Here is a 72,089-nt window from a genome sequence, read left to right on the forward strand (position 1 = left end):
ATCATTTCTTTCTTCTACTATCTCTATCATATTCATACACATAAACCTACATAACATACTTACCTTATTCTTAACGCTGCAACCTGACCGTACGTGCAATATCCGAAGATCGTTCACGTACCATCAAGCAATCATTCATATCTTTCACACATATCACATATGACATACACTTATCACTTAGGATAAATGTATTAACAACACATCGAGTATGCACACAGCCCCGAAAACATAACAAGGAATGGGGCTAGAAACTCACCTGAATTCTGCTTCTTTTTCTGATAGCTGCAAATCCCTTCCTTAACTGAGCTCGGCTGACTGTACAAGTTACACGTATCAATACTCGCCTGATCTAATCAGGTGGTCTAGTATTAGCTTACTTTAACTTATCGCTTGATAATTTATTTTCTAATCAAACTTGGCTTTAGGCGAAGTTAACCCTCGGGCGAACTTGGCTTCAGGCGAAGTTAAACCTCAGGCGAACTTGGCTTCAGGCGAAGTTAAACCTCAGGCGAACTTAGCTTTAGGCGAAGTTAAACCTCAGGCCAACTTAGCATCAGGCGAACTTAAACCTCAGGCGAACTTGTCATCAGGCGAACTTAAACCTCAGGCGAACTTGTCAACAGGCAAACTTAGCTTGCAGGCGAAGTTCATCAGGCGAACTTAGCTTGCAGGCGAAGTTCATCGCTTGAAGGCGAAGTTGCCCAGATGAAGGCGAAGTTGCCCAGATGAAGGCGAAGTTGCCCAGATGTCCGCTGTTTCGGTTTCTGATCAACATTTCGGGCGATTTTAACACCCTTGTTAAGGTTCAATACCACCCACTACACTTCCCGACCATTTTTGGTCGTTTATACACTAAAAGCTCGGATCTTTAAACTTCAAACTAAGAATCATACCTTTTTGGGCTTGTTTGGATCTCCTTTAACTTGTTAACGCAACTAGTCGCCCTCTCTCACTCTCGGATCAGTCCGATTCTTCCTTTGGCTCGGCCCGGTTCCGGCGAAGTTAGTGTATGTGTGTGTGGAGTGTGCTTGGATAAAGATAGAATGAAGATATTTTGGGGTGTTAGGGTATTTATATCCCTGAGATCCCATGGACCTAAGGCCCATTCTCATTTAACCCATCCTAATTAATCCAAGTCCACAACCCACATCCATTACCCAACACTAGCCCGACCCATACCAACTCCTATTCTATTATTTATTTCCTGATAACCCGGGTAAACTTTCTCTCTATTATTAAGTAATATAATTAATATTACTTGGAAATTTCGGGATGTTACAAAAAGACAGTGAAAATAAAAAAAGGGAGGCTTTGTGTGGATAACACATGTCCCAAAAAAGCTTGTTTTATTATAATAGTAGATATTATATAAACTAAAATGTTGGGAAATGTTCATGTATATTTTAATTTTAACATGAGAACGTGGAAAATAATATCAATTTATAAAAAAAAATAAGAACGTAAAAAACAATATCAATCTACATAAACAATAATTTATAATAACAAAAAAAACTTAAAATTATAACAAAAGAATCAAAATCAAGAACAAATTAATAACAGCAAATACTTATAACAATAACAGAATAAATCTAATAATAACAACAAAATATAAATCATCAAATACTTATAATGCCTTTTAATAAAAAATTAGCAAATACGAACAAAAAATAACAGCAAACATCTATAAAAATAAACTTAATAATGACAGCAAATTGGATCTCACTGTTTTTATATCGAAATAAAATGTATTTGATCATGTTTGCTAAAATTTATATCTGTTAAAAATCTATCTTTAAATCAACTACTGTTGAGTATGTATGGAAAATATTATAAAAATTAAAATGTGTAATGGTAAAAATCTCTTTATTTTAATCTACTTTTAAATCAATACGATAATTTTTGAGTATGTATGGAAAATATTATTAAAGTTAAAATACCTTTTTTTTAGGAAAATTGGTTTTTATTGGTCCCAACTATTTTATTTTTGTCGGCGCTGGTCTCAACTATCATTTTGGCTGGCAACGGTCCCAACTTTCACATACATTGAATCCACCACTCCGCGACTAACGGAGTACTAACTCCGTTAGGTAAAATCTGATGTGTCGTCCTAATTGTTAAAAGCCTGATGACATGGGCATCCTACGTGGACCGCCTGTGTATTATAACCAACGTTTTATACTTAAACATTATACAAACATAAATTCCGTTAGTCGAGAATTTGGGGATATAGGGTTGTATAATCTGGGAATTTATGTGTGTATAATGTTTAAGTATAAAACGTTGGTTATAATACACAGCCGGTTCACGTAGGATGCCCATGCCATCAGGCTTTGACAACTAGGACGACACATCAGATTTTACCTAACGGAGTTAGTACTCCGTTAGTCGCGGACTGGTGGATTCAACGTATGTGAAAGTTGGGACCGTTGCCAGCCAAAATGATAGTTGGGACCAACGCCGGCAAAAATAAAATAGTTGGGATCAATAAAAACCAATTTTCCTTTTTTTTTATCTCATCACATGAATAACAAACTTGGCAAAATTATGTTTATGTTCATTAATTCTTCTTTTAATTATAAAATAATACCCTCTTATATGTTTTACGTATAGGTTCATGTTACCGAATATAAGAGAAATATGTAATACAAACAATGACAAAACAAAAACTGTGGAATTTGGATATGTTTTTCTTATTTTAGTTTAAAATAATCAGGTACACTGTTGTTTGAATATTTTTGGCAAATTCAGATTGTTTGAAGAACTAAAATACAACATTTTCTTAAAAGAAGACGAGTAGTGTAGTTTAGTGAAATACAAATGGGTTATATGGCCGCGAATCGCTGTTTCTAATCTTTTGTAAAATAAATAATATATGTAGTTAAAATGCATGAAAAGCAGTAATTATATCGAGGTTTAGAAAATAATCATAAAATTCTATTGGTATATATAATTTTTTAAAATTTTGTATTATCACCATGCATGACAAATTGTAAACTAAACAAGTAAAATGTGACAGTTAAATTCAACAGACACGTAATAATCTATAGTGGTTCGGATAGGGTTGTTTATTATTGGGGTTCAAACCTAAAATAGATCTGAACTAAAATGGTTTAAAAGTTAAAACTAAACCGGATTTACACATTCGGTTTTTGGTTCTAAAAGACTCAATTTTTAGAATTCAGTTTTCTCAACTTTGAGTTCGATTTATTTTAGTTTTCACTTAGACTGGAATATTTTTAAATTTGTGTAAACTGAAACTAGGAAATCAATATCCAAACCAACGAGCATCGCTACGTTCTTTATTCTAAATCGATAGAGATAACTTTGTACGTACTTATTGCTAACACTAGCTGCATCCCGTGGATGTAGGTCACTTTGTTCGAACCACACAAAGTTCCGATGCCATGTTTATTTGCTTTCGTGTGTTTGTGTGTGATAGTGCGATTTCGTTGTGTTGTTGCTCTAATCAATACCTAATAGTCTTTTGTCTTCATCATCAACATTCTCTACATCACCGACACATGTTCTATCTACATAAGGGTTTGAGCGAATCCACCGATTAACAAACAATAAAGATGATTATGTTTACCAAAAAATCATTCATTTCTTGACACCCATATCTATTTTTGTTTTAAGTTAATTGATTGATTAGCAAACATGATGATTGTGATGTTTAATCAACTAAATTAAACCCAATAGCTTCCATAAATTAGACCAATATAAAATTGTTTTTCAATTACCCACATAAAAATGATTGTGATGTTTAATTGTAAACAAAAACGACATGTCACAGGCATATTGGTGGAACAGTTTTGAAGAGTGGATGAGAGATAAGAGACAAAGGATAATTTAGTAATTGTACTTTTTATCTAATTCGAACTCCTTCAACATTTTTGCAATCCAATCAAGTCATACTTTTTAATTGAAATTAATATTTATGTTCTTTCGCTTCTAATTCCTTTAAAACATTTCCGTTCTTTCGCAGGTATTCTATGAACCAACCAACCCCTAAGGTTTCTCACCTTCATGGAATATACGAGTAGGTGTATACTATTGTTTTGTGAACTTTGTATTCAAGTTACTGAAATTCTCGATCTACATGATTTGGTGGTAGAGTCGCAATAAATATCGATTATTCCAAAAATACGATCAATTGATGGTAAAATGTTTTTTCTTTTCACAATATTACGAGACGTGCAATATTAATTTTAAAGATAACAATGATTAGTACTTTTAACGAAACTCCATTGTCTTACACATAATATATCATCATAAGTAGTGGAGGTTTCCATGATAGTCGATAGTTGTAAGACAAAATTCTAATGATTGCATCAAAATATCAAAACAATATTAAGTGTCTCAAACAAGTGATAAGTTGTTTTGTTTTGGTTACAAAACACTTACTTACGACCTATTAAATTTATAGAATCAGTTTATTAGAACAACTATAAACCTCGCCAAATTAAATTAGGTTTACATAGGTGAAAATCACTTATCATCATTGTGTGTCATCAACATTTAATTGTACGCTATCACCACCTTCAATTTGCTTAACTCGAACCAAATTATTACCCTACTAAAATGATTCATTTGACACCGATTCATTTTATTTATAACTCATTTTAACCCGATTTGAGCTTGGTCTAAAACTAATTTTGACCTTCTATTAACCAAACCCACTTGTTTTGCCTGATTTCTTTACAAGTTACATATTTATTAAAAGTTCAATATTTACAAACACACTAATTTATAAAATAAAAGATATGTCGTCAAATTTTCATTAGTCCATTACACATATTTCTTAAAATTTGTAGATCATCAACTAACTACAACATCCAAAACATACGAAAGAAGTAACCAAACTTTTCACATGTCCATTATCCTTAACATGATCAATATCATCAGAACATTTGACATCCTAACATGATAATATAACATATAAACATGTAATTTAAGTGGGCACATAGTTTCTTTAGACGACGTAACTTGTGACCACTCGTGTCACATGTTTGTTTGTTATTCGTAATGTTTGTTGAACCTAGGAATCAGAGCGACTAACGTCTCCATACATTGAGCTCGTTGGAAACTGGTTCATGTCTATCTTCTCGGGTTATAATAGTGTTGGTCTTCATCTTCTTGAACCCTGCTCAGCTAACTCTAGGTAGTAGGAACCAAAACGGTGATCCTGCTAAGATGAAGGGTAGCGCATCGTGTGATGGTGTGGAGGGGAGAGACATCTCCGACTCATAAACACGACATCACCGCCTTTATAGTGAGTTCTCTATGCATATAAGTGGGTAAACCACAATTAGAAAAAGCAAATGATCAGAAACATGGATATTAACCTGGTTGAATGGAAAGAACACATTTTTGATTTATGGAAAAGGCTAATGGGTTAACCTAACCTGCATTAATAATATTAGACCTACTTAGAATAGACTGATATTAGACAAAATAGCAAAACTAGTACTTTATGTTTACACGTTTTTCAATGGTTATTCTTTAAAAAACTTAATGATAGAAATCATGCTTTTCGTTTCAAATTCATATCACGTTAAGTCCTTTGGCCCTAACCCAGTTAAGTTTTTCCAGTTAAATGTAGGTCATGTGCAAGGCATATGAGGGTAGTTTTGTAATTTAAAAAAAAAATAACGAGACCCATGTCACACCCCCATCTTAGGCCTAGGAGCGTGACCCATAAGTTGGTACCATAATTGTAAATAAATCAGAGTTACGTTATATTGCGGAAGACTTATAAAACTTCAAGGATCAAAACATAACTTTTATATATACTTTCAAAGACGGGATTATAAAACACCCGTTCAGAGTTGTTAACAAAAGATTACTTGTTTATGTTTACAAACCACCATTTATGTTTATACAAAATAAAATCCGAGCCATCGGATATATAAGCACTTCGTCACTCCAAGCGCTAAACTTGTTTACCTGCAAAATATAAAAAATACGTCAGCAACGAATGCTGGTGAACACGTTGACGCAAAATAACTTCTTTTACTTTATTACCCCTCGAGACTACGCCTGCCTCGGCCCAACGTGGCTTAGGAATAACAAAGTCAAATAACACATTATAAACTAGAGCCTCTACTCTAGGTCACCTCAGCAAACACCGCAGCGTTCGACTTAGTGAAATACTTGTAAATATACACATAAGGTCGTACTCCCTGCAGGAGAGCATCCTACGACCAAGGGTGGTGCGATCATGCGCATACATCGCATAGTACCACCTATGTAAGGATCCAGACATACGTATACCACAGCCTGAGGGCTAGGTTTATACCCTAGTTATAACGGTTTTAGGAACACATAGTTCCTTGTAAACAATTTCACATAACAAGTTTGACTCATTTGAAAACAAGTTTAAAAGTTTGGGGGCGTATTCATCTTATCTCTTTAGGATCGGCTTCACTCACCGTCCAAGGGTCTTTCCCTTTCTTTATCTCGCACCTATAGTACGAGTATAAATATTTGTTAGTCGGATACACGATCCGGCTTAAGACCTTTAGTCTTATCTCAATCCTCGATGAACCTTTAGTTCATTTTCTTTTACTTGAAAACCTTTAGTTTAAAAGTAAATTTATAAACCTTTAGTTTATAATAAAAACTCGACGTTTCTTCTTCTCCAAGAAACGTAATCTTTTTCTTTTATTATTTAAGAATAATCTTTATTCATTAAATAATATTTTCATAACAAAGAATACATATATACTTACACACATATATATGTATTTAACAATATTCAATAATCATACTTTCATTCATTTCTTTGTTATGTTTTCTTTTCTTTTCTTTTATCGAGGTATCGAGTATAACCTCGACTTAAGGCTTAAGCCTTTAATATAATATTGAATTATACTTGAATTCGTTATTACGCCTAACCTCGTTGGCGTTTAGAAACCCTAGGGACTCGAGCAGCACTCCAACGCCGCTTGATCTTCTCGATCGTCAAACGATCACGCCAAACTTCAACACTTGTCGACACGCTTTACGAGATTCCTCGCCATTACAACAACACCTTTGATCGTATGTGGGTGGAGGGTGACACGAACTTCAAGGAAACGTCGGTACACAAATGAAGGATCGGGACACGTTTTACGAGGAATTATAGCGCGGATTTCGAGGTGTATTGAGTATACGATTGTCGGGTTTTAGAGAGAAGCTAGAGAGAGAAAGGTAAGATGAGTTTGGATTTGAGAAAATGAAATCCCGGACCTTGCTATTTATAGACAAAATTTGGGCTTCCATCGCGATACGCGATGGGTCCCTGGCAGGCATATCGCGTATCGCGATATAGGCCTGCGAAATCACCACGTAGACCTGCCACGTGTTGACACGTGTCAGGCGCCGCTCCACGTGGCAACACGTGGCAGCAGTGTTGCCACGTGGTGACACGTGGCAACACATAGTGCCACCGTGTGCCACGTGGCACACGTGTCATAACTTGTCAGAAGCTCCATCGCGGTACGCGATGGGCTTCTCCTTTTGTCCATCGCGTAGCTCGATAGGACAAGAAATCAGATTTTTCCTTTTTAACCCTCAAGTTTGGAATTTGGCAATTTTAGTCCCTAGAATTTGGAGTTGATACTTTGAACTCGAAATTTTCACGTTGTTACATCCTCCCCACCTTGAAACAAATCTCGTCTTCGAGATTGTTTTACTCGAACAAGTGTGGGTATTTTCTTTTTATTTCCGATTCGAGTTCCCAAGTGTATTCAGGCCCTCTACGCGAGTCCCATTTAACTTTCACAATTTACAAAGTTCTTCATTTTAACTTCTTTGTTTTCGAATCTTCAATTTGTATTGGACGTTCAAAAAATTTTAAGTTCTCGTTTATTTGTACGTCTTTTAATGGCATAGCCAACGACTCATCGGTCAAATACTTACGCATATTCGAAACATGGAATACATCATGTATCCCTTGCATTTCCTCGGGTAATCGCAACCGGTATGCAACATTACCTATTCGTTCGAGTACCTCAAAAGGTCTAACGAATCGAGGACTTAACTTTCCTTTCTTATCGAAGCGAACTACGCCTTTCCAAGGCGAAACTTTCAATAATACTTTGTCACCGATATTAAATTCTAACGACTTACGGCGGACATCAGCGTAACTCTTTTGACGATCACGCGCCGTTTTAAGTCGTTCTCGGATTTGAAGTATTTTATCGGTGGTTTCTTGGACAATCTCGGGTCCAGATAACTGATTGTCTCCGGTTTCAGACCAACACACGGGCGTCCTACATTTACGACCATATAACGCCTCGAATGGTGCGGCTTGAACACTTGTGTGATAGCTATTATTGTACGAGAATTCCATTAGGGGTAAGTGGTCGTCCCAACTTCCACCTAAGTCGATCACACAAGCGCGGAGCATATCTTCCAACGTTTGAATCGTTCTTTCACTTTGCCCATCGGTTTGCGGATGATAGTTAGTGCTCAAGTTTAACTTCGTACCAAGAGCTTGTTGGAAGCTTTTCCAGAAATAAGACGTAAAACGACAGTCTCGATCAGATATTATAGACAGCGGTACTCCATGTAAAGCAACAATGTTGTTCACATAAATACGCGCTAGTCTATCCATTGAGTACGACTCATTGATGGGTATAAAGTGTGCGGATTTCGTCAATCGATCCACAATAACCCAAATAGCATTGTGTTGTCGAGTCGTCTTCGGGAGTTTGGTTATGAAATCCATGGTTATTAACTCCCACTTCCATACGGGAAGTTCGGGTTGCTAAAGCAATCCCGAAGGCTTTTGATGTTCAGCCTTGACTTGCAAGCAAGTTAAGCATTTCGCAACATGCGAAGCGACATCCCTTTTCATTCCATTCCACAAATAGTTGGCTTTGAGATTGTGGTACATCTTATCACTTCCGGGATGCATCATGTATTTCGACTTATGAGCTTCGCTCAAAATTTTCTCACGCAACCCTCCAACGATTGGTACCCAAATCCTATTACCGAGTCTAAGGATACCATTGTCACCTTTGACTAACGAGTCAATGGTGCCGTTACGTTTTTCATCGGAGATTTGGTTCTCATTGATCGCTTAAGTTTAAACCGATTTGATTTGTTCGAAAAGATCAATTTGAAGTTCTAGGCGTAATGCTCGGACTTTATGGTTTTTCATGCTCTTTACGACTTAGGGCATCAGCCACAACGTTGGCTATGCCTTCATGATAAACAATTTCGCAATCATAGTCGTTAAGCGTTTCCATCCATCGCCGTTGGCGCATGTTGAGCTCCTTTTGATCAAAGATGTGTTTCAAGCTCTTATGATCAGTGTACATGGTAAATCTTACTCCATAGAGATAGTGCCTCCATATCTTAAGTGCAAAGATTATGGCACCTAACTCTAGATCGTGAGTCGTGTAGTTCTTTTCGTGTACTTTGAGTTGACGAGAGGCGTAAGCGATTACTTTCTTGCGTTGCATTAGTACGCATCCCAAACCCGAGTGAGACGCATCACTAAAGACTACAAAATCCTCAGTACCTTCTGGCAAAGCCAAGATAGGTGCTTGGGTGAGCTTTTGTTTGAGTATATCGAACGCCTCTTGTTGCTTCATTCTCCATTCATATTTAATGTTCTTACGAGTTAAAGAAGTTAGAGGAACGGCGATACGAGAAAAGTTCTCGATGAACCTATGGTAGTAACCGGCCAAACCTAAAAAACTTCGGATCTCAGTTGGCGACTTTGGGACCTCCCACTTAGAGATAGCTTCAATCTTAGCGGGGTGCACTTGAATACCGTTAACGTTAATGATGTGACCAAGAAATTGCACCTCGTGCAACCAGAACTCGCATTTCGAGAACTTAGCGTACAACTTCTCGGTTCTAAGAATTTCAAGCAACGTTCGAAGATGAATTTCTAGATCAGCCGTAGACTTAGAGTAAATAAGTATATCTTCGATGAATACGATAACAAATTTATCCAAGTACGGCTTGCAAATACGGTTCATCATATCCATGAACGTAGCTGGGGCATTAGTGAGTCCAAACGGCATGACCGTGAACTCATAATGTCCATACCTTGTTCGAAACGCGGTTTTCGGAATATCTTCGATTTGAACTTTGAGTTGGTGTTAGCCGGAACGAAGATCGATTTTAGAAAAATAGCTAGCACCTTGAAGTTGGTCGAAAAGATCATCGATACGAGGGAGTGGATATCGGTTTTTGATTGTGACTTTGTTCAATGCACGATAATTGATACACATTCGCATGGAACCATCCTTCTTCTTGACGAATAGAATTGGCGCTCCCCAAGGTGACGAACTTGGTCAAATGAAACCTTTCTCCAATAACTCATCGAGTTGTTTCTTTAACTCCTTCATCTCAGTTGGCGCTAAACGATACGGTGCTTTGGCAATCGGAGCAGTACCAGGAATAAGATCAATCCTAAACTCTACTTCACGATCGGGAGGATTCCAGGAAGTTCATCAGGAAAGACGTCAGAAAAGTTAGAAACAATAGGGACGTCTTTGATTTCTTTTGGCTTTGATTCTTCAGTGACGTAGGCCATGAATGCGAGGCATCCTTGATTCAAACATTTGTTAGCCTTAATCATGGAAATTATGCTAACTTGGCCATCGTCCTTGTCCCCTTCAATTCGAATCGTTCGTTTATCAGGGGCTTGAAGTTCAACAGTTTTGCTATTGCAGATGATACGAGCATGGTTATCGGATAACCAATCCATACCAAGTACAATATCAAAACCAGCCAGACTCATGGGTAACAAACAAATAGGCAGAATATAACCAGCTAGAAGTATTTTTCCGTTTTCAAGGGCTTCGGAGATCTTAACGATATCACCACTAGCGATCTCGACGCTTAGAATTTTATCTAATTTTGTTAATGGTTCGTTTAATAGACTACAGAAACTATAATCTATAAAACTTAGATTGGCACCTGAATCAAACAAAACTCTAGCATAGGTGTCGTTGACTAGAAACATACCGGTTATGGTTTCCGGCATGTCAGCGGCCTTCTTTGTGTCGAGTACGAAAACTCGAGCGTTTCCTTTTTTGTTCTGGCCACTTCCACCCGCACCACCAGCAGCGGGTTTGTTCTTTGGGCACTCGAAACTTAAATGGCCCATTTCCTTGCAATTAAAGCAAGTCATCTTCTTTTTCCAACAATTAGAAGCATCATGTCCCGTGCGATTACAGGATTCACAAACTTTAGGAGACGGGGCGAAATTGCATCGGCCCTTGTGGTACCTCCTACAAGTCTTACATGGCGTAGAATTGTTTCTGTTTACGCCCTTGCTTTTAAAGTTGGAACTTCCTCCAGTCTTTCCTTGAGCAGCTGTTGGTGTCACCTTCTTGTCCTCTTCTTTGTTGCGGACCATGCCGCCCATCAAGTAACCAGCCAACTCCATTGCAGAGTCAGCGGTTTGAGGCAAGTGCGACCTCACCATGTCGCGGATTTGCCGCGACAATCCCCATATGTATCTTGTGACTTTGCTGGACTCAGGGTTAACCAGCTAGGGAACAAGGCGACAACACTCAAGAAACTAGGTGTTGTACTCTCAGAGGTTTGTCCCTACGACCTTATGATTGAGGAATTTTGTTTGGATTTGGTCGGTTTCATGCATGGGACAAAACTTTCCCATCACCATGGCCTTAAACTCATCCCACGTTAGGCCATACATCATATCTCTTCCCTTACTCATCAACAGCGCATTCCACCACTCGTGCGCTTCTTTTTTAAACATCAGTGCGGAATATTGGATCATTTCCTCCTCATAACACTTACTCGTGATCACAATAGTTTCCATCTCTTCGAGCCATCTCACGGTTGTGATAGCTCCCTTATCACCATGGAACTCTTTTGTTCCATAGTATTTAAAATCCTTAAACGAACAACCACTTATCTTGAGTTTCTTGAACTCACGTCTAACTCCACCGTCGGCGTTAGACTCATGGAAACTACCCTCCTCATGAGAGGATTTCAAACGGGATTTCACGGATTTCGAAGGATGACCGGAAGGATTAACAGTTCGGGAATGTTTGGTTTGTCTAGATTGAGATCTAAACTCGGTTTCTTCCCTAATGGCTTGCTTAATCATCTTTTGGATTTTATTCATGTATTTTTCAGGAATTTCTTCCTTTCGCTCATTCTCATTTTCGGGGCCTTTCCCCTTATCTTTTATCTCTTTCTCTATACGAGCATTATTGTTGTTACTTTGTTCAGACATATTTCTCTTTTTCTCTTTCAATTAAGTCTGAAATTTTAACAACATTTTTGTCAAACACACACTTTTATTATATATACATATCACAAAAGGATATGTATATTTTATATTACACATACATATATATATATCGTTCCAACGATATATATATATATATAGTTCATCATATCATTACATGAGAACGTTTCAAATGTTCTTTATTACAAACTTATTTCACATATCATACAAAAACTATTTTACACATAACTTCTCGGTTGCATCCATCATCACCATCTTCAGTTATTCAAGAACTTCTTCACAACCTTCGTTAGTTTGTTGCACTTAGAAGGAGTGTCTCTCCAACTTTCTTCTTTTTCTTCTCTTCCTCATCTACCTTCTTCCTCCAATCGTCGGTTTCATGCAGTGCACGATCCAGATGTTCTTCATATGATTGTGGGACTACATTGGGGTATCTATACTGCGGAGGTGGGTCGCGGTAACCCAGAGTCACCATCTCGTAGTGATTCCTCGGCTCTGGATACGGAACATAGTCCATGTCAGATGAAAGGTAGAGGTAGGTCTTGGCAGCTTGATTCTGCTCTCGGATCTCATCGGCTTGCTCTTGAATTGATGGAATTTCTCCTTGGAATGGTGGGAAGCTTGACGAAGCTTGATTCCTCAATTTCTCAAGATGCTGGACATACGAATCCACAGAACCATAGCTTGCGTTTTGGGAAGTGAGTGATCATTCCATTGGGCTTGCCATTGCGTTGGGATTCTCAGGATGCTCTTCTTCCTGTTCTTCTTCAGCCTCTTCCTCGGTTTCTTCTTCTTCTTCGGGATCTTCCTCCTCTTCTGGTTCCTCTTCCTCTTCCGGTTCCTCCTCTTCTGGTTCACCTTCCTCCATGGGTTGTGTGGTTTCATTGTTTATTGGTGGCATCTGGAAAGTCTCAGTAGGCATTATTATTCTCATCTTGGGTCTACGGGACGATCCTTCAATGTTGTTTGGTTGGGAACTAACTTCTTTGAAGGTGGAGCTTCCCGCATGCCATTCTTGTTGTTCAGAGAGATATTTCATCCACTCGGAGGATGGCTGAGAGTTTGGTAGGTATCCGGTTGGATAACATTGTGGTATTTCCGCCGGTTGGTAAGTGGGGATCTCTGTTGGATGGTACGTCGGTATTTCGGAGGGATTATACATTGGTATTGCTGATGGATGATAGCTTGAGTGTCTTGGTGGCTCAATTCCTTTTTTCGGTGGACTATCGGGAACATCTATTGGGTAGTGCCTGCTTCCGGGATAGTACACAGGTTTGGTCAAAGTCATGTTCCACATCTTGGTTAAAGTATGCTTCGTAATAACCCTCGCTCATGTTGTCTTCGGGGTAGGGTTCGGCAATTCCAGCCTCCTTTGCCTTGTGCATAAAGTCTTCAATTTGAGCTTTGAATGACATCTAATATTATGGGTGGTTTAGAATGTAGAGTGGGAAAGAAGGGTTACCAGTCTATCTTATCCCTAAAACACATAAACAAGTATTTCCTGTACTTGGATCGAAGCCTGGGTATTGTTTTATGATACCCAATTCGCTAAGATCGATGGCTCTGATACCAGCCTGTCACACCCCCATCTTAAGCCTAGGAGCGTGACCCATAAGTTGGTACCATAATTGTAAATAAATCAGAGTTACGTTATATTGCGGAAGACTTATAAAACTTCAAGGACAATACATAACTTTTATATATACTTTCAAAGACGGGATTATAAAACACTCGTTTAGAGTTGTTAACAAAAGATTACTTGTTTATATTTACAAACCGCCATTTATGTTTAATAATAATAAGTTAGGGTGGTTATCTGATTTAGATAAAGAGGAAAAAAAGATAGATAGATGTGGGTTTGGTTCGGTGGTGGTGGATGAGAGAGAGAGAGAGAGAGAGAGAGAGAGAGAGAGAGAGAGAGAGAGAGAATTTATTTTTAAATATATTTATGTTTTAGTTTCTATTATTAAATAAATATGTAAATTTACAAAACTACCATTACGTGTCTTGCACATAACTTAGGTAACTAGAGAATTTAACTGGGTTAGAGTCAACGAACAAAACGTGATAAAAATTTTAATTATAAATGATGTTTTCTGGCATTTTATTTCCCTAAAGAACATCTACTGAAAAAATATGTAAACATAAATGACGTGTTTTGCCATTTTGTCATGGTATTATAAACCTTGACCCATTCACACCAATATATCAATGTTAAACGTAACTTTCACGCTTTATCGAAAAGAAAATATCGTGTTATGAACATATGACATATTGACCATGTCTAGAAGCAAAAGAAAAACTTTTGTGGGTCAATATTTATTTTCCAATAAGCAGAAATCAAGAAGAAGGCTAGAAGAGGGAGTACCGCTACACCTTCAAATGACAAAAGCTATCACCACTACACCATCTTTGACTAGCCACTAACCACACGCCACGTGTCATACACCTCTCACCTCCACCCTATATAAACTACCCTAACTTATTATTATTATTATAACCGCCATATTATTATTCTCTCTTCATTCATCATCTCTAACAAACTCTCACTCTCTGCAATGAAACTACACCAAGGACTCAACCAATTGGATCGTGACACGTGTCGCACGATCGAAGTCATTCAACCGGTGATCAAGCAATCAATCACGGCCGTTGATAAGTTTGATTCCGACGGCGATGAGCTGTACACGCCGCCGCTTAATTTTTCAATGGTGGATAACGGAATATTCCGTTCTGGATTCCCTGATTCCGCTAATTTTGGGTTTCTTAAAACCCTAGGGCTTTGGTCTATTGTGTATGTTACTCTAATTATAATTATATGCTCCAATTGTTGTATAGTGAGAATTATATCCAGCTGTACCAAAAATACAGATACCGAATTTATGAAAAAAGTTTAGTTACCAATACGGTACCAAATGCTCACCAGTTCGATGAGCATTTGGCACCGGTTGTGGAAATTCGGTATCTGTATTTTCAATAAAGGTACCATATATAGATTAGTACCTGCTATAGGTTCGGTACGGTAATCGATACTGAAATTTTTTTAATAATTTGGTACCGAATACCGAACCTATACCGAATTTATGAAAAAGTATGAGCATTTGGTACCGGTAGTAGAAATTCGGTGTAGGTATTTTCGATACCGGTACCCTATATAGATGAGTATTTGGTAACAAGTACCGGTACCGTACTCGTATCGGTTTGGTACGGTAATCGATACCAAAATTTTAAAATACTTGGTACCGAGTACCGAATCGATACCGGTACGGTACCACCGTACCGGTACCGAAATACCGATACCAGTTCGGTACCGATACTCGTTACCAAATACTCATCTGTATATGGTACCGGTATCGAAAATACTGATACCGAATTTCTACAATCGGTACCAAGGTACCGTATCAGTACTGAAATACCGATACCAGTTCGGTACCGATACTCGTTACCAAATACTCATCTGTATATGGTACCGGTATCGAAAATACTGATACCGAATTTCTACAACCGGTACCAAATGCTCATCCCTACTATATGATACCCGTAAATATTGATACCGAATTTCTAAAAAAAAAGGTATCGAATAAGGTACATACTCATACCAGCACTCGTTACCAATTACTCAGTATGTATTAGTACCGAAGATACTGGTACAGAATTTTTAAAAAACACTTGTGCCAAATGGGCAAATATAGTAGATAGAGTACCCGTACTCGGTATTAAATGCTGATCCCTAGGTGTGAGTACAGGATTCCAGATTTTGTTAATTACTACCTATCAACTTGCGTATTTGTTTTTGAGACGAAATCTGACAGTTTTTTTGTTGTTTTGTGTTGGTTTCTAGATATTTGTGTCCTGAACCATATCCGGAGCATAATATGGAGTTTTTGAAGGCTAATAATATTCATTTGTTTCAATTTGGAATTGAAGGAACTAAGGTATTATAGGATCATATTTTAGCTTATTATTTGCACTTATATTGGTTATGTGATTAGGTTTCCAAAGAAGATTAGGCAGTGCTGTAGAAATCGCGATGGGGCGGATTTATCAGAAATAAGAGGGCTACCGATTTGATTTCACCTAAACGGCCCCTAAAACGGCACCAATGAAAAATGAGTCTAAAAAAACTAGTCAAAATGGTAAAATGCTTATTTTGAAAAAAATATATAAAATTTTGTATATATATATATATAATTAATAATTTTGGAAAATTACAGATAAACATCCAATCCAATTAATCACTATTAATTGCTAGCTGTATCCCATTGCTCGTCTAACGCCTGACGAGTTCTACAACACTGGATTTCGGTGAATACAGTTTGTACTTTGGTTTTAAAGAGATTAGAGGAACTAATCTACTTCCTAATCTAGAGAGTGAGCGTAATAATGGAAGTGAGTTGTATTTCTCTAAATGATTTAGTAGAAATGATTACTTAACTACTCTTAACAAACTCAACTTATGAACTAACTAACCGAATGCACCAACTCAATATTATTGATCATATGGTTTGTACTTTGGTTTTATTAGAAATTAAAGAAACTAATCTTCTCCTAATCTAGAGAGAGTATAATAATGGAAGTGAAATGCATTTCTCTAAATGATTTAGTACACATGAATTGATTACTTAACTACTCTTATCAAACTCAAGTAATTCAATATTATTAACTCTTTAACATGTTCGATCATATGGTTTAAGTTTCAAAGCATCCATGATCTCTTGTAACACGTATGATAGTATTAATGCTGATATCTTTGCAGGAACCGTTCGTTAACATCCCTGAAGACACGATTCGTGAAGCGTTAAAAGTTGTTCTTGGTATGCAATCTATACCCTTAAAACATTAATCACAAGTTATAATATTAATACCATTTGGGCTTTTTCTTATTATACTTTATTATTGTTTTTTACAGATGTAAGAAATCACCCTTTGTTAATCCATTGCAAAAGAGGCAAGGTATGATCATGATCACATGCTGTTATTTCTGATATTATTATTATTATTATTATTATTATTATTATTTTTTCTGATATTATTATTTTTATCATCATCATCTTTTGTATCTTCATATTCAAGTATGTTATTAATGGTTACTGTTGTTTTTACAGCATCGAACGGGCTGTTTAGTGGGATGTTTAAGAAAGATACAAAGATGGTGTTTAACTTCAATCTTCGACGAGTATCAGAGATTTGCAGCTGCAAAAGCGAGGCTTTCAGATCAAAGGTTTATTGAGCTTTTTGATGCATCAGGATTCAAAGATATACCACCGTGCCCTTGTTCTTGTTCTAGGAGGTAAAGATCTTCTTGGTGAGTGAATCATCTTCATCCTATAATAAATAAGGACATTTACACCACCTATTATAGGTCAGGTCCTAAAGCTATAGTGTAATTCAAGGGCGTTTTCGTCTTTTACTTTCAACGGATTGGAATAAACGGAATAGGCATTGATTTCGCGGAATATGTTTTTAGCTGTTCAGGAATGATGTTTGACATTCCTTGAGGATTACTTAAATCGGTTTTTCTCGTTGTTAGGGTTTTAGTAATTGTTAATGTACCCGATTAAACAAGTTGAAATTTAGTGTATATCGAGTTATTTTGTTGTTAAAAGCTCATTTTTTGGTTGTGAACTTGTGATTTTCAAAATTAACTTCATACGAGGATCAGTTTGGGATTGCTTGTTAAAACTATTTATCTACTTATTTTTTCCAAAATAAACAACTTTAATAATGAACAGAGGAATCGATAAAGATTGGATCAGTGAAAACCCGAATTATGAAGAAGAATATAATTGAATGGATGATTGGTGTTTTCACTAAATCGGTATGTTAATGAAGATAATATTAAGCTTAACTTTTAGAAGATAAAAAAGACTATCTATACAATAATTCTTCCAAGAAATGAACACCCGACAATCTCATCAACACTGTGCTAACTAGTGGGACCATGTAAAACGCACACTAAATATGTAACTTTCAAGGGGTTACAATAGGACATAGGTGCAAACTAGATTAGAACCTAAAACCTTTGCTGATGCAGAATTAGACACTTACGAGGCTTTTAACGTCGTACTCTTCTTTTAGGTTAGTATCTTATTGTTGTATTACTTGAAAAGAGTACCAATGTACCTTCATAGTGAGGACACAAGGGTTGGATCTCTTGTTATCTTACTTTTTTTTTTCTTCAAATAATATTTTATTTTAGCTAATTTGAAGGGTAAGATGCCAAGATGGTGTCATATGATGACTTGACCAATACAGATTCTCTTGTATTATTTCTTGAAATTCCTTCTTGCTTTGTTCCCCCTTTTGGATAGTCTTTTATTGTTGCTAGCATAAGTGCATGTGCTTTCCACATGGTGGTTGGTCTCTTTGTATCCACTTATTGTTGCATTTTATTGAAATAAAAACAAATGCAAATGGAATAATGTATACATTGTTTCTGAAAGAATCTATGCATTTATCTTGGATTCTCTTATCATCAAACTCTCACATATCTTAAGCTCTTTCATTTATCTAAAAAATGTGACTTCAACCATCTAACTTATAAATGTGGCCACACTATATCTAGTCATCTAACTATTAAACAACAAAACATAATAAACAATGACTATTTTATTTTTAAACGTCGACGAAAATATATGTTTATACCAATACTGTAGCGAGTAACTAGAGTGCAATGGAGAACAACTACCACATACAATCCCCTGAGGAGGATGAAAAGTTATGAGATTTATCGAACACCATAATTGCCAATCAACATTCCTGCGTTTTGTTCGAGTCTTCAACCAAATATACGAATTTGTTTTGATCTCCTCCCATATAAGGAGGTATGCTTGCTTTTGAAAATTCTTTTGTGTGCTTTTCAAATTGACCAATACGTTATCAAGAAAAATGCACTACTGCTTTTGTTACGGGTATTGATAAGTGAAGATTACTAGGGCTTTGAAGCAATTCATGCACCAAGCAACATTTCGTATAAGGAATCCTAAGCTATGCCATGACATGCAAATGGACTGTTTCTTGTTCTAGGCATGAGCAAAAACCGAATCATAACTGAAAACATGCACTATTAACAAAATTAACCATAACTAAACAAAACCGGCGGTTATAGTTAAGTAAACATGATTAACCTACCATTATGCTGTGTACAGTCATAATTACAATGTGTGTTCAATCAACAACATAGAACAACTTTTACTTTATTCTAAGAATACTAAGAGGAGCGGACTTTTACCCTAAACTAATAGCCGAAAACATCTAGCACATTCAATAAAACACCCCCTAATTTCATTACATTAAAAAAAATCTGCTCGATTAATCAGCAAAATGATAAAGGTTAAAAAAAAATCTTAGTGTCTACTAACCGAATTCCAGACCGAGTGTGACCTAAACTCAAGAGTGCTAAATTGGGAACACATATACGAAACTCCTAGAGTGATCAGAATCATATTACTGGATCAAAAAGCAAGTGATAAAGGTAGTGAATGACAAGATTGATTGAGAAGTGGTCATGTTAATATGAAAGAAGATCATATGGCATAAAGGAGAAGCTTTGAATAGTTGTACATTGTGCAATAAAAATAAATAAACTAATATTCACGTTAAAGAAAATGGTTGAGCTTGTAGCCTTTGGGCTGGGAACTAATAAAAATTTAGGCCCACAATAAAAGCTATTTTTGGGCTGTGCGTTGTAGAGGTGAACAAACCCTGTATTTTTTGGAACCGTAATCAGGTAGGAATCAATTTCGGGTAAGATAAATAAAAGTTAAAACCGGGTCGGATTGGAACCGGTTCTAGGTATAATCAGGTATTTGACTGAATTTTCCGAGTTTTTTCGGGTTCGGGTAGGGTCAGGTTTTGACCGGGTAAAGTTGGAACCGGTTTGGCGGGTCCGGTTTCGGGTACAGGCACGGGGAGAAACCCAAAAAAAGGTCGTACCTCGAGTCAGATACAATAGGAACTGATTCTGGATCAGATCAAAAACCGAGTTTTCTTTGCACCTATAGTTAGTTGGATAAAAAGAAAAGAAAGATCACGACCAACACCACTTTTATTTTATTCTTATTTTCCACTACAACTTTTTGGTTCTCTGATGGTTCTTGGAGATATTTTTTTTTTAAAGCTCACTTCATTAAAACCAAGCGCCCTATCTCTAAGAAGAAAATAGGGGACGCCCAAAGCAAACAAACGATTACATTACATCAAAGTTACACCACCCTTTCCAATCTACCGGATACGTTTTAACTCTACTCCTATACAAAGATACCCCAAAGATTTAACATCCGACACAATCTCAACCACACCTCTTCTTTTGCTCGAAAAAATTAACTCATTCCTAGCTTTCCATAACCGCCAACACGTTAATATAGCAATCCCATATAAAACTTTTCTTTTCTCCTTCGGGACAACCATTTGGCTATGAATATCTAACACATCTTTGACCGAAAACAGATAAGGAAAGGGAATTCGACACCACGCCGCTATACCTTGCCAAACCCCAATAGAAATCGTACACGCCGAGAAAAGATGATCCACTGTCTCTTCATATACACCACAAAAAACACACGAACAATCATCAACCTCAATGTTCCTCCTTCGAAGAGCCATCCTAGTTGGAAGCATGTCTAAGGAGGCCCTCAACATAAATATGTTACACTTATGTGGGAGCCATTTACACCATTTAAAAACGTCACCATTAATTACCAATTCCTCACCCTTCAACCATTTTTTTAACCATAGCCACTGAGAAGATTTCATTTGACCCATCATTCCATTTCCACCCATCTTCTTTATTAGATAATGTGACGCCAGCAACCAACCTTTGACACTCCACCAACTCACAGCAATGGTCTTCCGAAGTGGGGTACATGTTCCAAGACCAAGACACAACAGCGTTTTCATTATTTATCCCAATTCTATCAGCTACAATGCACCATTTATCTTTTTCAAGACAAAATGTGTCTGGGAATAACCGCCTTAACGGCACTATGGTGAACCAAGAATCAATCCAAAATCGTATTCTTCTTACATTCCCCACTATCCCACAAAACATATTGTTAACATCTTTTCCTTGAACCTTCACCCTGTAAACGGCAGCCACCAACCTACTCCACGCACCCGTCATTCTTCTGTTACATGGAACCATGTCCCACCTTCTCTTAGAACCATGAATTGCATCAATAGTCTTTCTCCAAAGGGCTTCAACTTCGTTTCGATACCTCCACATCCATTTAATCAGGAGAGCGTTATTACACAAATCTAATTTACTAAGATCCAACCCACCACTTCGCTTAGGACGAGCAACTTTATCCCAAGCGAGCCAATGGACTTTTGCCCCCTCCGTACCTCCCCCCATAAAAACTTTTTGATCAGCGCCTCTAGCTTCTTAATAACACCAACCGGAGCCTTGTAAATTGTAAAGTAGTACGTTGGTAAACTTTCAAGTACCGACTTTATTAACGTTACTCGGCCTCCAATTGACAATGTATTAGCTTTCCAATTGGAACGCCGGTTTTGGAAAACCTTTACCACCGGATCCCAATTAGATGTCCTATTCATATTAGCACCCACATTAACCCCCAAATAAACAAACGGGGCTTCACCGGAGCAGCACCCCAACACATCCGCTTTTAAAGACACCTCAATCTTACTTTTACCAATTCCGTAAAGAGTTGACTTGTGAAGATTTATCTTTAAACCGGAACAAAGGAAGAAAATCCTCAAGATCCTCTTCATATTCATAAAATTAAAATCAGACCACTCTCCCATGATCATTGCATCATCAGCGTACAGAAGATGAGACAGGACTGGACCACCATTCTGCAACACTACCCATCCAACGCCCTTATCGAGCACGCCTTATTGATAAGACTAGATAGTGCTTCCATAACAATAATGAACAAGAAAGGGGAAATGGGTCCCCCTGCCGAATACCTTTACCACAATCAAACTCGAAAGTAGGTGTGCCATTAACTAAGATAGAGGATCTCGCAGAAGACAACACTCCATAAATCCATCTACACCACCGTTCAGGGAACTCCATTTGTCGCATAATAGAAGACAAAAACTCCCAATTAACATTATCATAAGCCTTTTCGAAATCTATTTTAAACATAAATAACTCCCTCCCCGTCCTAGTAGCCGAAGACAAAATTTCGTTGATCATCAATGGCCCGTCCAAGATATACCTACCCGAAAGAAAGGCCGACTGAGTCTCAGAAATAATACCACCCATGACCCCCTTCAATCTATTAGCCAAGACTTTGGAACTGGCCTTGCTAATCACCCCTATAAGATTAATTGGACGGTACTCTCCAAGCGTAACAGGATCACTCAACTTTCGGAATCAAAGTAATAAAAGATGATCCCACTCCCCGATTAAAACAACCCGACTCAAAAAACGTGTTGAAAATTCTCCCAAAATCTTCCGAAAAAATCTCCAAAAATTCTTTATAACCGAAAATTAAATCCGTCCGGACCAGGGGCTTTATCATCATCACGCTCAAAAACCGCATCTTTAATCTCTTTATCTGTAAAAACCGCCACTACACCCTCCGCCTCTACTAAGCCAACTTTCTTTAAACCAAAACAATCTAAGCTCGGTCGAACTCCCAATTCCTCAACAATTTGTTTTTAAAAAAATTATACACCTCTTTTTTTATGTTGCTAGGCTTAGAAACCACCTACCATCCACCAAAAGACCCGGAATCGAATTGCTAATCCTCCTCTTATTAATGATACCATGAAAGAACCTCGAGTTTTCGTCACCCTCCTTCGCCCACTTCGCCCACTTCACCCTTGCCTTTTGCTTCAAATCTTTGTACTTAAACTCCTCCAATTGAGATAACTTCTTCTTTGATTCCTCAAAAACCCATGCTTCAATTTCAGTAAGATCTCTATCTTTCATTACCACCTCCAATTCATATATCTCCTGTTTCAAATTCACTTCTTCCTCACTTTCCAAACCTTTCATTTTATGCCTCCACTCCATAATCGCTTTACGTAAACTTCTAAATTTCTGAAGGAGCAGAATATCCGGCGGTCCAACACCCCTGAAATCCGTTAACGTTCTAACAACTACCTCCTCAAAATCTTCCCTTCCTAACCAAGAATTAAAGAAACGAAACGGCTTCGGGCCAAAATTCTTGGAAACAATTTTTAATAGTACAGGGAAATGATCCGACTTCTCCTTAGCCAAAGCTCTATACTCAGCATTTGTCCAATCATTCATGAATCTCCACCACACTAAAATTCTATCAATACGACTAAGCTTGTCACCTGAGCAGAAAGTAAACTTTCTACCTTTAAGAGCAAACTCATGTAGCCCTGCATCTTCAATAAAATCATTAAACTCTCGAGTCGACACAACATTAAATTTAGAATTTCTTCTCTCCTCTCTACCCCGAACACAATTAAAATCACCACCCACCACCCAATACCCTACTGAACCCACTATTAATCTTGACAAATCAATCCAAAGAGCTTTTTTTACTGAGGACTGTTGAGGAGCATATACATTAAGAAAATTAATCTCTTTTCCACTGCCTTTACAAACACCCGAAACCAACAGGTAAAATCTATTCTTTACCACTGACGTCGCATTAAATAACTTCGAATCTCACAATGAAATTAAACCACCCGAACGACCCGTAGCTTCAACCCATTGACTACGGTAATCCCCACTCCCCCAAAACCCATCCAGATTTACACCATCTAAAGACGCAAATTGTATCTCTTGCAGCATAATAAAACTAACCTCATGAAGAACCCTCAGATTTCTTACCCATTCCTTTTTACCTTGATTCCCCCGTCCACGAATATTTAAAGAAATCAAATTCATTTAGGACCTACTTGAAAACCTTCATCGTCAATCACATTATTTAAGTTAGCTTGAAAATCTTCCAAATTATTAGCGCCTAAGGCAACACCCAGCTGTACCGTTTTTTTCCACATGATCGGTAGTTCTGGGAGAGTTCTGAATATCCACTTGCACATTATCCATAGAATTCCCTTCCACTCTATCCTCCGATAAAAATTCATTGTTCACCAAGTTTTCCGTAGTTGGGACATCTTTTAAAATACCTATGAATCTATCAATATCAAATTGGGTCATCATTTTCTCTGGACCTGGGGTGATACAGAGTTCCTAGCCCTAGACCCATACTTCTTTTTAGAAACTTCTTTCTTTTTTAAACTCCCACAATACCGCCCGAATTTAAATTACATACAAAATTGTCAAATTCCTCAACCCCGTAAGAGTCACCAAATCCACCACCCTCCCAACCAGGGCCACTTCAAACCAATTTGAGAACGCAACCACATTACTGTCAATATTAATCGTATCTAATCTCACCTCGTTTGGTATATTGAGGACCATGTCTCTATAAGATTTTCCACCTCCCATAACTGGACCTGATGAATTCTTGGTCATCTCGGCATCTCCATTCTGATTTCTATCACCCATATCATTAGTTGCCTGATTCTCTGCTTCCTTAACCACACCTTTTTGGCGATCTTTAACCCGATCCGGGTTCCTTTCATGATACCTCTGTATCTTCTCTCCATCGACAAATCTCGCGAGACCAACAAACAGTTTATAACTACCAATCCAAATATCCTTTAATTCGAACTCCAAACTTGACACTTCTCTAACATTTCGGAATGTAACAAAACCAAACCGTTTACCAAGTTTATCTTGTTTCCGGGCAATATAGGTACATTCTATCTCCTCGAAACCCTTCATAGCCTGAAACAAATCCGAAGAAGCACATTTTTCTGGCAAATTAGACACGAAGAATTTGGTGAAAACCTCTCTCATCTTCTGACTCCCTTCTCTCTGGGCCATCTGTATACATTGTGATAGCCAATCGGCAATTAGCAGAGCTCATAGCACAATGTATAATGGTAAGAATAGACATATTAGACGTAGACATAATACGGTAAGACAACTAATATCTACTGGAATTATCATTGTTGACTACGTGAAGTCAAAAGATAATATTGTGGATCCGCTAACAAAAGGCCTAAGTAGAGAGTTAGTTCAGAAGTCGTCCATGGGAATGGGACTGAAGCCCTTGAAAAATTAAAGTTCATGCGAAGGAAACCTAACTCCGCACACTGGAGATCCCAAGAGTTGAATTCAATAGGAAAACCTAATTGTATGAATTAGTGCGGTCACTGGGGGGGGGGGGGGTAACCCTACAATTTTAAGAGGGAGTTTACAATGTGGCAAGGTAACCTTCCTAGTCCATTCCTAAAAGTGACAAGTGTGAGGCTAAGCATATGGCTTTTAATGATTCGACCAAGGTAGTCATACATGGTGAATCACCTATGTGAGAGAGAAGTGGGGTCGCTTCGAAGGGTATTTTTGGGCACAATACTTAATAGCTCTTGCAGATGCAGGCGCATGTTCATGACCATAACGAACATAACTATGAGGACTTGACTTTGTCAGGGAGAGTCTTGTGTGAAATGTATTGTCGTCTACACAAACGGCCTCGAGTTTCATCACTTGAGTCTCCAACAAATGTTTCTTCAAAACAACAATTCATTTATTGAAATTTGGTAACGGTTTTGGTTGAGGATCGTGTTAGACACGGGGCCCTTAAAACAGATTTCGTACATACTCTCAAGCGCGTTTGTTAATAAGTGAAAATCTAGGTAAAACCATGTCTAATTATAAACCTTTGTGTTTTTGTAAAGATGGAATGTTAAAATGAATTTTGTGTAGAATTTGCCAGATTTCTATACCTAACTTATAAATATCATAACACACTCATTTTTTAAAAACTAAATTAAGTGTTGTTTTTAACTGGAGTTTACTTCTATCTTTTATTAAATGGCAATTAAGTAGTGTTTGACATGCATGAATGAGAATTGGAATGGAATAAACCATTACAATGAAATGAAAAAAGATGTATTTGGTTGGTCGATGAAATGGAATCACCCATTACCATGTTCATTCCTCATTCCATTCCCCCTAAAACACCTCAAATTCATTCCATCCACCCCCTCCTTTTTTTCATTACATCCCTCATTCATATTATATCACCTCCAGCACCCTCTCACCACCACTACCAATTGCCCTCTCACCACCACTGCCTGTACCGCTGCCACCACCCACCGCTGCCACCACCTCCACCTGCCTCCGCCACCACCACGAACCGCCTCTGCCGCCTCCCACCACCATCACCCACCTCCGTCGCCACCACCAACCACCCTTCAACACCTATCAGCGCCACCCACCACCACCAACAACCGAGCATCACCGCCCGCCACCTGTTGCTTACCACCGACACCGCCGCCACCACCCACTATCGCCACCATCCACCACTACCAATAATCGCTCCCGCTCATCGCCATCGTCGACCACCGTTACTGCTCGACGTCCACCACCACCGCCACTCACTACCATTTTTATTTTATTCCGATTTTTTCTTGCTTACCAAAAAATAAAATAAAAACATCATTTTATTCCCACACGGTAACCAAACATGTCAATGGAATGGTAATGAATAATTCCATTACTTCGTCCATTTCATTGCTTCACTCACTCCATTCTATAACACTTGCATTTCATTACCCTATAGTTTTGCTTGATTTGGTGAATGTTTGAGCCTTCTGATAGTCGTCACAAGTTAATAACTCCCAAATATTTGCTACTGTTATAGATTCTTTTTTTGTACTTTAAGTTTTACTGACTTATACAACTCCAAATCTAATGAGTAATTATCCTTGAACCTATCTATTTCTTAGTAACTCAGGGTAAAAAGTTGGAAAAAAAAATTAAATCCTTGGTCATTTGAATATACCTATCTATTTAAAAATCTCTTTTAAAGACTACATTTTTTCATGTACTAAACTTAACAAAAAGCATGATCCAAACACTTTTGAATTTCCATTTATTACAAGGATCATGAGTTTTTATATATAAAAAATGTTCTTATGAGCCCATGCAAGGTTTTAGACACCAAAATCATACATCTAACACAAACTAGATTATATGCATACATAATGGAATGAATCATTGGATGTAGGTGTTTTCAAGAAGATAACAAGTGGATTACAAATCTCAACATCATCATCTAGTTGCATTTTAAAGGTATCATATGTTTAATCTCAAAACTAGCCATTTTGTGTTCTTTATTTGCAAAAACTAGTGTTAATTGATGTTTGAACCTGACGAGTATTTTTAATCAGTAGCTAGGATAGGTTTACAATATAAAACAGGTTTGTGCACGCAAAATTTGTTATTTTTCATAATAACACAAATAAGGGTGCAAACGAGCTGAGCCCGAGCTCGACTAGGCTCGTTTAACTTACACAAAGCCGATTGACTCATTTCGATCTCTACTTTTAACAAAAAAAAACACATTATCATAAGAACTTAAGTTGAATGATGTGTGGCTGCAGGTGTTTGTGTTGGGGGTTGATGGAGTTGAATGACGTTGTTGCAGTATCACCGACTCAACCATTTTGGGGGCCTAAAGCGATATAGAAATTATGAGCCCTTGCTCATTGTCTTTGATGAGAAAATTTAACTAATCTCTAATTTATATCATGTTCTAGTTCCATTGTTTTATTCATTGTGAATCATTTTGAAACAACTTCTAGATTAACTCCAACTATGAAAAAAAATAGCTTCTGGTTTCAAACGAAACCTCTTTAAATAAACAAAAGACCTCAAGTAGTCAAACATGGGAACTTTTTTCTTGGACTTGTCCAGCTTTTAAAGTATAATAAAACATGAAAATAAACTTTAAACAATAAATGACATTAAAAATACTAAAAAGTCTGGCAGTTTTAGTTTGAACCGGAGACTCCACAGGGACATGATATATTAACTAACAATTTAAAAAAACTAAAGACACACCTGAACAAGGATTCGAACTCAGCTACTCTCATCGGGAATCCAGTATGTTTACCACCAAATCACAGATTCAGTTTATTAATGGATTCACTCACAAAATATATGTGAGATCACTCTTATATTTTACATAGACGTTTTAGTTAAAATCAGATGCTCATCCTCAGTGGGTCCCGTGAACCCACAACGTTGTATGTAGATCCGCCTATGACCACCCCCCCCCCTCTAATTTCAGTACATTCGAAAAAAATCAAATCGATTGATCAACAAGAGGATAAAGGCTTGAAAAATATGATTGTGTACGGTGTACCAAACAATCGACGTGAATTTTATAGTGAGAGACCTAAATTCAAGAGCGCTTGCCAAATTCTATGATATTAAATTTCAGGTTTTTCGCTTTTATATTTCTAGCATGTAGATATTATAATTTTTGTTCAGATCAATGTTTCTTTTTATTTATTTATCATTTTTATTTCTTATTTTTATTAAAAATTTTATTTCTTTTTATTTATCATTGTATTTTTTGTTTGTTTTCGTCATTGTGTTTTTTTCATAGTCGTTGTGTCTTTTTCCTTGATATCGTGTTATATTACTCAACATCATATCATATTTTGTTTGACAATGCGTTATATATTATGATCTATTATGTATTTGTATATTTCCCTAATAATAGACTACAAATACTTTAAACGGTTAATATTTTTATTTTAAAAAAAAGTGATAATGACATATTTATCTCTACAAAACTCCTAAAAATTCAATGACATATTTTCCTTTTCAAATCTCCTTAAGTGCAAAATTTCAATTCATATTTATCTATTCTTAATTAAGAGAATTTTAATTTACCTATTTTGATTTTTTTTGGTTAAAAAATAGTTTACTTAATGACTATTTTACCCTTATTTTTATTAAAACTTTAAAAGTTTCAAATTAAACAATCTTGTACACAACATAGTAGAAGACAAGTCCTTTGAATACAATAAAGATCACCAATACTGCATTAATTTAACTATATATCTCTTTAAAATCTCACAGACTATTAATTCAATAACGCAATAACCAAACACTAGATGGTATCTAACTGAGAGATCTAAAAGAATGAGAAGACGAAAGTGAACATATGTTAGGTAAGTAACCCTCACATGCCTTTATATAGTCTTGAGATAATACGGATGTCAAAATGGTTATCATGGCCATCTCCGAGATTTCAACTGTCCGAGACGAGTAAGAAAAATAGGCCTTATATAAACAAACACAATTATAAATGGATTGATTGCTAAATTGCTTCAAGAAGACATGAACTCATTTTAATTACTAGGACGTGCATATTAAACTTTAAATTAAGTGCGTATTTTTTATATAAAAAATATATAAAAAAGGACAGAAAGTTCTTGTAAAGATACGACAAAAGGTTGAAAGAAAAATAACAAGTACATATAATATAATATAATTATTTTTATCATCTACTCAACACCAAAAGCTCCTAACTCCTTAACTTTTAACTCCATACACCCGTCGGAAAATTTTGTTTTTTTTGTCATATCTTTTTCCTACTCTTTTCTCATTATTTCTCAAGCAATCGGCTCAATTTCACTGGTTAATGCTTAAAATAACTGATAAATATACTTACAAATTTTAAAAAAAACTTACAAATTTGGTGCCTAAACGATCCCCGTGCCCAGGATTTGGTCTAGTTATGACACCCGTAACAACCTCAAGGCATAACACCTACAAATAATTCCGGGCCCAACTATATAAAATCATATATATTGAAATGAAATAATAACTTTTGGAGTTGTCCTTGTGGAAGAGGTATTCTTGGAACACCACTCTTTTTGCTAAAAACTCACCAATAAGTCTGTATAGAACATTAGGCCCCTATATATGCCACGTATAGTCATATACGGGGCATGCGTATATACGAGGCCCCAATACATCCCGTATAACACTATACGGGGGCGTATACAAGGGTGTCTGGGTGTCCATAGTAGAACCCTTATGAAACCTATAGTGATTGTTGATAGAATTCAATTACAATAATAGTAATAGTACAATTAGTGTGTGTGTGTTGTATTCTTAGTGGGTATTTTTGAAAATGTGAATTAAATGTTAGTGTGAATACAATTACAATAATAGTAATAGTACAGTAGTATAACTGTTTTGGTAACGCATAAGGACAACTCGAAGTTATGAAACCTATGAAACCTACAATGGTTGTTGATAGAATACTTATTCTTTCATAACTTCGAGTTGTCGGTGTGTTACCAAAACAGTATTACTACTGTACTATTACTGTTATTGTAATTGTATTCACACTAACATTTAATTCACATTTTCAACTAAACTTTTGGTCCAACGACATATGATAATCGTTACAATTTAACATTTTATGTTCCCACGTTTAAAACCTGAATTAAAAGAGTTTTCTACAGTGGTGAGTTTCCTCATTGATGGTGTTCCTGGTTGTGTCATGCTTGAAACATCAAAATCAATACGGACGGTTGATATCCTGTTTCATGAAAACTTGCTTGGGTAGTGGGGGTCGTTCTGCCGTTTTCTTTTCAAGGTTGCTTTGCCTTTGACTAGTATTTATTCATCTAGCATCATTGTTTTGAAAATTAGAACATGAACAATTAAGACGACGACGAGCAGTTTAAATTGCAACAGGGGCTATTTTTAAGAATCATGTTGGACGAGAAATATATAGTTATTCATGTCTATTGAATTTGTTTGATCAGTACTATTTGTAATTTACTTGTTGGTAGGAGGTAAGAGAATAACGAAAATGTATTAACAGCAAATGACTCAAAGGTAAATTAACGATTTTTAACGTTAACAATGAAATGAACATAAATTCAAGTATTTGCATACATGAAAATAATAACTTGAAATGAATAATTATGAATAATAGTAATAGTTATATAGATGATGAATGACAACTTTATTAAATTTGATCATGCAATTACGCGAAAAAAAGTTTTCACAGAAAGTTATAGAAATTGACAGCTCTTTGATTAAAGTATACAATACTGAAATAATGTTTAAAATCGAGATTGTAACTTAACAAACACAAATCAATGATAAATATCATAAATAAAAAATAATTAAAAATTAGGAAAATCAAATATTTAAAATGGGTCGGTTTTCAGGTTCGGAATTGACGAATGTCACACGCGTGAACCTAAAACCTCCCATTTGAATCTCCAAAGGCATAGAGGCGTTAATAAAGTTGTTAAAAGTCATTTATTTAAGTGGTATTAGAAACCATCCCCAATCTTTTAGAGTTAGTTCTCGTAGTATTAAAATCTCCAAAGACGATGTAATTCGCCGAATGAGTATTCATGAACAGTGATAAAATGTCATGATTCTCGTTTCTTGGTTAGACCTTGCGGAGCATAAACAATCAAATATGAAACATTTGAAATCAAAAGCCTTCCATTCCTATTAATGAGAACATTATCATATGACTTGGTGGATATCTACACAAAAGAATTAGGATCCCAAATGGCCATGATACCTCCCGAACGAGAAAATTTTTCATTTAACTCTCATTATAGACAATCCCATTTATTTTACCGAAACAAACATAACCAATACCGTCCAAATACACGTCGACTCAGGATGACAACAATTGAGTTTTAGAAACCGAATGAACATTGTTTTAAATATGTTATTATAATAAGTTATACAAACACCACTATTGTTTATGTGTTGAGAGATTAGTATTTTTAATTTAGTGTTGGTATCTTAATGAACTTAACTCATACCAACCAAATCCATATTAGTGCATCCCATTGTACAATGCATCGGGTAAAACGCCGGTTATAATTAAATTTAGCATTTAGTCCAATCCGATGCCTATGGTTGTACGATTTTAACAACCTTTTATATTGCCGCACACATATGTAATCAAGAGTTGAGGGTCTCTCTGAAAGCCACATCTCTATCCCATTGGATAGAGGTACGGTGTGCCTACATCCCACCCTTCCCAGACCCTACTTATAGTTTTACTATTGGTGGGACTCCACTGGGTATGATTGATTGATTGATTGATTAATTGAAATTTTAACAACCACCACAAACTAATTCAATAAATTTTGAAGGTCTTTCAACTTGTTTATTTTGAAAATGAGGCGTTTGTTTTCTGTTATTTAAGCAACAACCTGGAGTTAGCATAGATACACCTCCATTATCAAACACTCCTCTATAATGAGATGCTAAAGGACTACCCTAAACTGGCTGGAATAAATCACAATGATTTTGGACTTGTCTTAAGATCTCTTGCAGAAAAGTCGGACGTATCCGAGTGCCAAAAGATACAACTTCTGCCAAAAATTTGTTTACTCGCGTATGTTTCTTTAGTCGCTCTGTATTCAATTTTCTTATATCAGATATACATAGAGGTGCACAAAAAACCCGAACCCGAACCCGAACCCGAGCCGGACCCCAAAAAAAACCGAAACTGGTTTTTTTAATCCGAACCCGACCCTACCCGTAGGGTACGGATAGGGTATGACTTGTAATGTTGAAACCCTAACCCATACCCATTCAAAACCTGATAATACCCGAAACCTGGTTTAAGCTATACCCGAAACCCGGTTCTAGTTAAACCCGAAACCCGGGTTTTTTGCATACCCAGATATCAGTGTTTTGGCACATGTTTTTGTGAAATTACCAACAATCACCCCGTAATTTCCGACTCGAAACTAGGAGATCTTCAACACCGAGCAATCTTATCATCTCATCAAACTTGATTATCGCAAGTGCTTTCGTAAGAATGTCAGCTCGTTGTTCCTTGCCACTAATATGCTCCATCGCTAACTCCCTTCGCTCCACACATTCTCGTATATAGTGAAAAGAAAGACTTGTTACCCGTCATGTGGTTACTCTCGCCGTTGTCCAAATACCATTCATCACCATCTTTGGACTAGTAGTTTCCGGGTATAACCTTTTTTCATTCAAGAACACCGCTTCTTGAACACTCTTAATCATAAACAAAGCAGGATCCCTTGTCTCGGATGCTTCGGCTAACTTAGCTTCGCCTTTAACTTTCTGTTTTTGGTTGGGACACTTATGGACAAAGTGTCCAAACTCATCACATCGATAACATTGAACCTTTGAGAGGTCCCGGGTTTTGCCCTTATGCTCACGGTTTTCCCGGTTCATGACGTTTTCAGGATGACCACGGTTTTGACCCGATCCGCGCCCTCCTCCATGTCCACGACCTCCACGAGTGGACTCACGATCATTGTACCGACTACTTGAGGATTCAGACCTTTGAAACGTAAGCTTACCTTGGGTTTCGGAATGCATGTCTTCTTCCCGAATCCACTCCTCGTATGCTTTTAAACGTTCCACCACGTCTTCAAACCCAACAATTTTGAGATCCAAAGTTTGTTCAAGAGATGCAACAATTTGAATAAACTTACTTCGAGGTAGACTTGAAAGGAACTTCTTGACCATCTTAGTTTCCTCGATCATATCTCCTAAACTCGCCGCCTTCGACGCCGTACATGAGAGTTTCACCACACACTCATCAATGGTCTCCATCTCTTTCATACTCATACCATCAAACTCATTCATAAGGGTTTGCAATCTCGCCTCCTTAACCCGATCAGCCCCCAGATTACGCGTCTTAATCGCGTTCCAAATCTCATTGGCCGAATCAAGATTACCCACTTGGTAGAGGTAAGCATGGGACTTAGGAACGCATTCGGGTTCCCGCTCCTTCTTACACCGCTCGTCTTCATTGTTTCCTTATCACCCATCGTTCTTCGTTAAACCGTAACCACGAAACCAAGTCGAACAAATCAATCAAACTTAGTTGAAAAAGAAACAAAAGTTTAAAATCCAACTTTTATTATTACTTTTTTCTTCTTGGATTCTTTGCCGACAAAGAAAGATAACCAAGCTTTTTTTTTTTAACTTCTATTACCAATCACAACCTTGCATAAAGCAAAACAACACTTTTGTTGACTACTATCACCACTTTGATCGACTTTGGTGAGGTTTATTATTATTTTCAATTAGCTCCGATAGCAATTCAAGAATGAATTGTTAATGGAAACACAAACGAGCACACAATATTTAGGGTAAACTCACGTATTATTATAATCAAGAAATTAGCATAAAACTTGAATACAATAATCACTCTCACTTATACAATAAACCTACCATGCCTATGTATATATAGGGATACTCTAACTTGGCCAACAAGTAGTTACCAAATATAAAAGCCTAATTGTAACCCTATAAACCCATTACATCATTAATGAATTTCATATGCCCAATTAGACGTGCACAAAAAAACTGGTTCCGGAACCGACCCGGAACCGGTTCCAGTTCCTACTTGATGGACCGAATACCCGGTTTGGGTATTTTTGTACCCGAAAATCAAACCCGGTTCCCCTATTTGTCTTTCCCAAGCGGTTCCTACCCGGTTCCTAATTGTACCCGGTCCGGTTCCTACCCGAAAAAACCGGTTCCGACGGGTTTTTTTTTTAAAAGGTCAAACACAAGTCAAACTAGCCGTTGGAACCGGTTCCAACGGTAATATAGCCGTTGGAACCGGTTTTTGAGACACAAAAGAGCCGTTGTAACCGGTTTCAACAGTAATATAGCCGTTGGAACCGGTTCTTGTAGCCCAAAACCTATATATAAGTTGTTTTCCATTACTTGTTTCACCACCAAACTCAAAAACAAACTAAAATACTTCTCCTCTAGCAAACCCGACCATCCAACTAAATATTATTATGGCACCCATCAAAAAAACTAACAAGAAGGCTAAGAAGAGTGTTTTTATTGAACCCGTTCCTCCTATGGATGACCCAAATTTTCTTGCGGTTGTCACCCATAACCGCAACCAAGACATATGGAAGAATTGGGATTTGGTTGTGAATGTCGAAGGTTATCAAAAGGCTCGTTGCAAACTATGTGGAACACAATTAAAGCACGATTCCAACTTGACTTTGAGAAAGTACATCAAGAAGCCATATTGCAAGGCGTTGAAAGGGATTGGCGCGACCGATCAAATTGACTTGGGTAAAGACTATTTCGTTACAACACGACTCAAGTTCAAGATAGAATGGCAAAGTTCGTTATTCAACGAGGTTTTCCGTTTAATCACTTTGATGAGCCGGAGTTGACGTCGTTGATTCGAGAAACTCTACAACCGCGATACACACATGTAAGTCGTACTACCTTAAGACGCCATTGTATCAAGTTGTGGGCACTTAGTTGTGCTTGATGGGGTGGGCCACCTCTGACATGGTAATGGGGTGGACCAAAATTTATGCAAGATGCTTTTCGTGATGGGTCTATGTATATTCTTGTCAATAGTCACTTTTTTGGTGGTTAAAGTTGAAATAATAATATTTTTATAATTATATCAATCATAAAATTATACCATCATTTTTAAAGAAAAAACACTTCTTTATAGAAAGCTATGTTTCATTTAAAAAAAGATATAGTGTTTACGTCAAGACATGAGTTAAACGGACTGTGTCGCAAGCCTTCTTTGAATATCAAAACTCAATCTTTCAAACATTACATCAATAAAAAAAACAAGTATTGTAAAGTCGCAAATTATTAAGAAAAAAAAGACCACTTACAAGTCACAAAAGGTTCAATAAAATACAAGTTTGCAAAGTAATCAAAGCTACAAATCGAAACAACACGTTAAATTGGGAAATTTTTAAAGTTAAACATACATCAATCCTCCCACTTCAAACTCGACCTCCGACTTTTGTGCTTTATCCAAATAAAAAGATGCCATTTTGATGTCGTTTACCACTCTAGTAATCGATATTGGCATCTTCTTGATTATCAAATGTAAAAAAAAAATTACTAGTAATTACTAGTAAAGATATAACACCTACAAATAAGAAAAGTGTCAATCTTTAAAATTCAAATGTTGTGGTATGTCTGATTTTTCTCACAAAAGTTAAGAAATAACTATTTTGGAGTGAAAAGTGGTCAAAATTTAGTAGACAAAAGGTGTTTAAGATCTTTGTAATTGAAGATAATAAGCATAAAGAAGTCATTAACATTTGCTTTTCCTGTTGCTTTATTTCTTTATTGACTATGTTGAAGGGCTAATAATTAAAAGTATTTTAATTGTTTTTATTGCAGAATTTGGGAAATGTGAGTTACCTAATGGATACTAAAAAGGTTCAAGAGATGTTAGTATTAATAGTAGATTTGTATCTTCTCTTATTTTAGGTGAGAGTTGTAGTGGGTAATCTAATCGATTATTTTTGCAAATTGTCATTTGATTATATTAATATTAGTAAATTTAACGTGCCAAATTCATATCAACATTTCAATTCAATTGAGTATAATGTTTTTTTTTAACATAAAATTTTTCCACTTAAAATCCCCTTAACTTAGATTTTACAAAGAGTTGAACCTACCGTATCACTTTTGAAGGGTGAAACAGCGTACGACTAGACCAAAGACCATTGGCGTCGAGTATATATTTCGTTTCACTAATTGTAATTCTAACTTGAAATAACTGTAAAACAAAAAGAGAAAATTATAAAATTAAAGGGATGTACTTGTATAGCTGGAAGAAATTGACGTTAATATCTAGGACCTACAAGACACTCTTTTCATTAAAGGTGATCTCCGGCTTTAGGCCATGTGTAGTGGGTGAATTTGGGGGTGAGAAGAGGCGATTTCTTTGGTGAACACCGCCCCAGGCTACAAATGGGCGACTTGTTTTTTTTTTTTGGGGGGGGGGGGTGAGCGAGAAATATTTGTCGTTCATCCTTTCTTTTCTTTTAATATTATTATATTCAAATATGTGTAATATCGAATAATCGCAGTTGTCGTTGTCTTTGCTTTGTTTTTATCGGGCAAAAATGAGATAATGTGTTCCTTTTCTTGGCACCAAGCAAGCATATCGAGTTCTATCAAATCTTCAGGATGCATAACCTATTTATATAAACTTAGGGGGTCAAAATAGTCAATAATACCGTGCTTACACAGTCATAAACAACTATAAAGATGTTTGCCAACGGTAAAAGATGAGTAGATTATATCTAAAAAAAATAACATGTTAACTGATTATTAACATATAGTAAAAAAAAACCCGGTTTTTGCTCACAAACTCCAAACCAATCCCTAATTTTGGTTTCATATGTTTCTTATGTACATGTTAATAACTAGTTTCGATTTTGATTTGATTATCATATTAAGATATACACATCTAAAGGAACCCTATGAAGTAAGAGGTTTCTTGTCTAGAATAAAATTCTTGCACACATTAATACATATATTCTCTCATCCACTTGATCATCGACGTTACAACCTCGAGTCTAAGGATCTACCTTTTAGCATGTTTCAAGCCTTGAATAGCAGAGTAGGTAGGGGTGAGCAATAACCGAATCGTTAACCGAAATCGAACCGCAAACCGACAAAACCGAACCGATATAACCGGAAACCGAATTAACCGAAATTAACCGAAACGAACTCTTCATTTTTTAATATTTTCAAGCCTTTTCCTCCTCTATTTCATGTATTATATGTATTAACAGTTTAATATTATTATTTCATGTATTTATATCTCTATTTCATGTACTAATATCTCAATTTCATATATTTATACATTTATTTAATATGGTTATGCATTCATTTAATGTATTTTTAAGCACAAGTTTAAAACTGGTTATTAACCGAAATTAACCGAACCGATAACCGATCGGTTAGATTGGGTTATTGCTAATAACCGAACCGAACCGATCCGTGCAGACCCCTAGCAGAGACCACACAACTTAATCAAAACCAACCCGACATATCTAACGCCTCAACATTAATACTAACATTTTACCTTTAAAAAATATTCAAGAACGCATAACGCATTCTTTCGATACTCTATTTAGTTATTTGTTATTCAGTATTGAAAACACATTTTAACTAAATGTTGTAAATGTTACAAATGTACACAAGATGCTTACATCATGACACAACATCCTCCAAGACTTGCTCAACAAATGAGCAAATACTTCAACATAAAGGTGTACAACCGTCACGCAATTAAAGGGTGTCCTGTAAAAATATATTTGACTAGTACTATAATGACCAAACCACCGAATGTGATTTCAAGAGATATAAACTGGACGTGGCTTAATGGTAGAGCACTCACTTTACTAGTGAGAGGTATGGGGTTCAAACCTCACCTTCATCAATTTATATGGGAGATATGAGGGATGACCCTGGCTTGCCAGTGTTCAAGTCCTAATCTCATCTGGTTTTACTGGCTCCTCGCTGTCGTGCCTTTGGCGGGCGTGGGGGTCTGGTTTTATCCGGGGAATCCCTCAATAGGTGGACCGCTAGGGGCTCCGTTCGTCCGGACTAGTGGCCGGCTCGGGCTACCTTTAGCCAATGGGGGCCGCGTACGGAGTACTCGGCGTTACTAGTTGGTCGTTCAAAAAAAAGTGATTTCAAGAGATGACTAGGTTAGGTGGGTCAACTAAACCAGCCGGAGTTAACGGTTCGTCACACGTTCGGTTACATTTATAAGTTTTTAATGCAAACTTTCTTTCTTAATCGCTCAACATGCGGTTTAACTTTACACGATCATATCTAACTTATAAAACCCCAACCAAACAAAAACACAACGGACGATTCAGATCTGAGGAGGACCTAGGAAATTTTTTTCTTGGGGTCGGTTTCAAAAATCCACGGGGTTGCTGTCAATTTTCTTGAGGTGCGGTCTGAATTTTAATGTATAGATAAAAGAGATCAAGGGGTGTGGCGACCCCATGCTAAAATATTGGGTCTGCCTCTTATTATCACAAACAATATTTTGGATTAAAGCCTTTAAACTAGGTCCGGTTCATCTGCATGCAGTCCATGGGCATGTCTCAGGAATTGACCCACCAGAGTTAAAAAATTTTTATCATGGCCCAAATCACTACAACCTGGGTTAAGCCCACATGGACAAGCATATGCATGACTGCATCAGAGTACTAACTAGTATTGTACAACACCGGTTATAAACCCAAATTGAACCGGTATGGTCTAACGGCTGGTCAAATCGGTTTTATTTAAACCGGTTCAGTTTATAAACCAGTTTAGAAGCAAAATAGATCGGCCCGGTCACGTCGGTTCGGTTCGGTCCGGTTTATAAACGATTTTTCTCAAACCGGTTCGGTTTTAAAACCGGTTTAATAGATCTTAAGGGGAACCGGTTCTGAAACTGATGGTTTGGGTCGGTTTTGGTTGAACCGGTTTCTTTGTACACCTCTACTAGCCACTACTCACTAGGGTTGTTCAAGAGTCGAGCCAAGGTGGTTTCGAGTTTGAATATACGAGGATAAAAAATGAATTAAACAAAATTAAATACTCATAAATACAAGTTTTTATTAATAAGAAATCCGATATGTTACAATGACGACGACGATGATGCTAGGGATAAGTGCACCACACGTAGACGAGACGACGACGCGGGTGGTGCTGCAGTTTAGATTTGTTTTTGTGTTTTGTTTCTTTTTTTTCCGAACTTGTTGTTATGTATTTAATATTATTATATAAATTTTGTTTTGTTTATGTTGTTTCATTTCAATTTCAAAATTGTTGTTCCGTTGTAATTTTAAAACCAATTGATTGAAAAACAAAAAATTATTGTAACTAAAAATTGGTTACACCCCACTAACAAAAAAACAAAACAAACAAAACAAACAAAATCAAGAAATTAAAAATACAAAAAAGACAACAAAAGACAAAAAAAAACAATAAAATAATAAAACAAAGACAACAAAATGACAAAAAAACACATTTTTTCAAACGAAAAGTTCAACTTTTACTCAGAACTTTCTTATTAATAAAAACTTGTATTTATGAGTATTTAATTTTGTTTAATTCATTTTATATCCTCGTATATTCAAAATCGTCAAACAATTCTATTTAAATATATAAATTACTTCAATAAAATCAGTAGCTTAAACAAGTTTGAGAATTTTTATTAATTAAAGTCCTAAACTCGGGTTTAAGCGAATGTAAATCCACTCGATCTTGGTATTAAACCAAGTTTGGTTCTAACACACCACAAACTTAAAAATTTAAATAATATAAAATAAAACATAAGTTAAAAATGTTAGGAAATATTTTTGGTGATTTAAACAGTTACTAACTCGTTAAAACGAGAAGTTTGACTTTTACTCAATTTTACCCAAAAATTGGTTTAAAATGAAAAATATTTACAAAGTATTTTTTTAAGATTATTAATATAAAAGCAAAAACAAACAAGAGAAAAGAAATAAAAGAAAAGAAAAAACAACAAAAAGACAAAAAAAAAATAATAAAATAATAAAAAAACAACAACGGGACAAAAAAGCATATTTTTTCAAATGACCACACCAATATACCATGAATTGTCCTATGTGTTTTTTTTTTGAACGGCCAACTAAGTAATGTCGGGTACCCCGTACGCGGCATCTATTGGCTAAAGGTAGTCCGAGCCTGCCATTAGTCCGGACGGACAGAGCCCCTAGCGGTCCACCTGTTGAGGGATTCACCGGATAAAACCCGACCCCCACGCCCGCCAAACGGCACAACAGCGAAGAGCCGGTAAAACCGGGTGAGATCAGGACTCGAACCCTGGCAAGCCAGGGTCATCCCTCATATCTCCCATATAAGTTGGTGGTAGTGAGGTTTGATCCCCCTACCTCTCACTTGTAAAGTAAATACTCTACCATTAAGCCACAACCAACTTATATTGTCCTATGTGTCTTTAATAGGACCATTTGAAAAGCAAAAATGTATGTGTACTATGACTATAAGACTATTATTAATTTTGGGTTGTTATATTTAAACATCACCTCCTTGGCGTGTTAATCATTCTATACGGCTTGTATAGAGGTCATACGAGTTGTGTAGCTTTCACATGACTGACTAATGCACGGAGGGGACTTCATGACAGTTATTTTAGTTTATATGAGCCGTATAGCCCCTGAGCCCGTATAAGCTTCAAACATCCGACACCCTCCGTTACAAATGATAAAATTTTGCACCTATATGGCTCGTTTTGGAATAACCTATGCCTTGATTTTTCCCAAATACTGGCATTTACCATATTCTACTTAAATATACATGTTACATAATTATTAGGTTTGGTCTAATTATACAATCCTCTAAAACTAAAAATTGTTGGAATAATATTAGATGAAATCTGATTGAAGTCATACCAGCGACATTGAACTGTCTGGTCAAACTTTACGATATTAGATTTTAGGATTTTCGTTTTTCAGTTTTAGCTTGTAGATTTTAAAATTTTTGTTTAGTTCTTTGTGTTTTTTAATTTATTTTTCTTATTGTGTTTTTCCCTAACATTGTTCTCTTCGTAGATTTAAAATACCTATAGGATAACTTAACCCTTGTTATTAAACAATATAAAATGAAAGTCAATCTCCTAATAACCCAAATACGAAATAACTAGGAACATTGAAAGCAACCATGTGCATTCAAGTCATTGAGGCAATGGTTTTTAAAACGGTCAACGAAATTTTTAAACGAGCTATTGGGTATTGGGATACACTCACCTCTGAACTGAAGAAACCCTCACCTAATGCCAACGTCCGTGAACACTCGCTTAAATGCACAACAGTGCCCGTTCAGTTCAAGGATTGACCCAGTGAGTGTCGCATACTCTCTTGGTCTCCCATCATAACCATATGCCGTCGGAACTAAATGCTAGGGACACAAATCGAATATAGGGTCATATAGACAATATGTCTCTCATTTATCTTTCCACCACTAGCTTATTCGCGCATTAATATTATTAAACTATTTTTTTAAATATAATAAGACCGTTTTTATTTTACTGCACAATATTGCAATGTGCATATTATTATTAGTATTATTATTATATATTATAATACTAATAATAATAAGAAAATGATTAGAAGAAAAAAAGTTAGTGATGAAAAATCTCAAGAAAACAAAGCTGATGTAGGCCCAAGTATTGAAGACCGGGCTATTATATTTCTGGAGGCTTAAGATCGCGCAACAAAGGGTGGCCCACGAAAACGGGCATAACTTGGCCCACGAAGCTCCGTTTCAGGCTCATTACCAGTCAAATCGAAGCTTGAGACGAGGAGCACATTGTGGCAAACGCCTACGGCGGTTTGGCCCCTGTCTGAAGCCCAAAAACGACTCCTAAATAAAGTTATGGGCCTTTTATTGTTTTTTCAGCACTTTTTATGTTTTTGTTTTTGGGTTTGTGTTTGGCCCAAGGCCCATTTTAGGCCCATTTCGTATTTGAAACTCTATTTATATTATGTTGATGTAATCTGAAGAGATAGACTTGATTATTATAAAATTTGATTTTTCTCTTCATTTTTCTTAGACCTTTGGGTGGGATTTGGGGGTTACTTGAAGTTCATCACGGAAATTCGTAGAATCAACGTGATTTGATCTTCGTTATCATTTTACCGCTGCATCAAAAGCACAAGAAAACAAATAGTAGTGGTATGTCTATTCTTTTCCAAAGGTAACAATCTTCATTGTTCACACTTACCTTTTGGCTTTTACATAATCTTCCAGCATCTATCAGTGGCGAATCCAGGAATTTTTTTTGGATGGTGCACTACTTTTATATGTTTCAATTTCACCGAGTCGGGTATATAAAAATCCGGGTCGGTTTGAGGTTCGGGTCGGTTCATAATAAAAATACGATAAAATAATAAAAGAGACACCGTCATTAGAAATTAAAAAACACATAATATCAATACAATAGTCTTTATGAATTAAAAAAAATGCTTATAGTTGTTCCCTACGAGTCTTCATCTTTTGAAATCGTTGCATTACTTCTTCAACCGAAACTTGTTGGAGGAATTCCCTTTCAATGTAACAAATGCAAGAATCGTTCATGTATTCATCACCCATCCTATTACGCAAATCCGTTTTCACATTCTTCATTGAAGAAAAACATCTTTCAACACTTGCCGTTGCAACCGGCAAAACCAATGATAACTTTATTAAACGATACACTAACGGATAATCAATGTGTAATCTTGTTTTCACCATCATTTTAGCAAGATCACCTAAGCCACTCAAGTTGGAAAACCGCTTATCTTCTTTCACGTTAGTAATATAGTGGCCAAGTTCATATACAAGCTTATCCTTTTCATCAAAATCAAATGGATACATCTCGGCCAAGTTTATCAAGTTTACTTTACTAAAGGCACTAAAATTACAAGACGGGCTCAAAGAACTCATATTAGTAAGCAATTTAGTGGTTACCTCATTAAAGCGGCTTCCAAGCTCTTGAATTTGCATATCGAGAACCTTGTTGAAATTATTAACCACATAATGATGACGATTGGTGATACCGGTCTTCTTTCTTTTAAATCTCGGGTCAACATACTCGGCTTCCATATCAACCACTTCAATTTCATATTTTTCACAAAAGGATGTGACATCTTCCAAAAGTGAGTCAAAACCTTCAAGTCGATACCTTTTTAGGCCTTCATCAGTTAACTTAACTAGCTTAACTGCATTCAACATATCTTGATCTTTTCTTTGAAGCGTTTGACATAATGTGTTAGTAACACCCAAGATGTATTTCATCAAATGTAAATAAAATACAAAATTAAAAGTTTTTATGAATTCTTGAAGCCCACGTGATTCATTTTGGTAATTTGAAAACTCTCCCGATTTTTCTATATATTCAAGCACGTCAATAACACTAGGATATAAAGTAAGCAAACAGAGAATTGTTTTTTCATGAGAACTCCAACGTGTATCCCCAGCTCTTGCAAGTGACAATTCTTGATTCTTTCCACTTCCGGTTTCAACTTCCGAATTCAATCCCAAACTTTCTCTTTGACTTTCTCTTAACAAATCTATTCTTTTACAAGATCCACCAACAACATTTACTAAATTTGATAATTCTTTATAAAGTCTGTAAATCTCATAATGTTTGGTTGCAAGGCCCACAACAACAAGTTGAAGTTGGTGAGCAAAACAATGAACATAATATGCCGAAGAATTTTCTTTCAAAATTAAAGCTTTCAAACCATTAAACTCACCGGACATGTTGCTTGCACCGTCATATCCTTGGCCTCTTACTCTACCAATACTCAAGTTGTGGCGAGCAAATAGGTCATCAATTGCAGCTTTAAGAGATAACGCGGTTGTTTCTATAACATGAACAAGGCCAATAAATCGCTCATTCACAAATCCTAATTTATCAACATATCTTAAAACCACAGCCATTTGTTCTTTTTTAGAAATATCTCTCGATTCATCAACTAATATGGAAAAGACATCATCAGTAAGTTCTTCAAATATCCTCTTTAATACTTCTTCTGCAAAACAATTACAAAGTTCTTTCTGGATTGATGGAGACGTCATTTGATTATTCCCGGGAGCATTACCCAATATAACCTTACCAATTTCTTCACTTAGTTCTCCAAACACTTTTAAGAACTCAATAAAATTTCCCCTGTAAAGAGATTCTTCAGACTCATCATGACCACGAAAAGCTAATGAACCATTCAACAATGCTTTGGTAAGTCTAGCCGAAGCATGTAATCGGATTCTATATTGTTTTTTATGTAGATCTATTCCCTTATCAATGGCCACAGGTATAGACTGAGCTTGGTTAAGTAAGTCTTTCCCCTTTTTACGTGCTTTGTTGTGAAAACTATTGATTTTTCCAACATGATTGCTAAATTTCTCCCGACACCTATTCCAACATCGCAATCCTTCACTTAGAAATGCATCATTTTGTCCACTTTCCTTAAACAAGTAACAATGCAAACAATACACTTTATCCGCTTTGACACTATATTCCAACCAATTTCCAAATTCACTAGTGTACCATTCCTCATTAAAGCGTCTTAATTTACCACTAAAATTTGTTAGAGGACAATCATGCCCGGTTGGTTGACATGGACCTCTAAGTAGATATGCCCGTCTAATTTCATCTTTTTGACTTGGGTGATAAGATGAAATTGGTTGCCTTTCGGAAGGATCCCATGGTAGATCATCCAAATTTATTTTTAATGGGTTACTACTTGAAGATGATGATCCAAGGTTCGATGGTTCACTTTGATAATATTTCTTCATATTCAAAATACCTACAAATCAACAATTTCAAACTAACAAATTTAAAACTAAGAAACTAACAAAAACTAACAAACTAACAAATTAAAACCAATAATCTAACAAACTAAAACTAAATTTAACAAATAGCTTAACAATTAAGTAGTTAATAACACCTAACAATTATGAACAATAATCTAACGGTTAAGTGTTAATAACACTTAACAATTATGATTTATGAACAATTAACATTTAAAAATAAATTATTACCTTCAAAGTGGGAGCCGGGAGGATTCGAGACTGATAGGGACGGCGGTGGACGATGGTCAGTGGGCAGTGGACGGTGGTCAGTGGGCAGTGGGCAGCATGAGTGGCTGAGGGTGGACGGTGGTCAGTGGGCAGCGGACGGCGGTGGACGGTGGTCAGTGGGCTGGGCAGTGGCTGGCTGCGTGCTGTAGTGTTGTTGGTTGCCTGTTTGCGATTTGCGAAGAGACTCAAGAGAGGCCAGAGGCACTGCAGCTGCTTTGCTTATGTTATAAAAAACCCTAACATCAGTTAGGGTAACTTAAAAAAAAAAACTATTAAAAACGGGAATAGAACCTGCGACCTCCGAGTTACAAAACCCACAAACTACCAGCCGGGCATGCACTTTATATGTTTTTAAGATGGTTCCTGTATAATTTATAGGGTGGTTCCTTTATTATTTTCTATATATAAATACACTATAATTTCGAAACTCGGGTGGTTCCGCGGAACCACCCGTTACTACCGTAGATCCGCCGCGGAACCACCCGTTACTACCGTAGATCCGCCCCTGGCATCTATAGTAAAATAAAGTATATAACATGTAAGAGTTAAGCTTGTTAATTTCTTATACATACATATTAAGTAATCAGGTTATGGATTTTTCGGTCTAATTCATAAATAAACGAGTTATGTTTGAATAATTTTGTCTAACCATTAAATAAATAAAATATAAACAAATATAAAAAGACTATATATCCTCCTCCTTTTTATTTATTTATTTTTATTATTATAGGTCATTAAATATTATGATGTTCCATCAACATCTTTGATAGGTTTCAGGCTTTCAGCCTTACAAGTTTCATAACTTGGGTTGCATTTGTGGGGTTTGAAAAAGTGAAAGTGTATGTGTACAATGACAATAAGACTATTACTAATTTTGGGTTGTTAAACGAGTCTGGTTGTACTACAATTAAGCAGGCCCCACATGTTAGCTTGTTTATAAGGTTAAGGGTAATGGGGATTGGTTGAGCCCCAAGTGATCCAATCAAAACCCGACACGTAGGCGATGACATGACCCTGGATCAAGCCCCATAGAGTGTAGTGGGGCTTGATTGATCCACCCTCAAGTTTTTAATCCACCCCATGCTCAAAGGCTTGTTCAAGCCCCGTGGTTCGGACCACTTGGGTCGTCCGAGCCCCGGTTTACTTGTGTGGTGTAGTAGTGTGCGCGAGCCACCTAGGTAGCCACCTGGATCACCCCCATCCCCCTCAACCAAGCCCCATTACCCTTGCCCTAAGACCCTCTGCTATGGGGCGCCGTGGAGGGCGACCTTGGTGTGCAGAGGGCGCGAAACACCGCCGGGAGGAGGGCACGGATGGTGAGGCGCGGTGTGTAGGATTGTTACGATGCTGGGTGACTTTGCTCTCTTAACCTATATATATATATATATATATATATATATATATATATATATATATATATATATATATATATGGACGTCAATGAGCATTAAACCACATCGGAGCATTATTGGTTGGGGCTTCGAAGTCCCCCGGTGGTTACGTGACACTGGGGAGGGGCTTCGATGCCCCCCACCATAGAGGATAGCCTAACTAGACAAATAATAATAAGTTATAGATTTGATCACCACCCTGTATAACTCATTTACAATTATATAACTAATTTTAGTCGTTTGTAACTTGATTACAAATCATTCACACTCGTCCATCTTGTTACATTCTTTTAGGTAAACTTTTAGGTAAACGAGTTATACTGAATGTGCTTGAGTTAAACGATTATATGTTTAAGTTATGATTTATGTCTCTGATTTGATTAAATATTTAAGTCATGTTAGATTGTATCAATTTCAGTCTACTAACTCAACATGATTGTCATTTCTATTCATAACCTCATTAAATTAGCACTCTCAATTTACAGATTTTTATAGACCATATAAAACGTTGGTAATATTCAAATCCAAGGAGGATGAACCGTAGAATACACGCAAAAAATATTGGTTTGACCTCTCACGTTAACGGTAACTTCATATTAAATGTGTTAACTACACGTATAGTCGTATAGATGACATTGGTTGACAATCACTAATAAGCATTATTGAACAAAATAACAATGTATGGACATCAATCAAGTTAAACTATCACAAGATCATAATAAAACCAGCCCCTTTTGATTAAACTTGCAAAACTAGCCCCCATCATACAAAGATTTGGACATTGTTGTTCAACTTACAAAGGTTAGGACTTAAACCATAAATACCTAATGTGTTTGGCAGATGGTACTCTCAAATGTTGACTAAGCCATAAATAACCACTTGACTCTGTTTTGTCACTTTGTGTTTCCACATAACACTTCTTCCCCATAAATCCAACACCACCACTCCATCAATAACACACCCACCACCTCTGCCGTTATCAAGAGCACAATATCCGGTGGTATATATGAAGGGTGGTGGAGGGTGGCTGAGTGATGGTGGTGTGATAGCCGGTTACCATGAGGTTTTGGTCGAAGATATTACAGTTTGCATACATGATATATTTCTAAGTTTCAGTTCCTCTCCATTCAATGAGGTGAGTTAAGTTCTTTTAAAGTTCTCAAAATCTTTCCATCTTTTTGGTTCTAATTTGTCTTAATTAACATGTCAAAATGTAAAACCTTTGAAGCTTTTCTTGAAATTACTCTTTTATTTTATTTTTGAGGAGCACATAATTTCTTTTTATTTTTATACTCTTTTACTATGACTTTTTGTAAATTTTATTTCATCATCATCATCATCATCAATATTGAATACGAAAAACTTGCATATAGTTTGTTGGAATCCTTGTCAAGCTTCTTACTTCAAAATTATATGCAGTAAAATTTGTTTTCAGTTGTGCTAGTGGTGGTGTTTGTACTTTGTATTTGTTAGTTTTGGGTTTGAAAAGCTTGAAAATTGAAAAGTTTGATTAACATTATAAAATACAAACTTTTTTATTTTATTTTATTTTATTTTATTTTTGATAAATATTTATAATAAATTAACTTTATAAATAAAATATTAATTGAGTTAGGCTGGGTTGTAGGTGTGAGTAGAGATGGTCAAAAAAACCGGTTGGGGAACCGGTTTACCGGTTTTTACGAAAACCGGTTTTTTAAAAACCGGTTTGACCGGTTTACAAACCGCCGGTTCGTATTTCGGTTACATGTTTTAGATCCAAAACCGGTTAAAGGAAAAACCGGTTTTTTTTAATAACCGGTTATGGAAAAACCGGTTAACCGGTTTATAAAAAAACCGGTTTTTGACCGTTGTGGAAAAACCGGTTAACCGGTTTCTCCATAACCGGTTAACCGGTTAAAAACCGGTTTTTTGAACGTTGTATAACGGCTATATGCCCGTTTTTTTTTCTTTTTTTACCATTTTACCCCCACAAACATCTATATATAGTTTAGGTTGGGTATTGGTTAGATCACACTCGATTATACAACTCCAAACGCGAATATGCGATAACGATTTAATGTTTGTATTTTTAATGTAAAAACTATAAATGAAAGTTATGTGTTTTTAATCTTTGGTTTGTTGAAAACACATTCACCAACACACACTCATACTCATCTTCCAAGCAAAGAACCCTAACAACGAAAGCAAAGAATGGCTTCGGTCAGTCCGTTTTGCCTTGTAGTTACCGGTTTGCCTTGTAGTTACCGGTTTGTTTATACTGTGAAAAAATAATGGTTATTAAAAAAAAAAAAAACCGGTTAACCTAAAAACCGGTTATTAAAAAACCGGTTAATAAAAAAACCGGTTTATTAACCGGTTCTAACCGGTTTCTAAACCGGTCCTAACCGGTTAGACCGGTTAGGGTTTTGACAGACAAAAACCGGTTATAAACCAGTCCGGTTATTAACCGAACCGGTTTTTTTCCGGGCCAAAAAAACCGGTCCGGTTAATAACCGAACCGGTTTTTTTAAAAAAACCGGTTTGTGCACCTCTAGGTGTGAGTGAATATTTGAATTTGAATGGTTGTATAGTTGAAAAAGATAGAAATTAGTTTGATACTCTTTAGTCATTTCAAAGAACCACCACACAATTTCCCACTCCCACTTTTAAGTTTATTAACGAGTTGGTGTTTTAACCAATTTTGTTTCTAATATACAGGTATGAGAGAATTTTATAAACTTGTGATAAAGACCCAACTGCAACTGTATAAACAATAAAAGCTTTAATCAAAGTTATTTTTGAATTTGTAGCGTGTTTAATAATTTTATATAAATTCAAGTCGAAAACATTTAAACCAAGCCATACCATACCTCCTCCTCCGAACCCCTTACACACTTTAAAGCTACTTAAACTAGCATCTCGTTATCTGAAAATGAATGTTACGCAAACGATGAAGATTGGTACAAACAAGAAAACATAATAAGAAATCAAAGTTCAGACCATACTTCCTCCGAGTCCCTTGAATACTTTAGAGCTGCTAAAAGGAGCATTTTGTTATCTCATGATGAAAGTTGAGCGAACGATGAAAATTAGTATAAATAAGAAAACATAACAAGTACTTTAACCTTTTTTTGTTTTGTATTTATGTAGTGTTTCAATAAATTTTTATCAATGTTTATTTAATATCGACATCTATTGTTTGAGTTCATTACATGAATTAAAAAAGTCAATGTTGATCAACACCTCAATATTTGATATCAATGATGATCGCTCCAACAATATTAAAGAGCAAGCACGTAATGTTGAAAACGTGTGTTCAAGTGTAATGTGTATTTATAACAGTGTTTTATGTTTTAGACAGTGTTGTAAAAATCGTTAGTCTCCAGTCAGGCGGTAAGGTGGAGACTAGGGGTGTTCATGGTTCGGTTCGAAACCGCAAAACCATTCAAACCGGTCAATGGTTTGATTTCACGGTTGGTTTTTTTTCTGAACTTTCAATCGGTTGGTTTGAAAATTTTCAAACCGTAACGAACGGTTTGTACCGAAAACCAACCGTATAAAACCGGACAGGACCGGACCATATGATATATATATATATATATAATATTTTATGTCATAAATATATACACAATTATATAATAGACATACACATACTTGAATAAAAGTTAAAAGTAAAAAAAAATAAGTGGGCTAACCCAAATCCTAAACGTAAAAGCTAAAACTAGCATTTCAATATTATCCTTTTTGTAAATTACATTTAAATGTCATGAATTATTTTGGAGATTTTGTATAAAACCCCAACAAGTCCAAACCCTAAAACCAAACCGGAACCAAACCGTTATTAATGTTTCAGTTTGGTTCGGTTTAAGAGTTCAACGGTTTGGTTTTAGTTTACAAAATCAAAAACTGTTACTAACGGTTTGGTTCACAATTTGACCTAAAATTCGTGAAAATCGGACTATGAACACCCCTAGTGGGGACTAGCGATTAATCGGGATTAATTGGATCAGACTTTAATGTATAATTTTTAGTTTTATATACACACACATTTTTATATGTAATTTTTAGTTTTATACATACACAAACATATTTTGGCCGGAATCTCGCTGGAAACCGCTGGTTTTTGCTGGAATCTTGCCAGAAACCGCTGTTTTGCTGGAATCTTGCCGGAAACCGTTGATTTTCGTCGGAATCTCATCAGAAACTGTCATTTTGGCTGGATTTGACCATTGACCAATTTATTGGCCGACTAGCCCAAAATTAATCCACGAAGTGGGGACTAGCGACTAATCAGGATTAATCAGTGCTTAGTCGAGATTTTTGCAACACTTGTTTTAGGCAATTGTGTAATATTTATTATTTACCATTGTGTTTTGCGGTTAAGGTATTGTGTAAATATGTATTCATCAATATGTTTTATGTATTAGATAAATTTGTTGTTATTTTATCATTATACTAGGTTGAGTCCCGTGTATTATACGGATAATTGATGAAAAATTATAAACTTCAAACATTAACCAAAACACAATTAACAACACAATTATTACATATTGTTAATACAATTACAAGTTGTGTTAAAATTACAGAAAGTACAAAACAAACATTACACAAAAATTTTACAAATAAGTAAAAGTTTTCTTGGATACTACATTTGTGGTTGTATTGATCAATATACCTTGTTGTTTATCATAATCAAAAATTTTAGCTTATGTCTGCTTGTAACTCTCAATAAGACCACATATAGTTGTTCGTGTGAGAACACGAGTTCTTTCAAGTACAAACCAACCATAGACAATGATTGACCTTGGCTTTTTGTTTATGGTCATCGCGAAACATACTGCAAGGGAACTGTCATCTTTGAAACTTAAATGTTATTTTGTTGTCTGTTGGAGTTTGTGATCATATATGGATCAAAACAATATGTCCAATATTAGTTCCACAAATGATTTTTGCTATATTGATAAATGTTATAAGGGAAAATTGAATACGATGTTGTTAGTCGTGCAATCAAGCATGATTAACTTGATTAAAAGACCTATTTTATTTTAATTAAAATCACCTCCATATTTAAGGTCACAAAGGGCAACTCTTTGAACGGAATCCTTGTTTGGAGAGATTTTCATCCAAAAATCCTTTTGCGGGTTTTCTAAAACAGAGTTTTTGTCCTTTTATTGGATAAACCCATTTTCTTTTTATTATTATTTAGATAATATATTATATATAACCTCATTAAGTTAGTATACATAGCTAATCTGAAAGAAAATATAAAATAAATCAAGAAACGCAAGCACTAATGTACGATTTATGAAAAGATAACGTTCTGCAGATTTTTCAAAATGGGGTGTGTGATTTTAATGGATAAATTTGTTTTTCAAGTTTTACATATAATCTCCTTAAAATTAATAGAGAACTTTGGAGAAAATTTACAATTATAATAGATTATAATTTGAGAAGATAAAAAATTTCTATTTATAAATTTAAGATTTCAAATGAAAAAGATTAAATTGAATAAGAGGTATTTTGATAAAAACTACATAGTTTTGACTGGTTTATCGTGTAAGTTTATGCGGCTAACAACATCGTATTCACTTAGCCCATGTTATATATATAGAAATATGCATTAATAAATAAGTAATTTGTCAAAAATATGTACGTGATGGAGAATAAATTCCAATAAAGTGCTTGTTCTCATGGCAACCTCTGTAACCGGTTCATGCTTGGTTGATACGAGTTGTCCTTCGAACCCTGCTCGGTAAGGTACTGTTGTTATGAATCCCAGTTCAGTAGCTAGTAGATTGATCAAAGTTGGGCTCCCCATCAATGGAATTACCGAATCACGATCACCACTATATTTAATGAAGAACATTTTGAACAAAAATTAGTATATCCATACATGGTTCATAAAATATTCAATACATCAAGAACATGCATGTTTACCTATAAACCAAAACGCTTATCCCGTCTTTGATAAGCGATCCCATCGGTATCTTGATGTTGAGCAGTTTATAATCTAGAATGTTGTTTGCGGGTCAAACATGTTAAAAACATATTTTATAAGCGTAACGAACCTACAAAATAGGATATGGTTGCTACAAACTCTCCATTTTTGGATTCGAACCAAACGTGCATGCAATTCTCTACGGACATAATGTCAGTTAAGGTATAACAGTTTTATCTTCCACAAAAACATCAACCCTCTCGGTTACTTGTTGTCAAAGCATCATAATTTCAAGATCTTTATAATATTCTATATGGATGTAAAATGGTGAAAATGTGTGTAAAAAATACGGACTTTCAGTTAGATTATTTTTCAAGAAACAAACTAATAAATTAATTCACCATATTTTTAAATCAAGTTGGTATTTTTATTGAAAAAAAACCATTTTTAATTAAAAGTCTGAAACCAATAAATCAATTCACCAAACTTTTAAATCAATGGGGTTGTGATACAAAAAGATTTTGATTTGACTTTTGGTGAATTGAAGTATTTTGTGATGAACATAGATCATTCAATAAAAGACTATTCAACTTTACCAATTCAAATAAACTTTTGGTGAATTGAAGTATTTTGTGATGAACATAGATCATTCAATAAAAGACTATTCAACTTTACCAATTCAAATAACATAAATTAAACAGGTTTTTGTTACAAACAATGCAATTAGTATGTAATAACAAATAATGAACGTCTAAATAATCAAATCGAATTAACCACTAACCACGATATGCTGCAATTGGAGAACAAAAGAACGATCTAAATCAGCAGCGACGGTAGGGATGAACGGTATCGCACGTGTAATCGGAGAACGAATGAGGCAAATAGCAAACATGTTCTGCGACAATGGCGACGACCTAGGGCTTGTAATCAGCGAGGGGTTGATCAAAATTGGCAGCGGCGGTAGGGATGAAGATGAACCGACTTTGTCACACCCCGACCAAAGGCGGGGGAACATGCCATGGTGCAACGATTGCTCATATGCGCATGACACTATTTAAAGCGACAATATTTAACAACTCATTTCATTTCACAACATCGAAAATGTTACTTAACAAGATTCATAAGTCAAATACAACAAAATATAACAAAACATAGCAAATCAAATATTGTTCATTTTTGCTAATATCCTAGAAGTATTTGTGACGTTTTCTTCTCCAAACTCCAAAATCAACCTAGATGCAAACCTGTAACATTTATAAAATAAAGTTTATCAACACAAAGGTAGGTGAGCAATTCATAGGTTTTGAACAATATGTATATAATAAGAAAGCCACAATCTTGTATACAAAACAACAAATAAATAGCAATAATTTGGATAATATGAGGTCGTTAATAAGAATACATTAGAGGCACCTTCTATAAGAGAATATCAAATAGATTCGGATTTCATGAGGTCATTAATAAGAATACATTAACGGCACTATGCTATAAGAGAATACCATATAGTTCGCAGATTTATGATTCAACCCTCCAAAAACGGTAAACACATAATCATATAATCATGTAAGCATAGAACACCAAATCGAGCATTTATTTAAGTAAAATATACAATAACGTTTGTGGTTTAAGACTCAAATATAAAGCATTTAATGTGAATAAGTATGAAATGTCACCCCCAAAACAAAAGATGGAAAACGGGGGATGAATGTATTCACGTTCAAGTAATAAACTTGAAAGGTTGAAGATTTGCCGGAACGACGGGTTTAATGTATGAAGCCAAAATAAAAGAAAGTCTTGAATTTAGAAAGGTTGTCTTGAAGATATTTAAATAAAATAATTGCTGCAAAAAGTAAACAATCAAAGTTCAAGGTTTAAAATGTAACTATTTAAGAATTTATAATAATAACCCTTTAAAAATGTAAGTTTGCTCGAAACCGGGTTAAAGTATCTAACCTTAATATTTACTTAACCAATGTTAAGTAATAAGGTGGGGAAAATGCTAATATGCAAGTTGCATTGGGATAAAGATACTAAAACGGGTCTTTAACGAGTGTTCGGGTTGTTGGTTCGGGTCTTGAAAATTGGTCAACCCCAAAGTCAACTTTCCAAAATAATGAATGTTATGAGATAACTCAATAAAACTTATTAAGACTTAACCAAGTATGTAGATCTACTGTTTTAGAACTAACAACGTACGTTAAGCGAGTGTTCGGTTTTGTCGATCCAAACTTTGTTATGAGATCAAGTTGGATCCAACATTTCCAAGTACTTAAGAAAATAATTAAAATCAGTTTGTAAACTATTTTTAAAGAAATATACAAGTCTTGATAGCTAAAAACACACTTGTGTGTGTTAAGCGAGTAAAAATCGGATCGGTTCGGTTTCCATCTCACAACAAGTTCATAGATGGTTTCCACATACCCAAATATCATAGATCTTGTATAATAATGTACAAATGAAAATATTTAAGTTCTACAACTAAAAAGTCAACAACAAGCCTTTTAAGCAAAAGTTCGGTTTGGTTTGGTTTCCATCTCACAACAAGTTCATAGATGGTCTCCACATACCCGAGACTTGTAAATTTGACTAACAAATTAAAATGAGTAAAAGTTAAGCATAAATAATATGTGCAAACAAGTTATGTGAGTGTATATATATCAAGAACACGAAGTCCTCCATGAAGCCTTGTCTTACGAGGTCCAAAACTAGCCAACCGGGGTCAGAGAAGTAACTACCAAATATTACAAGGGGTGTGTATTATATATATGTTGTACCACCATAAACAAGTATTAATAAGACTACATAAGCTAATTAGAATGAAAGAAACAACTCAGTTTGACTTTTGGAAGTCAAACCTTCAAGAACACTAAGAAAACAACCATAAGATCTTTGAATTTGAGAGAGAATTTGGAGTTTTAGCAGGGATTAATGGGTGGAAATGGCGGTGTATATATAGAGTAAGTTGAAATGGTCAAGTATAAAGTGTTTTGCATGAAAATGGGTTGGTTTGATCACATGTTTGCTTAAAAATAAACAAAAAACGAATTTGTCGCACTGAAGGTGGCCGCTATACGTGACGGGTGAGGTACTCCCCCATCGCGTATCGCGATGGGGTGAGTTATTAGATTTTCCAACTTTTCAAACGTGGCAGTTTTGGCCCCCGAAGTTCGTTTTAAGTGATTTTTACGCGTTTTAAAGACCGAAATGAATGTTTTCAAGACCCAACAAGTGTAAAATAATATTGTAACATGAAATCCATAATTCTGATTATATCCAAGGTTTCGGTTTACAAAACGGGTCGGTTTACATAGTAAAACAAATACAAAACGAATACAATTCGAGACCCGAAATTGACGAATGTCACAGACTTCATATTTGGAAGGATCTAATCAAGACAAATTGAATATGGAGGATGATGATGCCTGAGTTCTTGGCTTTTGAAATAGGGTTGCCATTGTGTTGAAACTTGAAAAAACAATATTTGGGCTATTGGTTTTCGATCATGTAGTCGATTAATAAACGAATAAATTGATAAAACAATATGTTGTAGTGTTGTTCCTTCTTATAATCCACTCTTGAACACCATAGCTAAATCAGTAAATAGGAATTCAAAAATCATGAACAATCATCCAAATAGTGCAAAATAGAAAAGTCACATCTTACTTCTCTAATCATATGAATCTTAATAAGTCATCATATATTCTTGTAATTAGTGGAGGTTATGGTTGTCATATATGCCGAACAAAATATTGAAGTATGAATAAGTTATCATATATTCTTGTAAAAAACGAAAATACTATTAACAAATCAAGATTACAATTCCCTGCTTTAGTCTCTAAACTTCATTGGTTAATGAAAATACTGTTAACAAATCATGGTTACAATTCCCAGCTTTAGTCTCTAAAATTCTTCATATCTTACTGCTCTAATCACATAAAAGCTTTTTTGACACTGTAATCATGACTTAAAGAACCATGCATTTTAATAATAATAATAATAATAATAATATGAGGTGGCATATATAAAATTATTGAACTAAGTCACTAACTTTTTCCTAAATTATTAGCTTGTATTAAAATTTTTAAAATTCTAAATATTCTCAAACATATAAATAACTACATATCATAAAAAGGAAAAGAAAAATACATGGGTCAAACGACCAATTCGTTTTACACATTCGGTTCCAAACTTTAAACCGAGATGGGCTGTTATAGCGTCAAATTGTTAAAAAGTGGACCGTTTGGATATCAACCGACAACCGACTTGCTTCAGTTTGGGTGGTTCTTGGGGTTTCAAAGATTTTTTATCACCTTCAAGCAAAATGAACGGGTTGAAACATTTCAGTTTAGGTTCACTTGAAGGCCAAAACATCTTTTTCGCCTAAAATTTCTGGTTACTTTTTCAACAATTCGTGATTCAAATATGATTATAGAAGTAAAAAGTTATATCATCCATATACTAATCTTATTATTTGAATAAAATGTATTTGGAGGTTTTATGCACTAAATATACACTTTAGGCAACTTTGAAACCATTTGTCCAGTTCCATCGTAGTATTTTAAATTTTTAATTACACACGATAATAATTGACACACTCATAAATAATTTAAACCAAAATATATATTATGGGTACGGTCAATGGTGTTTGAAGTGTTTAACATCAATAAACCCGATGTTATTTGGTGAGATTTTCATTAATTGTCGACAATGGAAAACAATTTCAACCATCAAAAGCAGGGAATTGTAAACTAATCAACAATCAAAACAATTTATATACCTGACCTAAAACTATTCAACCATCAAAACAATTTCAAACTAATAAAACCTGCAAATTGATGGATCTAATGAAGGGAATTGTAAAATTACCTAACAGTACCCGTCAATGGAACGGTCTGAATCAATAGCAACGGTGGAGATAAACGATAGCATTGGTGGAGATGAAAGGTCATAGGTTTAATTAGATAAGATGAAGGCAGCGAAGGGGTCACGACGCCTGATAGGGGATCCGTAACCTAGGGTGTTTTATTTGGAAGGGTGTGTGTTTGAATGAAAACATGTGGATCCAGATAACATTAGTTGGGCGGGTTGATCCGAAATAATACCATTTAGTGAAAGTCGGTTAAAAAAGGTGAGGAGTGGTGAGAGGTTGACAAGTGGCAAAATAGAGTAGCCTTTTATTAGAGTAGGAAGACTAGGTTATTGATCCGTGCAAGACACATGTGGAAATATATAGCAACATGATTTTTAAAATACATAAACTTACAAATGATAACTTTACATAGTAGAATGTTTACGAAGAAAAATTAAAACCTTAAAACATAAACTTAAAAAAAAACTTTTTAAAAATAATATTAACAGAAAACAAATAAACTTCACTAACATTAGTCTCGAAAGCAGGCAAATAAAAATAAGAATCATGAAAGATTCTCGATAAGCATCCAAAAATGATTCAGACTTCTTTTCTTCCTAGACAAAGAACACAGTTGATGATATAGACATTCATACACCAGTATAACAAAAATAGTGATTAACTGACTACAAAAATTGTTTTACATTTCATGTGAAAAGTCTTGCACCCTAATAAACTGAAGCACGCCCAAAGCACATTTAAGAACCAGTTGCAAATCAAAACCTTTTTAAAATGACATGTTTTGGCCAGAATCAAATCGTTACGTTTTGAGAATGACCCATTTTAACCCGAACCAATTTGATATCTTCTAAAAATCGACCTATTATGACTCGAACCAAATCAGTACGATTTTAAAAAGACATGTTTAAACTCGAACGGATTCTATATCTTTTTATATTGACTCGTTGACTATAACTAAATTGATACCCTTTTAAAATGATCTATTTGACCCGAGCCAAAGCAAATCGAAACATTTCTAAAATGACCCATTTTTATAAAAGAAAATTGAAATAACACATTTGAAGACTAAGAATAAAAATGAATGGTAACACATACACCGTTCTTAGCTTTTGAAATCCTTGCTACCAAATGCGAATCATTATTACTGGTTATAAAAATCCAAAAAAAGTATAAAGCTTCAATGACTTCAACACACTTAAAAGTTGAAATTCATGTGAATGTTTCACTTACTTTGTGAACCCTCCATATTATTTCATTTTTCAATAGGCATTAAGACCGAACTGTAAGATTAAATATATATTATATATATTTATATATGGCCATTATAATCATTTATATTATAATAGATCAAAATATTAAATATAACTTATTATATATTAGTTTGGTATTTGTTGATGGGCCATATTACCTATAATTAACTAATAAAGGGTTTCCCCTTGGGTGTATATATATAGAGAAAAATATTAACATCAGAACCTAATCACACACATATAACAATTTTTTGTGCCTCCTCTCTCATAAAACCGGGTTCCTCTCAAGAATCCTAACACCATCCTTATTTATACATCCTAAAGGGGAACTCGATCAACCTGACAACTATGTCGTCTACATCCTTCGACGATGCGGTTAGTACTCTCCATGCTATAATAGGTACACATATAATTATAGGTTTATCATATTATTCATGTTTTCCATTATCACCATGAGGAATTGATCAACATGTGGTATCAAGAGCGATGTTTTTTAGTCGATTCTTCATGGTTTTCCATTAAATCTGGATTTCAACCGGAAAACTTGAATCTAAAGTCTTGATAAAACCTAATTTTGAATTTTTTTTATGCTTGTACTCATTGAAATCGGTTTATAAATAAATTGTTTAAAACTTTTAGAACCCGATTTCACATTAAAAACCTTTTAAAAATTTATGGTTTTTCGGTGATGTTCTTCGTGTTCATCATAGGTTTTTTGAAAATAATACATATTTTGGTTAAAATTTAGATTATGATTGTGTTTTTCCTAAAATAATTGAAAAACACATCTCCAAAGATTTTTTGAAATCTGAATAATTATTAAGAATATAAATTTTAAAATTAAACAAATCTTGGAGATAAAATTAATCTCTAACAATTTGAACCAAAATATTATTACCTTAAATAATTTTTGGATTTTAATACTTACCGAAATCTCGGTCAAACTGAGATTCATCAAAACCGAAATCTCATTAAAACCGAGATCCCATTAAAAACCGAAAACCTGATAAAAACCGAGAACTCATAATTTGACCGATAACTCATTACTAAAATTGAGAACTCATTACAAAACCGAAAACCAAAACTTTTCTAATCTAAACAGGTTATTATTAACTAATTAAATGTTTTGTAAATACTTATAACTTAAAAATCTTTTACAAAACATAAAAAGCTTAACTTGAGTGAATTTTAAGGTATCACTTCTGCCCAAAGGTGATGTGTTACATCTACCCTATCATTCAAGTCTAACTAAAGCTTTTGTTAGTTTTGCCTAAGATGATACAAATATCTCAATTCTGCCCAAAGGTGATGTGTTACATTTTTATCTAGCAAAACTAGCCCGCGCATAATTAAAATAGTTGTCTCACTTCTGCCCAAAGGTGATGTGATACAATTGTTTTGCACACATACTTAAATAAATTTTAATTCTGCCCAAAGGTGATTTATTGTTTGTTTAAGTAGATCTTTTAATTATAGTCTATTAGTTTGATGTTAATAATAGGCATATCACATCTTCAATAAAACATATTATCCTCACATTAATGATCCTTCATTATTCTAATGATCGTAAATATTAATCTATATTATTTTAATATTCTATGACATTACTCAATATAATTTTCTTCTATAAATAACTATCTCATTCAAATCATTCACTCTAATATTAAAGCATAATATAAGTTTTACATCACAAAGAGTTTCAATAATATTTAGCTCATCTTAGTTTTAATTATCCATTAAGACATGATATGACTATCCTACTGCTCTTTCTAATAACAATCATTCTATTGAAAACTAGAGCATAACAATTGGGATGAGTCAATTATAATGTCTCTTATGATAATGATAATCAAGAACTTATTTAAATAAATGTTATCACTAGAGTTATTTTTGATTTAGTTTTTCCTAAGACTAATAGACTAATCAAAATAACTCATAAGATGCATGCATTCCTTCTAAATTCTAATAATAAGGTTAAATGGTATACCTGAATACATCATAATGTACATTTCCATGACTCATAAAATTAAGGGTTCGCACATGAAAATAAGTAAAATTTTATAGTACATTACATACTAAAATTTTCAATAGTACAATTTGGTGCATTACGAATTAACTATAACACTCAGAAGTACCAAAGGAAAATGAGTGTGTTGATCAGCAACATATGTACACGAAAATAAATGTCTGGTACTAGAAATAAGATGTTATTTAACTCACTACCACTAAAACCTAAAAGAGGATAATTCTAAGGTTCATTGATAAAATACAAGTATTACTTCCAGCTCTAAGTTCTCTAAGGATAAGTCTCATTGCATAAATATTTTATTAGATTAGGCATAAGCAACAAGACTATCCATAATCCAAAAGAACATCTGGCTAAAACAGTAGTCGTATATTAATGATATTTAAGTATGCTAATCCTAATATTCCAATTAACACGTGATAGGTTGAGTCTAGTTCTATGAGTTTCTTTACTGATATCAACAAATAACTAACATGAGTGTTGGTGACAAAACTTAAATGTTAATGTTATTAGAACCATGATAAACTGTCTTCAAATTACGATTTATGATACCTTAAATATTCTGGAGATTAATCAGAATTTAGTATCATACTTAAGCTACAATATGACAGTTATGAGGTTTGCATAGCCAACACAAAGTCACTCTTACCTTAAACTCTCATATTATTTGTTATCAATATCTAGATTGAAACATTTATAAAATAGAACTAGATGATATTATATACTTTCACAACTTTTGTTATCATGCAAATAAAAAATTAACAAAAGACAAATGAGATCTATAAAATTCATCCATTAAAACCAAATTTCATGAGAAAATCATGACACTGTTGACGAGGGTGATTTTTCATAATCTCATTCTTAGTGATTTAAATCACGTGTTAGATGCCCTAAACATTATTTGGCTTAAGAAATAAGTATGGGTCCACCAGAAGTTACATTTCAGTTACATTCGTGGAACTTATTCAAATGGAATATTTAGACATAATTCTTTATCATTTAAAAGGCTATTTACTTGTATCCAATCTGTCGTCTATTATCCACGGTCTTAAAGAGATCCATTCTTATATACTTAATACGATTTCTTCTAAATATGTCCCTATGTTTACTATGACATCTGGACGTTAATGAAATCAAATCAAGTCTAACATATATATAACAGATTCCCACGTCACGTACATCATTGAAACTTCTCTTGTATTTTTCGTAAAGATATTAAAGATCAGTGGGAGCCTTAAGTGTCTCAATCATAACTTAAAAGATTTGCAAGAGGTGGGGGAGTGAAAACTTTATATTATCTCAATTACACCTCTTGTACAAGACACTGCCCCATCACAACACTATTCTATCAAAACTTATCTCTTTAGAATTTACAATCTTTTACAAAAGTTTCATTGTTGCTTAAAGTGGGCAAATTTGGATTTCTTACTAAACTAATCCTCATCAAGAGAAACTCCAACAACTTATATTATTAACTTATTTCTCTGTTAGAATCTATTGGTCTATAAATATTGACCCTAAGCATGCTAATTTCTTAAAGGTTTCTAAGGCCAGTGGGAACAGTAAAAGTCCTTATAATGACTTGGCAAAAGTACAAGAGGCATGGGAAGAGAGTCATTAAATTTTAATCCAAATTTAACTCCAATTACACCTCTTGTACACCATATTGTATCCACTCTTACACACTTAGAATCCTGAAAATGATAGCAACCTAACTAAGAGCTAATTCATAAAACTGAAACTTCTAATAAACCTAATAATCAATTCAGGAGGTCATTTAGGTTTTAAAACCTACTAACTTTGATGATTATGTAAGCTCTCTAACTAAAGTTGAAATGGATGTTGAAAAGTTAAATGATCATACTCCTTCTAATTAAATCATTAGCATCAATCAATCTTCTGAATGGAATAAGCTATTATTAGCAAATTAAACTGAACTTCATAAGTCAGAATAACGTTTGAGATTTTGTTGAAACACCGAAGGGTATTCATAACTAAATTAAATCATAACACAAACGTTAAGACACAAAGAAGCATGATTGATTGTTAAAGTTTACATTCAAGGAGAAATCAGTTATCAAAGAATCTTCTTACCTATATCACAAAAGATTTCTTTAAGTATCGTTATTGTTCTAGTAGCTTATAATAGTTAAAAGCTACATTAGATGAACATTAAAACAACTTTCCCTAACAATCGACTTACATATTTATATGTTCATAACGCAACCTAAAAGTTATAAACTGAAGGTTAAAGAACATTTAGTCTATAAGCCAATAAAATCCATATATGGGTTAATGCAAACATCAAAATGTGATGAAATCTTTATACAATTATTTTTATCAAAAACCTAGTGGATTAATGTACCTACCTCAAGATGAGTGGGAGCAACTAAAAACAAACTAGTCCTTATATAAATAACATTCTTCTGACAAGTATATGTTACATAAGTCAAAGCATTGTTCGTACATACTTCGATGTGATAGATCTCAGAGATATCCCTTACATAATAGATATCATAATATTCTGAGATAGACCCAAAGGGACGTTAGTTTTGTTCTATAAGTTTTATCTTAAATGGGTCCTTACACATGTAACAAACAATATTGCTCTGTTTAGAGGATAATAGGATCATTGAGATTATTACCTTGTGCTTCATTAGTAGAGACCTTATATAGGTTCAAGTCTATATTTGTAAGGCCCCGAACCCGGTGACCCTACTTTAGCGTCGAATTTACTCATAAACACAGTTCTTCAAATCAGAGTTTATTAAAACTTTTCGCGGAATATAAAACATCAATCATTTATTACAAAACATTAAATCTTTTCTTTGATACCATAACACAAAACTTTATATTTAAAAATCTTTACTTCTTTCTTCAGATGCCAGCCGTTCAATCCATGCCGTGTGTCATCCTCATGCTAACTCTATAACCAGCTCACCTGCGTGCATACTAAAAGTCAGCTACACTGAGTGAGTTCTAGTTAATCGAACGCCATACAATACATACACATACATACATATCCGTAGATACATATCCATACTTCACTAGTTACCCTTCTGTTCTACATACATACTTGTTACCATACATACATATCTACAATCACTAACCTCAGTCTACCGAGAGTACGTTCATAGTTCACCGTCTATACCTGTACTCAAGGTCGTGAACACGTACAAGGTTCGCAGTCCTTACCTATGTTCACCATTTATGGTACGTACAAGGATCGCGGTCCTTCCCTATACCATAGTACATCCACAACACGTACAAGGTTCGCAGTCCTTCCCTATGTTGCAACCTAATTCATAGCACGTACGAGGTTCGCAGTCCTCCCCTATGCTACAAAATCAGCACGTATAAGGTTCACAGTCCTTTCCTATGCTGAAATACATCCACAACACGTACAAGGTTCGCAGTCCTTCCCTATGTTGCAACCTAATTCATAGCACGTACGAGGTTCGCAGTCCTCCCCTATGCTACAAAATCAGCACGTATAAGGTTCACAGTCCTTTCCTATGCTGAAATACATCCACAACACGTACAAGGTTCGCAGTCCTTCCCTATGTTGCAACCTAATTCATAGCACGTACGAGGTTCGCAGTCCTCCCCTATGCTACAAAATCAGCACGTATAAGGTTCACAGTCCTTTCCTATGCTGAAATACATCCACAACACGTACAAGGTTCGCAGTCCTTCCCTATGTTGCAACCTAATTCATAGCACGTACGAGGTTCGCAGTCCTCCCCTATGCTACAAAATCAGCACGTATAAGGTTCACAGTCCTTTCCTATGCTGACACCTATCTACATTACGTATAAGGTTCGCAGTCCTTATCTACGTTTACATATATCATCTACTTCACGAATAAGGCTCGCAGTCCTTAATTACGCCATCACCAGCCGAGTCTATGTCCGACAGAAGCTAGAGGGATTTGCCATCCTAACTTACTACGTCGAACGTAGAACTCACATGCCATTCGTGTACCTAAATACACATACTTACATTATAACATAAGAACACTCTAGGCATTCTTTACCTCATTCATTTAACAACCATACCCCTTGTCGTTACGTGCAATATCCGAAGATCGTTCACGCCCCGATAAGTATTCATTTGAAATATTCATACATCTACGATATATAATATTCGTACCTTTATTTTTAACCTGACAGTACGCGCAATATCCGAAGATCGTTCGCGTACCGACAAACAATCATTCATATCTATCACACATATCACATATGACATACACTTATCACTTAGGATAAATGTATTAACAACACATCGAGTATGCACACAGCCCCGAAAACATAACAAGGAATGGGGCTAGAAACTCACCTGAACTCTGCTTCTTTCTTCTGATAGTTGTAAATCCCTTCTTTAACTGAGCTCGGCTGACTGTACAAGTTACACGTATCAATACTCGCCTGATCTAATCTGGTGGCCTAGTATTAGCTTACTTTTACTTATCGCTTTTAATTTATTTCCTAATCGAACTCGGCTTTAGGCGAAGTTGTCATCAGGCGAACTTGGCTTCAGGCGAAGTTGTCATCAGGCGAACTTAGCTTCAGGCGAAGTTGTCATCAGGCGAACTTGGCCTCAGGCGAGGTTACCAGTTAGGCGAACTTAACTTTACAGCGAAGTTGCCATCAGGCGAACTTAGCTTGCAGGCGAAGTTCATCAGGTGAACTTAGCTTGCAGGCGAAGTTCATCGCTTTGAAGGCGAAGTTGCCCAGTTGCAGGCGAAGTTGCCCAGATCAGCCGCTGTTCGGTTTCTGTCCAGCATTTTGAGCGATTTTAACACCCTTGCTATGGTTCAATATCACCCACTACGCTTCCCGACCATTTTCGGTCGTTTATACACTAAAAAGCTTGGATCTTTAAACTTCAAAGATCAAGAATCATACCTTTTTGAGCTTGTTTGGATCTCGTTTAACTTGTTAACACAACTAATCGCTCTCTCTCTCTCTCGGATCTGCCCGTTCCTCTCCTCGGCCCGGCGGCGGTGTAGATGGTGTGTGTGTAGAAAGTAAGGAAATGAAGATATTTTTGGGTTTAGGGGATATTTATATCCCTGAAATCCCATGGACCTAAGGCCCATTCTCATTTAACCCGTCTCCATTAAACCAACACTAGCCCGACTCATACCAACTCCTACTCTATTATTTGTTTCCTGACAACCCGAGTAAACTTTCCCTCTATTAGTAAGTAATATAATTAATATCACTTTGAAATTTCGGGATGTTACAATATTCGTTCAGATATTACTCAAAATTGCAACACACTAGATATGTCTAGATTAATGTTAAACATCTAAAAGAGTTTTTAAATATCTTTAAAAGAAACGAAAGACTATAATTTAAAAGAAGAAGTGAGAATTTAAACCGGTAGATTACTCTAGACTTTGTGATATTCAGTGATACGAAAATGTAATTTTCGGGATATATTATTATGTCAGTAGATAAATCTATCTCATGAAGGAGTCATAATGAACTGATAACAACAACCTAAGTCATAACGACATAATATGTTGATTAATAACAACGTTGTTGTCAATAAATTTTGTTGAATATTTATTAGTGGACTCATAAGTTATATTAAACTCCAGATAAATTATATATTGAAGACTAATTGTGATAAAGTCAGCTACCATGTTTTCTCAAACAGTAACAATTTGAGAGGTGCTGCATTAAATTTTGATATGAAATTAATTATTCGTTTATGAACGAATTGAGGAATCTAAATTTTTGTATCGAATACATTCATGATATGCTTAAGGATCCGATAAATAAAAGTCCCACCCATAAATATTATGAAAGCACTTATAATAATGATGGGTTATTGATGACTATGTGCAGCTGCATATCATACTATAAATGATTAATTATTAAATTTCCTTATCAGTTTTGATTTGTATGTCTCTTAATATGTTCTGCATGCATAATGACATATAGACAAATTATTATACAAATCAAACGTTTGAAGGGCTTACTAAAATTTTTTTGATCATAACTACTTAGGTTTTAAATAAGGACTGCAGTATGATTAATGGGGGTCTTGAGCTGATGTTCAATTCAATGACTGTATTTCTCTACTCCAGTTCAAGTTTAAAGCTAAAATGAGTGTTAACTCCTGATCAGGCTTATCTAATACTCATAATAAATGATTACTCGGCCAAGTGGGAGAATGTAAGATTAAATATATACTTATATATATTTATATATGGTCATTATAATCATTTATATTATAATAGATCAAAATATTAAATATACATTATTATATATTAGTTTGGTAATTGTTGATGTGCCATATTACCTATAATTAACTAATAAAGGGTTTCCCCTTGGGTGTATATATAGAGAGAAAAATATTAACATCAGAACCTAATCACACACATATAACAATTTTGTATGTCTCCTCTCTCATAAAACCGGGTTCCTCTCAAGAACCCTAACACCATTCCTTATCTATACATCCTAAAGGGGAACTCAATCAACCTGACAACTATGTCGTCTACATCCTTCGACGATGCGATTAGTACTCTCCATGCTATAACAGGTACACATATAATTATAGGTTTATCTTATTATTCATGTTTTCCATTATCACCATGAGGAATTGATCAACACGAACATCAAACAAACTAAATACAATTAGAAACGAAACTAAATTGAAAGAAACTAAAACAAAATCAAAACCGAAAATCAAATAAAACCAATTACCAATAAAAACTAAAACGAAAACCGAAATAAAACTAAAAAACTAAAATCGATAAATCTGAAACCGAACAAAAAACAAGAACTGTAAAACCAAAACGAAAAACTGAATAAAGTTAAACTCACCTAAAACGAAACTAAAATAATTAAAATCGAACCAAAGCGAAACTGAAACAAAACAAATTTATAAAAACTAAAACCGAACAAAAACCAAAAACTGAAATGAAACAAAAGTAAAAACATAACTACCATGAAACTTTGGGAAAAAAAACAAACTCATTTAGGAAAACATGTATTATTATTAATATATATAATAAATCGAAAGTTTGGCGTCGCATGGCTATGATTGGTCCATGTGGCCGCCATTTGATTGGATCAAATTATTTTTTATTTTATTTTTTTAATTAGATAACTAAACGATTAGTCACGTTGACTCGCCATTGCAATGCCCGGAGCCGACAACGTTCGGGTATTACCAACGACCGGGTTTTACCGAGTTTTTTTGTTATAGTTTCGGTACCGTCTTAAATGTAATCGAAATCGACCAAAATCGCATAGACTCTCCGCGTTTTGTTTTTGTTCTGATATCGTAACGAAAACCGACCGGATGCCGAATTTTTTGTTAAGTTACAGTATTCTAACGAACGTGGCGGAAACCGACAGAATTTGCGTAGACTCACTGCCTCAACGTCTGAACTCAACAATGGTCGGTTTTACCAGCACTCGAGTTATACCAACTGACACCACCCCATTGGTCCATCTCAATTTATATATATATATATTTGTTTTATAACGCACGTAACCGACATCGACCAAATTCCACGGTCGACTTACCGGTTCAACGTTTAAGACCGACAACACTTGACTGCTACCACCGTTATGGTTTTACCGACCTTCTCCGGCGCAACGCACCAGGCAAAACACTAGTTAATAGTATAGTAGATTAGAATATGTTGAAAGCAATTTAATATAATTTTGAATTATTTTATTAATAAGAATTATGAGAATGCATATTAATTATGGAAAAAGTTATTACTTTAATACAGAGTAGTATAGTAGATTTACATATTGGGATTATACAATGGTATTATTTTACAATTATAATTTTCAGATTTCATTATTTATGAAAAAAAAAACATAATAACAATCAATAAAGACTGTGATAAGTAGAAAAACACAATGAACAAAAAACAAACTAACGAGCAAAAAGACATAATGATGGAATTTTTGTTTTAATTATATTAAAGATAAAGATACGTTGGTTATCATTGTAATTTTTTTTTAAAATGTTGTATGAAAAACTTATAGACGTTTTAATATAAGCCTTGAATATGGAGGGATAAAATATAAGTTTTTTTCTTTTATTTATGTAATCCAATCCAAATAGGATTGAACAAAAATTTAATTTTAATAACATACAATCGACCTCATAAAATAAAAGTAACCAAACCACAACCAGGTGGATTCGACTGTTTTGACAAGACGGTAGGCTATGGTTTTAACACAAAACTTTATTTAACACTTTAGTTTACTTTGGAACGAAATATGGTTTGCTACGGTTTTAACGCAATTTTTTACTTTTTAGTACTTAACAAAGACCTTTGGATATTTAAGAGACTTTGTCTCTGTCAGTAGACCACCAACGCAAAAACAACCTAAGGCTCAATAGCCGGATTAAGTTAACACGATCAGCTCCAAGTTCCAAACCGCCAATACCAATCCGCGAGAACCATACGAATCATAAAATGGCTACATCAATCTCAAAATGGCTATCTCGGTCGCCTTGCTTTGGTATGAATAAGTCGGGCACTAGGTCTTAGCGGTTTATGAACAGCCAAAGAACACACATTAAGAAAAAACACATCTATACAAACATCTACCTATGACTATTAACATAATATAAATACTTGTTCTATACAACTCCGCGCTAGTTAGTTACTAATTACTCGATAAGTCGATATCAACTCTGTTTTAAATTTCTCCTATGCGCCGCCTTTCTTTCCCCAGTCTCTCCCTGTAAAACATTTAAAAAATAAAACTCTTTAATAACCCGTCATGTTTTCGTCATTGTACATTGTTTAATGCAATCGACCCGCTATAGCGACCCACAAAACAGTTTTTCCCGATTATATCGGGTTAGTTTCATCAAATAATTGTGAAACAAAATTGTTATGTTAATAAATAAAAACAATTGATTACATAAAAATGTAAAATAATACGAAATGTTACAGAACTTTAGCAACTTACCCGGATTTGATTTCTAGATCCCGGTGATCTATGATGGCTAGAATTCGAGGGCGTCGGCCTGTGGGCTGGTTGATAGATTGTTCTAATAAACTCCTGTGAATGATTATATATGCTGCACACATAATAATATTTAGTTTATAGGGATTTCTGAGTATTAAATAAATTATAAATATATCTCTCACACAAGCTAAAATATCCGGTCTGACCTTAATCGATGTCTATTGCAAGCGGCAAAAAACGCAACAAGCCCGTTTAAAATACTCCGAACGGCACGAAAAACCTATTAATGTAAAAATGACAATTTGTAAGTACACAATGACATAAACCGCATACGACTATACAAGGCGGTCAAGGCCTAATCGCTTAAAGGCGGACTTTAAGGTTTAAAAATACCTGGGAAAAGAGGTCGTTCCAGAGACACCTCCAAATGGAAACCTCATACGTGTTGACTGCTGACTCAGCATTTGAGGCTAACTTGAAGACCCCACTAGCAATCAACCATATATCTCGAGCTAAATCGTATATTTGGTTATACACAAACCCCACAAAATTGGATAGACCGAGAATGAGACTAACTGGAGCATAAAGTATTCCCCAAAGGCACCAAAATATCGGGTACATAACAGTCATCACTGCAAAATTAAAAAAAAAAATTATAATAAGCATAAAAGTAATATATAAAAGTTGGTTGCTAAAACTGAGATGGTTTGTCGGTTAACTTACCTATAGTCCAAATAACCGAAGAGATGAACCACACAGGAATCAGTACGACGTTAGTTAGATCTTCCAATACATCCCAAGAACTTTCAACAAAAACCCAAACGAATGAGCATAAATGTTGGCCCGTTTGAATCAACAAATTCCAAACGGGAAGAACAACCTCGATTAACTCAAAAAACGGGTCTCCTAAAGGCTGTGTAATAACCGAAATAAATGACCGAACGGTACGTGTCATCATCAAGAACCACATAACTGCCTTCTCAGAATTATGCAGAAACAACATTGTACCCAAATACTTGATTCTCGACACCATTTCCCATGTTTCAATCCAATCAAAAAGGGGCCCACATAAACGTGAGGCGGTGGCTTTAAGCACAGGGACGTTTTTGTATAGATCGTAGAAACCGATAACAACCGTGACGATGGAAATTACTACGTATAGTAACCGAGCTAGTGGGCACATCCACGGGCGGTAAATGTGACAAAAAACAGGGTAAGATTGACAGAAAATTACCCATGATGGAAGACCGGCTTCTAGTAAAGTTAGTAACCGTAAATCGGATACTATTATTTTTCGTAGTTCAAACGGGAGGTCGTGATCGTTGAACCGAAACAAAAGTAGAGCATCCCTGTATTCCATAGGTTCGGTTGGTTCTTCAAAATCGTTTGTATAAGGAATGGTTGTTGGTGTCAAAACGTCGTTATGAGTTATTTCGGTATAAAAACTGGAATTGATATCAATTGACGTAGGAGACATTAATTTTCGTCTTTTGTAGGGTCCATTGGGAGGGGGTGTTTTTAGTATACTTGTTTGGTTTAATGAAGTTTCTGTTTGTTCACCGAGATTGCAGCGAGGAGTACATGGAGATCCATCAGGCCCGGGCCCACTGGTACTGTGGATGTCTGGAAATTCACTGGAAGCGTCATGGAATTCATCTCCTGAAGAAGTATTAAACAAAAAGAGATGTGTTACTTTATAGAATGTTTTATATGTTCATGTGTAACAATTACGTGTTGATTTCATAAATATGCCTGGTTGCCTGTTTAAAAGTACAAAACTTTGTATCTCCCCTTCCAAATTTCAAAACAATATTTAGTTATTTACCCTTTTAGAACACTAAATATGAGTTACATAATGTCAAATCTCAACACATAAGGTTGCTATAAGTAACTGATTTTATTTTATATAATATAGAACATGAAAATATTAGTTTCTATTGTTTTGAAAGGGTAGATGTGGTATTATGAAATTTGAAAGAGGAAATATGAAACTTGGAATTCTTAAGAGGCATACATATGTGATACTGCACCTTAATATAATAATATTAAGGGAAAATGATGAAACTTGTTAATTGATAACTACTAGGTAGACTATAATAATTGCAGATAAATAAAACAAGTAAGCTCACATAAAAATCAAGTACTACTAATCATCAGTTATAAAAATGAACAAATGACCAGTAATGAGGTGCCTAAAGGCGAAATCAGGAATTCTGGCTG

General features: G+C 35.3%; 5 protein-coding genes across 6 annotated transcripts in view; 1 reads left to right on the forward strand and 4 right to left on the reverse strand.

The window, feature by feature from the left end:
* The first annotated feature begins 14,731 nt into the window (after positions 1-14,731).
* On the forward strand, positions 14,732-17,523 carry LOC143613013 (inositol diphosphatase DSP1-like). Its single transcript, XM_077086845.1, has 5 exons — positions 14,732-15,023; positions 16,071-16,164; positions 16,986-17,043; positions 17,139-17,182; positions 17,335-17,523. Exons 1-5 carry the CDS (start codon positions 14,788-14,790, stop codon positions 17,521-17,523), a joined length of 621 nt encoding a protein of 206 aa, XP_076942960.1. The 5' UTR covers positions 14,732-14,787.
* Positions 17,524-20,452: 2,929 nt separating this feature from the next.
* LOC143613017 (uncharacterized) lies at positions 20,453-20,833 on the reverse strand. The gene has a single exon (XM_077086849.1). The coding sequence runs from the start codon at positions 20,831-20,833 to the stop codon at positions 20,453-20,455; it is 381 nt and encodes a 126-aa protein (XP_076942964.1).
* A 1,842-nt stretch (positions 20,834-22,675) lies between these two features.
* On the reverse strand, positions 22,676-24,065 carry LOC143613018 (uncharacterized). The gene is made up of 3 exons (XM_077086850.1): positions 23,864-24,065; positions 22,913-23,770; positions 22,676-22,833 (listed from the first exon to the last, which is right to left on the reverse strand). Exons 1-3 carry the CDS (start codon positions 24,063-24,065, stop codon positions 22,676-22,678), a joined length of 1,218 nt encoding a protein of 405 aa, XP_076942965.1.
* An 18,786-nt stretch (positions 24,066-42,851) lies between these two features.
* LOC143613019 (uncharacterized) lies at positions 42,852-52,803 on the reverse strand. Its single transcript, XM_077086852.1, has 4 exons — positions 52,760-52,803; positions 52,476-52,668; positions 44,123-44,834; positions 42,852-43,969 (listed from the first exon to the last, which is right to left on the reverse strand). The coding sequence occupies exons 1-4, from the start codon at positions 52,801-52,803 to the stop codon at positions 42,852-42,854; spliced, it is 2,067 nt and encodes a 688-aa protein (XP_076942967.1).
* Positions 52,804-69,487: 16,684 nt separating this feature from the next.
* Positions 69,488-72,089, reverse strand: part of LOC143613014 (uncharacterized) — a 7,252-nt gene continuing 4,650 nt past the window's right edge. For both annotated transcript variants that reach the window (XM_077086847.1, XM_077086846.1), the window contains 5 exons: positions 70,593-71,528; positions 70,263-70,501; positions 70,076-70,149; positions 69,870-69,981; positions 69,488-69,636 (listed from right to left, as the gene is read on the reverse strand). In XM_077086847.1, coding sequence (XP_076942962.1) covers positions 69,583-69,636; positions 69,870-69,981; positions 70,076-70,149; positions 70,263-70,501; positions 70,593-71,528 — 1,415 coding nt within the window. In that variant the 3' untranslated portion in view covers positions 69,488-69,582. The remainder of the gene's footprint in view (positions 69,637-69,869; positions 69,982-70,075; positions 70,150-70,262; positions 70,502-70,592; positions 71,529-72,089) is intronic.

Source organism: Bidens hawaiensis, unplaced genomic scaffold, assembly GCF_021521415.1.
Source record: "Bidens hawaiensis isolate Kalapana, Puna unplaced genomic scaffold, B.hawaiensis_p1.1 tig00036411_1, whole genome shotgun sequence".
Taxonomy (NCBI): domain Eukaryota; kingdom Viridiplantae; phylum Streptophyta; class Magnoliopsida; order Asterales; family Asteraceae; genus Bidens; species Bidens hawaiensis.

Coding starts and splice junctions, on each gene's coding strand:
- LOC143613017 (XM_077086849.1), bottom strand. CDS start 20,833: ATGGCTCTTCGAAGGAGGAACATTGAGGTTGATGATTGTTCGTGTGTT.
- LOC143613018 (XM_077086850.1), bottom strand. CDS start 24,065: ATGAATTTGATTTCTTTAAATATTCGTGGACGGGGGAATCAAGGTAAA. Junction 23,771..23,863: donor TGAAGCTACGGGTCGTTCGG/GTGGTTTAATTT, acceptor GTGTTTGTAAAG/GCAGTGGAAAAGAGATTAAT. Junction 22,834..22,912: donor TCCGGGTCTTTTGGTGGATG/GTAGGTGGTTTC, acceptor AGGAATTGGGAG/TTCGACCGAGCTTAGATTGT.
- LOC143613013 (XM_077086845.1), top strand. CDS start 14,788: ATGAAACTACACCAAGGACTCAACCAATTGGATCGTGACACGTGTCGC. Junction 17,044..17,138: donor AGCGTTAAAAGTTGTTCTTG/GTATGCAATCTA, acceptor TGTTTTTTACAG/ATGTAAGAAATCACCCTTTG. Junction 17,183..17,334: donor TCCATTGCAAAAGAGGCAAG/GTATGATCATGA, acceptor TTGTTTTTACAG/CATCGAACGGGCTGTTTAGT.
- LOC143613019 (XM_077086852.1), bottom strand. CDS start 52,803: ATGGGATCGCTTATCAAAGACGGGATAAGCGTTTTGGTTTATAG. Junction 52,669..52,759: donor ATAAGCGTTTTGGTTTATAG/GTAAACATGCAT, acceptor CATTAAATATAG/TGGTGATCGTGATTCGGTAA. Junction 44,835..52,475: donor TGGAATTTATTCTCCATCAC/GTACATATTTTT, acceptor TACTTGTTTAAG/GAAAGTGGACAAAATGATGC.